This window comes from Thalia democratica, unplaced genomic scaffold, assembly GCF_965202585.1.
Source record: "Thalia democratica unplaced genomic scaffold, ktThaDemo2.hap1.1 HAP1_SCAFFOLD_145, whole genome shotgun sequence".
NCBI lineage: Eukaryota > Metazoa > Chordata > Thaliacea > Salpida > Salpidae > Thalia > Thalia democratica.
This window is the reverse complement of record NW_028139290.1, coordinates 2,826-73,254: the sequence shown is the minus strand read 5'-3', so window position 1 is coordinate 73,254 and position 70,429 is coordinate 2,826. Positions and strand designations below refer to the sequence as shown.

Here is a 70,429-nt window from a genome sequence, read left to right as displayed (position 1 = left end):
GTCAGTTTTCATTTTTATTTATAATTAAAACCGAAGAATTGCTTTTTACTAAAACTACAAATAACTGTTCGAAAGTGGAAAGTTTAAAATTATTAAATTATTGTTACGCCAAATTATCTTTATGTTAATCAAATAAATAAGTTTTCGAACTTAAATTGTTTAAAAATTTTAAAGTTAATTCGGTTACATTTTTATTTTAAGTAAAGCAATCTAAATTTGTATTTTTCAATTTATATATCAAACTTTTCACTGATATTTAGCATCTTTTTCTGTAACCTTCTATATGACGTAACAAAGAACATACACTATACATGGTTGCCACTGGCGTTCTGCATTTTTCATAAGAACTCGTGATTTTCTTTTCGTTTCTTTTTTCTTTAGTCTTTTTTACAGTCAAAAATACTTTCTAAATCTATTTAGTCGGAGATTTCACGTTGCAGACTTACTGTTTTTTAAATATTTAATTTTTATATATGAGACGAGCTTATTTGTTAGATTATGAAACTCCTAGATCTGTTATAAGATTTATTTTTGTTTTTATTTGCATTTCATATTTATTGATCAAAGCTAAAGTGTTATACAGTTAAGTTAGTTTTATTTTTAGTAAATTTTTAGGTTAAATATATGACAATTAAACAAGTGTTAGGCTATAAATTAACTTTCTAGCTTAAATGACTTGTTTTATTCCTACCATGTACAAAAACATTAAAAAAAAACAATCTTTTTAAAGCTGTTATTTTTAACATATTCTTTGCTAGAATAAAATTTATCAGAAGTATTGAACAAAAAATTAAACTTTGGTTATTTAATTGAAACAGCTTTAAGCGATTTAAATGGTGACAAGTCTAAAAAATTGATTTCCGACTTTCATTAAAACATTTATAAAATTTCCATACAGCTAAATCTATTTCTACTTCCAACATCTAAAATTTTAACTTTTTGTTTCAAAAAACGCACCTCTGGTAGTTTTCAGCGTCGAAATAGAGCGGCGTATTGAAACGAAAAATCCAAAATCGAGGCTAGCAATTTTGAAAGCAGCTAAAATCATAACAATGCAATTCAAGTTGAGAAGCTAATAAAGTTGTGAATTACATATGTTTGAAATAGAAGTTTAAAATCTTTGAATTTTTGCTTTTATAATTTTTGTTGAAGACTTAAGTCAGCAATTTGTTGTATGATGCAGATAGTGTTTTGTTACACCAGTTAAAACAGTTTTTGTTACAGAAATCTGTAAATAGTGCTTATTAAATGTGTTTTTGAGTTGAGATTTTATGGTAGTTGGAACAAACTGTGTTTAAATGAATACTTAAAATAACAAACTACACAAAAAACTTGTAATTAATATTAATATAAGTTACATACAGTGTTTTATATTAAATTTTGTAAATAAAAGCATTTTTAAAATATTTGTTAGCCGTTCATTGTTTTTGTAGATCTTATTTTGTAGAGCCAACTTGTAAAATAAAATTACATTTACACATTTAGTATAACAGAATACTAACTTTATAATATTAAGGACACTTTTTATGATTTGAATTTGTATATGTACTAATTTTGATCAAAACATCATTTTCATCCAAAAGAACGGTAGTTGTATAACTAAGGGGGAGACTAGGTTTTAGTTTAACTTATCACATTCTTTATTTAAAAAAAGACTTACTTTGTTTAGTATTTCATAACCATGTAAACATATACAAAAGTTTATAAAATTCTTTTGTAAAATAACTATGTGGCACATTTTTATTGTTTTATAACAAATACAGAAATACAAAAGAACAGGTTTAACAACGAGAGCTTTGCCATAAAAATGTAATACTAAATACAATCTTGAGTGCATTAAACCCAGTTAAGAAAAATGTTTATTATTCACTAAGCAAAACTTGGTAATTATTAAACAGTTGCTTAGGAAGTTGTATTTTGAAGAAAATTGTTCTCAAGTCAATTTAACCCAGTCAATGCTTTCAAACATTAAAAAGATAGAAAAGGATGTTTTAAATGTTTTAACTGTGTTCATATAATTACAACTTCACTTAAACAAAAAAACTAAAGGGAAAACAGTGGTTTGAGTTTTTCGAACAACAAAATTAAACAGTGTTTTTTTTTCTAAAATAGCCAAAATGAAAATAAATTTAGTTTATCTTATAAATTAAAAATTTTTGATGAATTAATGCATTTTGGGTAAGACATTAAAAGATGACAGAAAAATGAAAGTAAGACTTTTACTGCTAAACTATCAAGTTTGAACCTAATTAGGTTTCAATTTTATTTATATCTCAAACTTAAAGATAAAAAGAGATAGAGAAAAATGGTTAAAATACCTCGATACTTTTTTATACCATTAGTTATAATTAAATATTTTTTTGTCTAGCTAGATTTTGTTCTTTATTTGCTTTGTAAAAATATGTTTGAACAATTTAGCTCAGTATTAAATTACACTTAAAAACTATTAGTGTTTAAATAACTTAACAAAAACACTGAAAAATTTAAAACAATAAAAATTTATTTAAACTTTTACTCATGTTTAGTACAAACATGCACATATATCAAACAATAACTGTTTTAACAGATATTATTTTAATTGTATCTGAAATTATGTCAACTTACAGTGGTGCCCGCCGTGACATTGCTGTAACGTCACGCCAGCAGCTCAGGAACAGGGCTGTTGCGTGTTGGGACGGAATCAGAAAAATGTTTTCAAGCTGCGGCAGGAAGGAAGAGGTTGGCGAAGAAATTGCTGATGATGTTTGCACCTTCCAGATTGTATTGCTACGCTCAAAGAAAAATGTCAAAGATTTGCAACTAAGTCAATTGCAATCTAACGAGGACGTGGTCAGTCAACGGCGCCAGCTAGCTGAGTTGAGCAAGAGCCGACCCGAGTCAATATCCACAGAGCTACGTTTGGAGAAAAGGATGTTCTTGAAAGCTGAACAATCTGACGCTCAGAGTATTGAGCTTGAGGACCTCAACGAATCCCGCAGAAAGTCAGCTCAAAATGCTCTTGATGTGCTGAGTCAGGCAGGTCCGAGCCGGGGCTCTCCGAGGCGCATGCCTAAAGAGAAGCTAGAAATGGCACCACTCAAGCCACCGCGCGCCAAATACAGGACGAGCATGGTTGAAGCAATTTATGGCAAAGGAGGTCCGTATTTCAACGGTGAAGAAATTGGTGTAAGAACTGAAGGTGATGGGGCAGACGTCAGTGGTAGCGGTGATGTGGCCCAGTCAGGTAGTGTTGAACTAGGTGCAAACACCATTTCGGTCTAAATAGAATTTATATCTTCCATGTGGAACATTTAATACTATTAATTAATGGTAACATTTGTGAGTATTTCTATACTTTAAGCAGTTAAGATAATGAACATTAAGGTAAACTTTTTTTTTTTTTTTGAAATTTTACTTTGTATCACATTAAAAGTTTTTACAATCTAAACATTGGTTTTTTAACTTACCTTATTTTTTTATTCTGCCTATATCCAATTCAGTAGTTGATGTTGCTGTTGTTTCAAAACGATTGGTGTTATTTTGGCTTTATAAATTAACAACTTTAAAAATTTTTTTTATAATAGTAACAATTTTAACTTGATAATTTTTAAATTAAACTTTTGGTATGAAAATCAACTTTTCTATCATCAACTATGAAAATTTAATCTGCTTTTAGTTTTCTTTAACGTTTTGTACAAAACTTCTTGATATAACAAAATTTTTAGAGGTAAACTTATCTATTCAAAATAATTTGTTGCAATACTTTCTTATTATTTTTTTTACTAGTTTCAAACAAGTTATATTTTGCCAATTTTTTATATAACTATAACATTAATTATATTGCAGTAGTTACGTTTATACATTGACATTCTGAACTATATATTCCACTCTTGTTTATAAATCATGTTAAACCAGTACATTGTCTTAGTATTAGTGTTTTTTTTTAATACTAAGTATTAATTGCAAATGTACTAATGTAGACTATAATTGCTATTTTTAGTTGTTCTTATTGTGTTCTAGTTGTGTAAGCTTTAACTTTTATATTACAAATTTCTATTGTATAAGTCCACGACAATGAAAATAAAGTTCTAGTTAAAGTTTTGTAGTAGTAAACAAGATTTTAAATAACAGCATATAAATTTTTTTCCTATAACTACTTCAACCACTTTTAAAACTTTAAATAAAGTATTATATTTAGTATAATTTAAGTATTTTATATAGTTATAGTTGTACTTTTGATGTTTTTTGTTTTTTCAGATTTTTTAAAATAGGATTTTTAAAATAAAAAGCTGGAAACAATTCAAATTGTGGAAGAAATAACAGAAATAGGACACCAAAACCAAATTTGATAAAAATTTTTTTTTATTATTTCAAAGGAGGTCTCAATACCATTCAAGCGTAACATAAGGTTTGTAAAGTGTTTCCAATTTATTTTATTAAAATTGTTTAAGCTGTATACAGTATTCCTGCTTAGAAACGGTTTTCTTGTAAAGTAAACTACTAACTTATTAAATGACTTTATCTACTTTTTGGTTTATAAGAAAACTTTTTTTTTTAATTTTAAACTTTATTTCATAATCTCATACTTTTTGTAAAAAAAAAACTGAGTTTAAACAAGTAGACCGATGTTTTCCGTATCAAATTAAAAAACAATTTTTTTTTAATTTTTAAGTTGTTTGTAAAATCAATACAAAACAAGTCTATTTATAAACAGATTAAAGTGTTTCATTGTTGTTTATCGTCTGCTGTGGGAGGTGTTGCAGTACTTAAGTTCTAGATCAATAAGAAGTAAAAACTGAACTGTATTTGGTTGAAAGAGTTGCGGTTGAACTACATAAAGTACGTTAGAATGTTTTTTTTATAAGCAAATTTTACATTATACTGTTTAGTTAGGTAAATATTAAATGAAAAAAAAATTACTATAAATTTTATTCAATATATGAAATTATAAAACTCTACAAGTTTATAAAACAAAATTTTGGTAGTTTTCTAATTATATTTTAGGTGAAGCTTATTTGACTTTTGTTGGTAATAAACATCTATATATGTTATTTAAAAGATAATTAAAACAGCATGCTTAGTCTATATCCTACAGAAAAGTACTTTAATAGATTTTTAAAATCCTACCTTGAAAACTAAATAAAAATAAATATTAGAGAAAAGTCTGTTAAACAACTTGATATCAAAACAACCTTTTTATTCTAAGATTTATTTAATACATTTTTATTTACTTATAAAAGTTAAAAGTTTCACAAATATTTTTAAAGATCAAAATAAAATAAAAAATATTTTAGAACTTTAATCATCAACTTAGGGCTTAAGTAGAAACAAGTAAAAATTCTAACGTTTTAAACTCATATTCTATTATTTTTTAGATTTTTTGTTTTTGATTATAAAAGTTAACTCAATTTTTTTGGCTTTAGGAGAATAAAATTTTGAACAGATAGTTAGCTTGCTGTCATCTTTCTTGTTCGGAATTATTTTTTTTCCTCAACTTTGTATCAAAAAGGGAGGGATTTAAATGGTTGTTACAAAAACTGTGAGTAATTTATATTTTTTGAAGGTATTCCAATCTAAATTCTGAAAATAGTTTTTAATTTTAATTTAAAAAGTAAATGTTTTCGTTTAAAGTTAGTATTTTTGATTTTATGCATGCTTGTTTATGAACAAAACTATTTTAGATAAAACATGGTCAAACATAAATAAAAATCAATACAAATAAAATAAAATATTTTTAAATTTTAAGTTTACACAAGAAAACTTTGAATATCAAATTTTTTGCAATATTTTTAAATAAAATCTATGCACATTAACAGCTTTTTTTTATATAAACTTTTTTAAGTTTTTACTTATATAAGAATTACTACTTAAAAAGTTTATATATACTAGTTTTTATACTAGGAACATACTAGTTTTTTTCTATTATTTACAATGAAATTAAATTTTAATAATTAAAAAAAAATATTATTTTTAACTAGAATTTATTAAAACTTTGTGAAGTAACATTTTTTACCAAAAAGTTTTTTTTTTTTTTTTATGTAGAAATATGGAAATTTATAAAAACTACTACCCAATAAATCAGACATAGTCTATTACAAAAGTAGTTTTGGTGTGATACTATAAATTTGCATAAATAAAGAAAAATTAGTGGCTTTACTAAATTTTTAACATAATTAATAATACTTGTAGCAAATATTGATTTTCTTAAATCTTTAAATTTAATTTATAGAGTTTTAAGCTTGGTTTATTTATTATTACAGCAGGTTTTACTTTTTAAAAATAGTTGCAGTCAATTAATAAAAGTTCAACTGTTTTTTTTAATTGAAAACACTTAAAAAAGAAGTTTATAAAACAAAATAGCTTTTTTTTTTAATAATGAGACACTGCGTTAAAACTATTACGTCTGAAGTTAATATATTTAATGAAAGTTAAACAATTGAATGGCATAGTTAAGTTTTCTTCTCTAGAAAATAGCTCTGTTTTTAAAATGGAACTTATTAAAAAGTTATATAAAATAAAAGTTTTGTTTTCCAAATTTACTTAAAGAGCTTAAACGTTTCCTCATGCTTAATAATGTTTAAACCAGTGTACAAAATTAGTACTAATTAGTTATACACTTAATAGATTTAACTTCAATACTTCCTTATAATAATTGTTTATTATGTTTTTATGAAACTTTTTTTGATAGTTTCTCAAGGTATTTATTTATTTCAACTAAATTCGCAATACTTATTTCTAAAAACATTATAAATTTTATTTTAATTGTTTTAACTTATATGTAACAAATTGTATAGCTATGTTCAATTTAACTTAAAGGTGGGAGGGGTAGTTTTTTGAGGTTGCAAACATTTTGTGCAAAACAAACAATATGAACTTTTACTTACAAGTGTTCTAAAAATACTGTAAGTTTTAAGCTCCGTACACAGTATGAATAAATAAGTAATGGGTAGTTTTTAGTTATTCTTAATTATTTTGTTTAAAGTTTCAAAAAAACCATTGGTCAGAAAATTTCAGCCCTTTAAGCATAAATATGCAACCCTTATAGTGTTTTTCAGCTAAAATTTCCTTTTCAAAACTATAAAATAAAAGTATTGGTAACAGAAACTTAAAGTTAGGTTCTTAATTTGACTATTAGCCACTCACAGTGCTTTATGAATGATTGTTTTATCAAACTTGTTGTTTAAGATAGTATTGTTTTAACAATTTATACAATTATGTAAAATTACTACGGCCCGCAAAATATTTTTTCTATATAGGACAGCCCGCGAGCAATTTAAAAAACAAAATTGGACAGCGAATTATAAAAGTCCACTGTAATAAACAATGCATTTGTTTGAAATTTTACTTATTAAAATTTTATATAACTAAATTTTGATCAGATATTCAATATGAAATAAACAAAGAATGGACAAGTACACTCACTAATAGAAGGTTGATAATAAAAAGGCGGCGGTGGTCTGGTTTTTCAAGCAACAATCGGCGCTCTATAACGGAATAGGTAAAGACATTCATAATTGGACCAGTTTCGGAATCAAGTTGGTGCTCATGTAAAAGTTTGCGGCGTATATGGAGCGTTGAACCTTTTATGTTCAATAAGTTAGTTTGGTTTTCTTTTAACTACATACTTTTATCAGTTATAACTATGTTCTGTAGGGTCAAATAAAAATAGAAAGTTTGTAATGTTACCAGTTTGTAGAGACGTTTTTCAAATTATTATGAATACACTTAGTTTAAGTAAAATGTATTCTGTTATACAAAATTTTAATATTTTGTTCTGTGCGTGTAACACGCACCCAATTATTACGTCATAATACAAAATAAATCAACTTGGTCGAAATATTTTTGTAACTTTAAGATTTCATGATTTTTGCGTAATATTTTAAAATAGATTAATTTTAAATATGTTTTACACTAGATTGTATCACTAATAATTAGAGTTAAAAAGAGTTATAAAATAACCGTAGGGTGTAAAAAATTCATTTTCTTTAATATACTAGTTCGATAAATCGCACCGTAAACATAAACAGTCAACTGGGTCGCAAATTTAATTGTTAAATTTTATTTAGCAAGAAAAACAAAAACACGTGTAAACATTTTATATGAGAAATTTTAAAATTTATTAGGACGAAGCGTGATGACGTCATAGAGGGTAGAGACCATATCAATAACTTTTTATTTTATTTAATAGTTCATACCAAAACATAAAAAAGGTGTAGTAATTAAGTAAAACAAATACTTATAATATTAACAGAGATTACTCCGCACCGGTTATTATAAAAGTTGTAGGATGCTAATACTTTTGTGAATTTATAAACATCTTCTCTAGCCACCGTAATTGTATAAAATTGTACAACATATTTAAAACAATTTTCTAAACAAAACTTTCAAGCAAAAAATCAAGTATTAAAACTACTTTCTACTGAGAATTAAACTTAAAATAACTTTAAACGCTAACTTTAAATGTTTTGGCAGATTTTTATCAAGCTGAACAAAACTTCACTTCCAGAAGATTTCTGATTAGCGGGCCGTTCTTTTTCCACCGAAAAAAGGTCACAATACGATAATGACCACTAAACCGAAGTAAATTGTTTTGTATTTTATTTATCACTGCTTGTTATTAAATTTCTATCGTATTGTTTTATTTTAAATTGCGATTTTAAAATTAACTTTGTTTTAAACATTTTATTTTCAAGTTGTTTAAACTAAAAGTACCTGTACAGTAAGGAAAATTGTTTGATCTATAAATCTCATAATTTGTTTAACATGTTTTTTTTTTTTACAATATAATTCAAGTCTTTAATACGTTTATACTTGGACTACGCTGAAGTAAAATAAAAAAGTTCATTAAATTCTATCAATAATTTTTGAAGCTTTATATAATTTATATAGCTTAAAGAACGTAAACATTTAACTTTTCCGTAAAAATTACTTTTGAAAATTATATATTTTGTACCTTCTAGAATATAACTAGCAGCAAATTGCTTTTTTGATTTTGTTTATTAGGTATGTATCATGTTTTTTATTGTTGCTTTACGATTTTTTTATACCTTTATAAGTTATCAATTGTTACAAAACAATTTAGAAGTTTTATGAACCATTGAAATACAAGGTACAACTATAAAAAACCAAGTCTAGTAAAGTTTGTATTTATTTCGTTCATGTATTTACACTATAACGTTTCTTTTTCGTTAATTAAATTTATTTTCAAAAATTTAAAAAGTATCAAGAAACTAACTTAACTTTTACAACTTTGGTTTAGTCACTTTAAGCATTAAAGATTCTAATTACTCATTTAGTAAACTTGTTTTTATAAACTAATTTTATTTTAGTCTTTAATTGTGCAATTGGTTTTAGTCTTTTATCATGCGCAAAATTATATAAAGAATTGATATTTTCGCATATAAGAGTTTAGATAAGTGTTTAAATGTAAAAAAATACTGTTTTTCTCCAAATATTTTACGAATATTAAATTAACTGGTTTTTAAATAAAAGTATATGTATGTTTCTCTTACAGTTTACTTTAATAGCTGTTATATAATGAAAAAAATTTAAATTTTTTCATTTTGTTTCATCACTTTTTAAGAAATAAAACTTATGCTTTAATTTAATTGTAGTTATGAAATATTATACTGATTTGTGTTATTTTCTATGTATCAGATAACTTCAATATTTCCAGTATTTCAGAAAACTTTTAAGTCATAAAGCCTTAAGTTGAAATCAATTTAAAACTGTAAAATTTGAAATTTGAGTTACTAAATTTCAACTCTCTACTGCTATATTCTTTGACAATTTATAACTTGACTAATATTTTTAGAATAAGTAAATCCATTCTAATTAGGTTTAATAATACACGTATTTACTAACTTAGAATGAAAATAAAAGCTTTTACTCATAAATTACTTGCAAATAGACTAAGCTTAACCATATACATTCTTAATTTAGTTAATAAGCGTTTTATATCTAATTAGTTCTAATATCGTTTAGAGCAACTGAATTTTATTATTAGCCTTAAAAACTAAATTTCTAACTTTTTTTAACAGTCGACTTTAACACAATTAAACATAATTAGGTGAATCAAGCCTAATTTTATATGTTCAACTAATTTATACAAATTAAATTTAGGTGACTAATTACTGTTAACTGAAGCAAATTTTTAAAAGTTACTTGAAATATATTAATAACAAGTATCACTTTTATTAACGTGTTCTTAGCTATACAGTCGTCTACAAAACTTATTTGATTGAACTTTAGAAACAACATATAAACTCTGTTTTCTGCAAGTTTAAAGCAATAGATAGTTTTATAAAGGCTAGAATGAAAACGAAAATGTTCTTTATGAATTTATACTTTACATTAGTTATGTTGTTTAGTGAGTTAGTTTATTTTTCAAAACTTAGCTCTAACTTAATTTATAGTATTGCAAACGTGTCAGTAAAAAGCTACGAAAATTTAAACAATGTTAAAATATATGCATACAAGTAAGTTTTAAGAATATTTGTTAAAAATGTAGTATATTGTTTTATGGAGCTAATCAAATTAAGTAAAAATACGATTATCAATGTCATTGTATCCAATCTACGTCACTTAATTATATAGCGTATACCGGTTACACCTTATTAAACAATTTTTAGATACTATTAACAATTCAATAACTATATAAAATATGTTTAGAAGTCCGGACCTAATTACTAAAACTATTATTATGGTGTTTTCAAAAACTTTATCTTTTATACTTGTTTAGTTTGGTTTAATTTTTAAAGTTTAATGCTTTATTGTCAACTTAAATAACTTGTGCGATATTAAATATACCCAGTTAATATAAAATTAAATCAAAACTAATACTTAAATTTATGTTTTAATTGAAGTTTTAAATTAAATAATTTTGAAATAAGTTTGCACTATTACAATAAAAACTTAATTTAATTTTTTATATGTAGCTCTCTTACGCCCCCTGATGGTATGATACAACTGTTTAACCTTAAATGATTACAAATTGCACAATTTAAGAAAATTATATTATACTTTCAATACAAAATTATTAAGTCTAATTATTTTATTTAATGTTAATTAGGTTAAAGAATTGATAAAGTTAAGATTTCATAACTATTGTTAATTATGACTAGTTTTAAAGATGTATTTCATTTTGATGTGTATTCTATACGTATTTTATGTGCATCTTTTAATTTTCAGCTGTAAGACATTATGTTCATTCCATAATATAATAAAAGTTTCTAACTGTTGTTAGAACTAGTTTTAAGATATAAAACTTTTAAACTTATCATAAGTATGTTTCTATACGCATAGAGCTGTTTTCTTTGAAATTATAGTTACAACCTCCTTTTAGAGATTAGCTTTAAAATCAAGAAGCTTAATATATATTTCTATATTAGTTGTGATCATTCCTTCTAAAATATCTAGCTAGTTTTGTTAAAGTTTAGTTGTAAATTAAGTTAAAAACTGCATACGTGTAACTTTTTTTTTATATTTTGAAACAATAAGTAGAAATATAAAAAATATAAAAATAAAAATTTAAAGTTAGTTAAATAAACTTAGGCTCTATTTAGTACTAGAAAAAATAAAAGCTTTTTAATCATACTTCTATAAGGTCTAACTGTGTTTTCGTTTTAACAAAAACTACTTTAAAAAAATGTAGATTGTTTTGTAAAACTTTTTTGATAGACTATATGAAATTTAAGCTACGTAAATTAATACTCTAGCTACTATACAAAAAATCATTCGATGTATTTTTCAGATAAAAACAGTTATTATATACTCAGAACGATTTCTGAAAAAATTCCTATCGAAAAGAAAAGAAATCATGAATATTTCGTTTCACAAGTAAGTTAAAAGTTTACCAAAAAACGATAGTTAAGTTTTCATATATGTTTACAAAAAACATTTGGTACTAAGCTTATTTTTTGATACGATTGCTGATATCTAGCGTCCCCCTACGACAAAACACATGTTTTGAATATTTAACAGATTGTAATTGAAATAAATTGAACTAGATTCTTATTTTGACTATTTCATATCATTTTTAATTAATATTGTTAAGATCGAAACTGATAAAGAAGCATTTAAAACATTAGTTTTCACTTGAAAAAAGTAGTCGACTTTAAGCGATATTTACAATAAGTATGAGTTAAATACAATTTTAAAATTTTGATAATATTGATTTGACCAAATATATACCTTTTTTATTTTAAAATAAAACAATAAAATAACTGTTAATTAAGTTAAACGTTTTAGTGCATGTTCTAGTATTTTGTTTTCTATCAAATGACTTAAATGTTTAAAATTAGTAATATATAAAATTAATAATCATCAAGTATTACATAATTTGAACAGTATCTGAGCTTTACTAATTTTAGTTATTTTTCCCAGACAAGTGGGCAGCCTATAAAGCCCTTGCGTGATTCTACGTCATAGTCTCATTAATTGTCTGGTTGAATTTTGACACCATCAAAGAGGAATGTTGGGAGTACGACAGGACCAACAAACTTACTTTTATTAGTTTTGTTTTGTGTTCAAATGGAACTTAAACTTTGTTTGTCGATGTTTACAAAAACAATATCTTATTTATGTTTCTTTGTCGTCTCTTAATGATTAATGATTCAAAAATTTTTAGTAACAATTCTTTTACTTTAACTCTCTTTTTTTAATGAGTTTTTAAAAAAAATTGCACAATTTGAACGGTTTACTTTTTGTTTTTAGTCAAGTAAATCCTGAAAAAATTGAATATATAATTAGAAAAGGTTTTTTGCTAATAAAAAATTTCTAATATAATTTTTTACATAAGAAAATCAAAAGAAAATTAAAAGCTTTTGTATTGAATATCCATGTAGTTATAAAAAAAAGTAATTAGCTTAATTAATTTAAGGGTATATAAGCATTAAAATTTTAAATCGGTTGATTCTAAAATATTAGCACATTTTGTTTTAATGTTTGAGCATACACGTTTATAAATGCTTATTTTTTTAACTTACACTAAAGTTAAACAAACTAAAAATTAGTAGTCAAAAAATTTTACCTGAAGTTAAAAGAATTATTAGCTTAGAATAATTACAAGCTATGATTAAGCTTTTGAAAATATTATCTGTACATCTTTTGCTTTCTCACTCAAACTATATTAGCTGAAATAAAATTAGGATACAAATAAAGTAAATAGTATGTTATTACATCAATCATATTCTTTCATTTAAGAAGTACTAAAGAGTATTTATATTACTAACATGTTATACCTGTACCGTGCAGACATTAATTATTTCGCTTAAATTTTCTTGCTTTAAATAGGAAACTTTTATCTTAACCATATTTCTAATATCAAAACTTACAAAGTAGTTAACGATAAAAAAAAGTAGATTAAAAACATTTTTAGCATTAAATAAGTTAATTAAAAAATTAAGTTTATATTTGAGCATAAAAACTTTTTAAAAGTTATCAAAAATTACAAGTTTCACACATTTATTAACGAGAGCTAAAAACACTTTAAAATGTATAAGCTTATATAAATAAATTATAAATAAAAATATTTTATATAATATGTAAATGTTAAATAAAACTTAAGTTTTTTTTTTATCTTTGAAAACTATATGCAAAAGTATATATAATTCAATTCAAGCTATGCTTAAAAAACGATAAACAAAGATCTTTTTTTATGAGAGTCAATACAGTTTATTTATTCTAATCATTGTGTATTTCTAAACATTATTTCTGACATTAAAATAAAGTTCACTTAATAAAGTTTAGAAAGAATACGATGAAATAGAATATGTTTTAACTTTTGTTTTGCTCTAAAAACTATATGCAAATGCACAAAAACAAAATTTCAGCAGTTTTGCAAAATTCAATTATGACGCATGTATAACTTGTTGAAATTGTTGAACAGTGTTTTGTTTGCATTTATTTAGCAAAAAACCATATCACTGAAAATAAAATGCCTTCCACTAATTCCCAATTGGAAGAACATTACGTTGACAGCATAATGCGACTGTTTCTGGCAAAGGAGCCGGAGTTTCTGTCCTCGAACCCCGACGAGCCGTGGTACAGAATACGGGCCAAGTGGAACAAGTTCGCTCTGATAAAGCGCAAAAAGTTCACGTCCAGAAGAACCACAATCTTTGATCAGAAGTGTGAGTCGTTCACCACAAGCGACGGTTATTATCATAATGACGGTGATGTTAATAGAAAGAGGAAAAGAAGACATCGTCGTAGAAAAAGTATTAAAAAAGAAGAAAATACGATGGTATGAGTTCGGTTCGGACTAATCATATTTTAATTATTTGTTTTTTAATTGTCCGTTCCCTATGGGCATTAAGCTATTTTTTCATTAAGTAGCTTATTAATTTTTTTTCAATAACTTAAATTTGAATAAAGTTAGACTGCACAAAACGGTAGCTTACTATACACAATAAGTATATAGTATAACTATTATGACTAGCTATAGTTAGTATTTTTTTGATAACATTTATTAATAGTTTATAAAGTTACTGTAAACTGTTTCTTTTTCAAACTTTTTAGTAAAAAAACTTATCACTTTGAAAATATAAAATAGTTATAATTTAAAAATACAAAAAAATTAAAACTTGCATAGTTTCCAAACTGTCTCTAATGCAGTTTTTTTGAATTGGAACCGCTCGATTCCCACCAATTTCTATTTTTTTTGTATTTATTTTACTATCACTTAACCCTTGGTCGTTCGCGATTCTCGAGTTTGATTGGGTGGGAATTGATCGCGGTTGGAATCAAGTGGTTGCCATTACTTACAGTGATATGGTGGTCGTAATTTTAAGAAAGTATTAATTTCAGATACTTAGCATAGTAGCCTATGTGACGTAACAATTATGCAAGATCCCTAAAACTTTTAATTGTCATTATTAATAAAAAGGAAAAAATGCGTAAAATTTAAAAATAACAAAGTTTGGAACAATTATAACTACTCTTTTAATGATCAAAACTTACATTTTGAAGTTACAAGTATTATAAATGGCTTTGTCATAAGTGTCTAACTTATTACAATAAAACTGTTAAGAGTTTTAATTAAGTTAAGTTGATTGATCATAACATGAGTACAAATATGCTTAAATCAGTAGCTAATTTATTAGAATATTTTTTCAGATACTTAGCATACTAGCTTATGTGACGTAACAATATGTAAAATGTTTAAAATACCCGCAGCATTTAACTAGTTTTCAGAAGCTAGCATGGTTTTAATACTCAAAGAATAGTAGTAAATTAAGATTTTGAAAAATTTGCGGTATTTCAACCAGGGGCGTCGCGTGGGGTGGAACGCTGGAGCTTTAGCTCCACCTGTAAATGCCGTTAGCTTTTTTTTTTCATCCAAACAATAAATCTATTACTAATTTCAATATAATTTTTTTACGTTACAAGACAAATTGAATTTAACCAATAGAGCATTCCAAGATATTGCAGACCATTTATGTTCGATTGGCGAGCTACAATTTACCCAGCAGGTGGCAGTATACCGACCAAAATTTAGTTAAAAAACACGTTTTAATTTAACACCGGTTAGTTGACAATTTAACTTTAATTCATACTGAAAAAAACTTTTAACTTTTTATGTTGTTACAATTATGTTTTATAAAGTGAAGTAAGTATTACGGACAATGTAGTTGTAATTTGTAGTTAAAGTAATAGTTATTATATATAATATTCAAAAATTAAGATGTTTCCTAAGATAATAAAAAAAATTGTATAATTTTTTCAAACTTTATTGTAAACTTCGATTTCTTTGTACTGTTTACTTAAAGTAAGTATGGGCACTATTAGCTAAAACGAACTTAAAGCACAAGTCAATAAACAACACCTGAACATATAATAAGTAAAACAGCCTACTATTTTTATGTTACATTTATTTTATTTTTTGTAGCAGTATTAAAAAATTAAAAAAATAATAATAAGTTATTCAATGGTTCTTAAGCATTTTTGAGTTCAATAATTCAGAATAGATTTCCAAAATCAAATTTACTTAAAAGTAGTTATATTTAAAGCTCAATTAGATTACAAAAAGCTTATATAAATCTTAGAGACTTGAATTAGATGCGTAGAGAGGTCTTTTTTGATCACTTTTTATATTTAATTAAGTGCAAAATTTTAAGTTACCATCTATAAACTTAATAGCAGTCATTAGTATATGACAAGGAAGAAAAGTTAAATGTCAGTATTCAATAAATTCAAGAAATTTTGAGTAGTCAAAAAGATAGAGTATGAAATGTTATTAACATTGAAAACTCGTTATTAAAATTATAATCATGGTTTGCTTTTAAACAAAACATAAATAAATTTCAATGAAATTACTAAACATAAAAGTTTGTACGTAGAAAGATTTTTTTTCATAAACAGTAAGATAACTAATTGTTACTTAAGCAATCAAAAGAAGCTAACGGGAGAGGTAAACTTGGACCTTTTGACCAAACATCGTTTTCAATGTCATAAACCTCCACGGAATCACTTATTTGGTTTCTGTTCAAAAAACCCCCAAAGACGAAAATCTTATTGTCAAGTACACTGCATCCAAAGAACGAGCGTGATAGGTTCATTTCGGCCACACAAGTGAATTGATTCGTCACGCTCGAGTAAACTTCAACTGAACATGTTTTTTTAAACAGATCACTTATACCACCGATAACAAATAATTTTTCTTCGTGGGTCACAGCCCTTTGACCGTATCGTTTTTGAAGAAGCCTGACGTCAGCTGTTGTCCATTTGTTCTCACCTAAATCGTACGTCTCAACCGTGTCCAGTTTATCATGTTCGATCTACCACCGATTGCCCACACTTTATCTTGGAAATATGTCAATGCTAAAGCGCATCTGCTTGCATTCATGCTACTGACTTCGCTCCATTCGCCACTCTCTGCGCTGTAAACTTCACACTTCGCGGAACCTTCCATATTCTTATGAGCTCCTCCAGTCAAAAAAATGCACCCGGCAAATGAGCACATTCCAAAATTATATCTTTTGTTATGCATTGGTGGAACTGTCAACTTCTGACCAACTGATATGACCTCATTATCGGATGATATACTGTCATTTCTAACACCTCCTAATAAGTAAATGTTATCTTCAACAGTAGCAGATTGATGACTGTACCTTGAAGAACTTAGTTTTGAGTGAAGATTATAAGCGTTTGTTTTGAAATCAAATATGTAAACAGCATTACTGAATATCCAATTTTTTGATCCGCTCTGTGATTTTGTTGTCAATCCACCAGATATTACTATACTGTTTTTATCATCAATACTTTGTATATTATGCATATCATCATTATTTTCTATCTTTTTTTCTGTTTATTTTAAGTTATGTTTTATCATGTAGTTCAATGTCGATCTCAAATAAAAAATATTAAATTGTTGTTAAATTAATTTGCTTGTTATCACTTTTATTGAGTAAACGCTTTTTAGTAGTTTTATATATATACAAAACGTATACAAAGCTAGAACAGTAAGAATGTTGTGATACTTAAACTTCTCAAATCGTCCTTAAGTATGTCAATTATTCATTATGACTTTTTTGTCTTTATCTTAACTCGATATATAAAATATGTTATACTTCAAACACAAAAAAGAAAATTTTTTTTTTCTCATTATTTTGTTTGAATTATTTTGAAATTGTTCTCACCAAACAAGTTGAATATAAAGTAAAGAAAATAAACTTAAGTTTATAATCAACTTGTTTGCTATAGAAGAATTTGAAAGTACTTCAAGCAATATAATAAGTATAAAATGTAAATTTTATTGATTTTTTAAGAACTACAATAGTTTTAAGATATGGTAATAAAATTTATAAAATGGTTCAAAAAATAAAACTAAGCTATTTACTGTAAACAAACCATTAATTTGGTTTTTCCTGTAGAGTTGGTCATTGTCTTCTTTTCTTAACTTTTTCTTTCTTTTATCTTCAGAATGGTCAACTTCAACACTTTTTTTTAAGTTTTTTATATTATTCAGTTTAGCTAGGATATTTTTATTGTTTATCTGCAACATTCTGTACTTTTCTTTCAAACTTTTAGTATCCTTTTTAGCGGTTTTCAGTGAAGCTTTAAATGTTTTTAGGTCAACCTTAATTTTTTTGTTTTATTCTTTTTTGAAATTGTTCTCCTTCTCAAATTTGATTATCCTTTCTACTATTAACATAAAAGTTTTATTTTCGCAATCGTTCATGTCATTAAGCTTTTCTTTTACTTCGTGTAAAGTACTCTTTTTTAAATATTTATCCAGTAAACTTATATTCAGTTTTTCACCAGAACTTTGCAGTTTTTTGTTCTTTTCATCAAAGTCATTCTCGTTACTGCTATTGAAGTCTGTAAAAATTCTTAAGAAAAAATAAAATAACATATTAATAATCAAAAGTTATTTTGCTTACAAAAAATCATTTAATTACAATATCAAAACTATTATTATTAAAAGCGGCTATTAGACTAATGTTATTAGTAATCAATAACTAGGTGTGATGTACTGAAAAATGCGAAATAAAAACTAAAAATAAGTATTTTTTATTTTTTTTTTAAATCTAACGAACCTTTATTTACAAAACATTCTGAACATCTGGAACAGTCATCATTACAAAAATAATATGTTTCATCGCTACAACAACTATCATTACATGAATCATAAAAGTTTTCGCCAGAAATTATATCATTACGATAATCTTGCTCAATCTGTTTTCCATACTTGACATTTAACATTTCGGGTACGTTTTCATTGCCATTATCAAACTTTCTTATTTCAGCTAACAACGTCTTGTTCTCTGATAAGATTAGTTCGCATTTTATTTTCAGGTCTTTAATATCTTTCTGGAAGCATTGTACAAACACTTTAACACTTTTAAGGTTGTTTTGATAACTTATATTAGTTTCTTTTAGACTTGTGTTTTCTTTGTCTAATTTCTTAATCATATTTAGAAATATTTCTCTTTTTTCTCTTTCGTTGTCTAAAAATTCTTTAATAAATTCTTTTGTATCATTTGAACAGCAACTATAATTGAGTTCTTTATATACATTTGGATATATGGTCTTTACAAAGTTTATATTTTCAGTATTACATATTGGACATCTTTTGTTAATCTGCGTTGCACTTTCTAAACAAGATTTATGGTAAACGTGACCACATTGCGTAACAGATACATCAGTGTTTACTGAAAACAAATTATCTAAACATATACTGCATTCAAAATCAATTTTTATATGATTTTTTAGTATATTTCCTTTAAAAATATTTTATTATTAAAAAGTAAAGCTTTTCAAATTTTGAATAATCTAAAATACTAGAGGTTACAATATATAATTATAAATAATGTATTAACTTAAACTACCTTCTTATATTGGCCCAACAGATTTCAACATTACTTTAAATGCACTAATCAAAGATAAAAATAATGTTAAACCATAAATATAACACACCTTGTTCCATTAGATTAGAGTTTCCTTATCTTTATTTCAAAATGCTTCTTTCGAAAAATTACAAAATCTTTTGCCCCCTCTAACATAATTTCTTAAAAAACTACCATAAAAACGCCTAAGACCTTTTTTTATTCTCTTCATTATCAACTCCAAATGTCAAGTGTAAGTTTGTAAGTTTCAAGTTACGACTTTGTGGCTCCCCCTTTTACAGCTTTTGTTTCCAAAATTTCCTAAATTCTTTCTATGAAATCTAGTATAAGTTTAAGTATTACTATTTAAAAAATTCCAAAGACTAGACTTTTATTGCTCTTAATCATAAACTTTACAATGCCTAGTTTAAGTCTCAATTTATGACCTCATAAATCCCCCAGTGGCCGCTTTGCAGCTCATGACCCCTAAATTCTGTAATGGCTTGGAAAGGGTGCAACTAGGCCCAGTTTGGAAAACCCTATAATAAATTCTTACAACTTGGTAATGATTCTTAAAACTGAATAGTGTTCAAAACAACTTTATGTTGTAAGGTTTTAATTTAATGTACAACCAAACTAAAAAGCGTAGCTAAATTAAGAATTAACTTAGAAATAAATGATATTTAAAAATATTCCATGCTACTTATTAAAGCTAGGTATGACTTTCGGTGGTCATGTTTTATATTACAGAACAAATCAAACACTAAAAAATAAAGGATAAAATAGTTTTGAAAATACTTTAAATGTTTCAAAATTTTTCCACAATAATTGAATCTAACAGTAATATACAATTAACTATAACAGTATTTATGTAATTTAAGAATTATTTGCTTGGAATTAAAACCAAAACATAAATTATAAGTAACAAACATTAATTAAAAAATAACTTCACAATAAAAGTATAATCACAAAAAGGTTCAGTTATGGAATTAATCTGGAAAGTCCTGACTAGAATATCATTGCAATCACACTGTGGCTGGTTATTATAGCTTTATCTTAAAACTATAAACTTGTTTCAGATCAACTTGTTTTATAATACTTGATGTTAAACTAAAGGCACATCAGTGGAACTGGTATTCCATTACACTTCCTCTTTTTGCCATTTTCAAAGAGAATCTCACTCTAACCTTCATCTTCCTTTTTGCTAGAAGAGAATCTTATTTCACCCTTCTTCCTTTTACTTAATGGTGAATGAAGAAAAAAAGGAGTTGTCATTGACAAACAATGCAACTACCCTTAGGTCTTTAAACTTACAGCAGAAACAAAAATATTAAACATACAAAATGTTAAATCAGTCTTATAACTAATTTAATATAAAACGTATAAGTAGACAATATTAGAATAAAAGAACAATTAAGTATGGTGTTAAGTTCTTAAATTTTTAATACTAATAGTACAAAATATTTCTAAAATATTTTTCATAATATTTAAATAGCAAAACTTTAAAAAAACTAGGCAAAACAATAACATCAACATTATAATGGAGACAACTTTATCAACTAGAAATAAAAATCAATTGTCATGCATATGCAAACCCATATAGTACAATTTCCTAAAAGTGTTTAACCTTGTTATTGGTGTTTTTTGTCTTATTTACAAATAAATATTGTATATTTCTTTAAAACTAATAAAATTCAAGAATCTTGTATAAATTTAACATGACTTAATGTGACTTAAAATTGGTCTCCATTTTTTGTCACTTATTTGTACTTATGTATTCTCAATATTTATGTGAGCTATTTGGACTTATAATTTGTCAGTTCTATTGTGATTTTGTGGACTAAATTTTTCAGTTCTGTACTAACTTTGTGTAATTAAACTTTGTCAGTTTCATTTTTTTTCTAGTTTTAAATTTTAATAGTTCTGTTTTGACTTTGTGGACTTATATTTTGTCAGTTCTATAGTGTTTTAGTGGACTTGGATTTATGCATTTCTATTGTAACTTTATGAACTTAAAATTTGTCAGTTCTGATTTGACACGACAGAATTGAAACTTTTCATTTCTATAATGACATTGTAGACTTATATTTTGTCAGTTTTATTTTGACTTTGTGGACATATATCAGTTACTTCTATTTTGACTTTGTAGACTTAAAGTTTGTCAGTTCTATCTGGAAAGTGTGGACTTATACTCTGTAAGTTCTATTTTGTCTTTGGGGACTTATATTTTGTCAATTCTATTTTGACTTTGTTGACTAAAATTTGTCAGTACATTTTGACATTGTGGACTTGAAATTTGTTAGATCTATAGGGATATCGTGACTTTTACTAGATCATTATCCATTGTTGTTAACATATTAACCCCTTTATGGTATTTTTATCAATATTACCACTTATTGCCTGATGATTTTTTCAACACCCTATGTATTTTTGGTCAAATCTTAAGGGCTTTCAAATGGATAAACCTGTAAATATGAGTATTGCTACTTAAAAATTAAATGCAAGCTTTATTCTAAAGTCTCTCTAAATTTACTTTTTAACGAAACTAACTACTAAATGAAAATTCCAAAAATATAAGAAAATGTGAGACAAAAAAAATATAAACACTGCCTTAAAGATAAAAGATTGTATATACAAGTAAAAATTGTTTGTGTTAAATACTGACTTGGTGTTACTTAACTATTTCCTAAAAGACTAAGGATTTTTTACCTTGATTTGGTTGAAAAGGTTATAAATAAATACAATTAAGATTTGTTTGGGTAAAATACTGTGTTGGTCTTAGTAATTAACTTTCTGAAAAGCTAGTGATTTCTTACATTGGTGATGCTATGTAAGGTTATAGTGTATGTAGTGTATAATCACATTAAAAACCATTAATAAATTTAAACTTAAGTTAGAACGAAATAAAATTTAAAGATATTCTATACTACTTATAAAGACTAAGCAGGATTTTTGGTGGTTATATTCTATATTAAAGAACATACCAAACAATAAAACATAAAGGACAATTTACTTAAGAGAATACTCTGTATGTGGTAAAAACTTTTACACATGAGAATCTAAGAAGTATGATATAACAATGTATATCTAGAATAAGAATAATCAGCTCGGAATTAAAACTAAAAAATCAATTATAAGTAACAAACATTAATTAAAAAACATTCAAAATGAACAAAAAAAAAAAAATAAGTACAGTTATTGAATTAATCTGAAAGGTCTTGACTAAAATATCATTGCAATCACACTGTGGCTAGTTTTTATAGCTCTATCTTGAAACTATAAACTTGTTTCAGATAAACTTGCTTTATGGTTGACTTGTTTTATAATATTTGATGTTAGCCTAAAGGCACATCAGTGGAACTGGTATTCCATTACACTTCCTCTTCTTGCCATTTTCAAACAGAATCTCACTCTAACCTTCCTCTTCCTTTTTGCTAGACAAGAATCACATTTTACTCTTATTCATTTTTTTGCTAGGAAAATGGAGAAAAAAAACGTATTTTTTTTTTAAAGAATGCAACTTCCCTTAGTTCTTAAAAGTTACAGCAAAGACAAAATAAAATACTATAAAAAATAAAAATATTAAATTAGTCTAAAAACAGGGTTTCCTGATGTTTTTGGAAAATTTTCTCCAGACTCTCCGATTGTCTTTTAGAATTTAAAAGTTTCACGTTTCCGGGTCTATTTTTGATTAAAAATTTGATTTAAGGTAAAAAATATCTTAAAGCTTCTTCAATTTTCTTTATTAATAAAAAATATTTTTAATGATGACAAATGTTATTATCTATACATAACATTTTATGTGTAAAATAAAATATTTATTCCTTTACATTTAAAAATTGCTTAATATTGCAGGTTTTTTTAGCCTAAATTTTCAAACTCAAGGTTTTTTCCAGGATTCAAGGTTTTTTAGCAACGCTATTAAAATTAATTTTAAAAAAACTTTTAAGTAGACAATATAAGAAAAAAAAATGAAAAGTTTGTATTTAAGCTCTCACATTAAAAAAAATAATAGAACTCAGTAACTCAAAAAGAAAGTTTTAGAGTATTAATTTGAAAAATTTCAAAGGGTTAAAAAAAAAATTCAACATTTATTGAATACAACTTTGGCAACTAAAAATATCACTCAATTGTCTTGCCTATGCAAACCCCTATGATATAAGTTCATAAATATTCTCAGCATGTTACTGGTTTTTGCTTCTTATTGACTAATAAATAATGTCTTTTTTCTATAATGCTAATAAGATTCAACAGTCTAATGTATATTTAACATGACTTCTAATGATTTAAAATTTGTCAACATTTTTTTTTTATTTGAAACCATATATTGTTAATATTCCTGAGAGCTATTTGGACTTATACTTTGCAGTTCTCTTAATGTGACTTTGTGGATTGAATTTTGTCAGTTCTTTAGTGACTTTGAGGACTTAAAATTTTTAATTATTTGTAATTTTTATTAACAAACAACGCAACCTTCCCTAGTTCTTAAAAGTTACAGCAAGGTCAAAATAAAAAACTGTAAAATATAAAAATGTTGAATTAGTCTAAAAACAGGGTTTCTAGATGTTTTTGGAAATTATTCTACAGGTTTTAAAATTTTTTCAGGATTTTCAAAATTTCTTTCAGGTTTTTAAAGTTGCACGTTTTCGGGTCTATTTTTAGTTTAAAATTTAATTTAAGGTTGAAAATATCTTAAATTTTTATTTAATAAGTTTATAAGTAAAATTATTTCTAATGATGTCAAAAATCATTATCTTTACGATACACTTAATGTGTCAAATAGAAATTTTACTACTTTACTTGTAAAAATTATCTACCAGTGCAAAATTTAGTTTAAACGAACACTTAAAGCTAAATAAACAAGTTCTTGAAAAGCGAGTTTTTTCACAAAAGTTTACGTTTCTGTAGATTCGCAGAAACGTACCAAGCTATGTGCCTGCTTTAAACTGATATGGTAAAAACTAAAAAAAAACTTGAATCATTATCAAATTCAAAAAAAAGTGTTGATCGTTTAAAATCTTTATAAAGTTCGTTAATACAGCTAAATAATTAAGAAAACATTAAAGTCGTTAGTTACATTTTTGATAAAATTGATTAAAAACATTTTTAGCGGTCTTTTTGTAACGATAAGTACTAAAATAAAAATAAAAGTAACTTGTGTAACTTTTAACTATAAGGATTTTCAATTGAAACTAACAGACTATTAAAAATTTTTGATGCCAATCTTATTATAACTTAGTTTTGCATATTCGTCATTATTAATTCAGAAAGACTGTTCAGAACAAAATGTTTTGCACATCAGCTATGTTTATTCATCTCATTGATGAACTGTTTTTCGTGTTTAGTAAATAATATCAATATTTGTTATATTTTATAAACCGACAAAACAAATACGCTCAAAACATTTGGTTCTAGTACCTAGTGCACGAAAAACCTATCAGTATTCGAAACTCACCTTACGGATACCTTTTAACGTCTTGCCCTTGACAATTTTTTTCATTTTATTTTGGTTAAAAAAGTTGAACTTATCGATGATTCTTATTCAATTAAGCTTCGTCTAAAAATTTTAGTAGTTATTGTAAAAGTTTATCTAGTTTTACTTTTAAATCTATCTTTCATCTTTATTTTATATATCCCTGCCTTCAATATCCATAAAATTCTAAAAATAGTACTAGCCTTTTTTAAACTTATTGTAATTTTTTGTTTGCTATCGTAGCAAAAGATTACCACCTTTAAATGTATACTTCAAAGTAAAATTACAAACAATATAATCAAAAGTAAAATTATAATGTTAGCAAACTTAGACTAATGGTAGGGTTGTCATAAAACCTGTAACCCTGGAAAAACCTGGAGTTTGAAAGAAAACAACTTAAAAACCTGAAATTTCTGACAAATGTCACATTATCTTGAATTTTAAACAATTTAACATAATAAGTAGTAAAATTTTGATTTAGTACCAAAATATATATTTCTTATAGATAGAAATTTTTGATATCATCATTTTTTTTCTATCTTAAAATTAATTAAAGTCGCTTTACAGTATCATCTTAATGTTACTATACTACTTAACACGGTTATTAAGCTTAAACTTAACTTTAGTTTAAAAGTGATCCAAAATACGTGTACTTTTAAAAACCTGGAAGAAATTCAGAAAACCTTAAAAGAATTTCTCAAAAAACCAGTGACAAAAATTATAAAGTCAGTGATATGTATTCGTTTATTTTTTTTGAAATATACAGACTTTTTTTTGTTATAATTCAACACTTAATGTTTTAAAGAAGTATGTGTAGTTACTTAAAACAAATAAAATAGGTTTCCGTTTAAAACCGTTGAGTTTAAAAGTAAATAGTTGAATTTTATCTTATGTGGATTGTTAATTAGAAGCATCTCTTAGATACAGTTAATAGTAAATTGCTTTGATTCACAAGAACCAACTAGTACTCATAAAATGAAGTAAAACTTAAACTTTTCATAAGCTCACAAATTGTTTTTGTTATAGAGTCTATCTTTAACTATTATGATATTATAACTTATAAAATTTAGAAACAAAACAAACACGCTGAATTCCAAATTAACATAACCCATGAAGATGATTGTAAGTATTAATTTTGTTCTATTTGGTATCAAAGATAAAAAGTTATATATGATTAATTGAAAAATAAATTATAAGTATTGTAAAAATCTTCGTGACTTTATTTATTTTTAATTAGAAAAGTGTTCAATTCAACAGTCTATCTAAATGCAACTTGTTACGCTTCTGGTCACTCTTAAAGTTAATGAGAGTATGTTATGTGATTAACCATCGGTGTAAAAAGATATTTATGTAAAAAAGATTAGAATGCAGCTTCCATAGTTTTTTTTTTTGTATGTTAAGCATTTTAAATGAATAACTACATTCTTAATTTACATTTGAGGATTTAATTGCTTGTATTTAATTTACTTGTTTAATAATTAACGTAAAGTAAAGTATTATTTTCAGAAAAGACTATTTTGAATTAAAGTTATGGTATTTAAGGCTGATAAATTAGTGAAAATTTGTTTTTATAAAAAATTTAAGTTTGTGATGATACAAACTTATAAGCTTAATTTTCCTTTTAAAGGAGATTCAAGTTAATTAATATTAATCGTAGATTATTTAATACTATGATATAACTAAAATATTTTTTAAGAAAACAAAAATAAAAACAGTTTAAAAATTTAAGTAAATAATAACCTTTAAAAAATAAACAATTCAAACTGTGAAAACATTAAATAAAGATACGTTGTAAACTAATGATATCTTAATATTAATAATATTTAAGAAGTCTAATTACTATACTTTATATGTAAGTTAAAAGAATCTAAACGAATTTAGATATGAACATCAAATGTAAGTTTACTTGGTACTTTTCAACCTTTCCGAAATGGTTAGGAAAATATCTTACCTCATTTAGCCATTACTTATTTAAAAAACACCTGATTCAATTGTTTTTTTAATTAGCTAGTACTTCAAAAAATTAATTTTAAAATTTGCTACTGTTATGAAATACAAATAATATGACTGAACTTAGCACATGTAACTTTGTTCTAAGAAAAAAAATTGTAATTAGTCCTCTGTAAATATCGTTAGCTTATTTTTTTTTCCGTCCTAACATTAAATCTATTAGAAATTATAATACTTCTTTTGAAGTTACAAGACAAATTGAATTTAACTAATAAAGCATTCCAGATATCGCAGAACAGGTATGTTTGATGGGCCGCAACCTATCGACCGGGTAACAGTTTGCCGAGCTAGACTTAGTTAAAAAACACGTTTTATTTAAAAAAAAACACAGGTTACCCGTACTGTTTAACTTTATTTCCTACTAAAAGAAACTTTAAACTCTTATATTTGTTACACTTATGCTTTATAAAGTGAATTAAGGACGAGGGATAATCTAGTTGTAGTGCGATTAATTCAAATTTTGTAGTTGAAGTAATAGTAGTTGTAAATAATACTGAAAAATTGAGATGTTTGTTGAGTTAAAAACTAAAATCTTTCATTTTTTTAAAAGTTTTTTATAAACTTTGATTCTGTTGTACAGTTTATTTAAGTTAACTATAATCAGGCTAGAGAGAACTTGAAGTACAAACCAAGTCAGTAAACAACACCTGACGTCTAAAAAGTAAAACAGCCTACTATTTTTATCTTACTTTTATTTTATTTTTTATATCAACAATTAAAAATTGAAAAGTAATAATAAGTTGTTAAAGGTTTTTTTGCACTTATAAGTTCAATAGTTCAGAAAAGATTTTTAAAATCGAATTTACTTAAAGATAGTTTTTTTTTTAGATCAATTAGATTATAAACAGCTTATATAAATATTAGTGACTTGAATTAGATGCGTAGAGAGGTCTTTTTTAATCTACTTTTTATATTTAATCTAGTGCAAAACTTTAAGTTACCATCTTAAAACCTAATAGTAGTCATAAGTATATGACAAAAAAGAAAAGTTAAATGTCAGTATTCAATAAATTCAAGAAATTTTGAGTAGTCAAAAAGATCGAGTATGAAATGTTATTAATAAAAACATTCAAAACTCGTTATTAAAATTTAAATCATAGTTTGCTATTAAACATAACATAAATAAATTTCAATGAAATTACTAAACATAAAGGTTTGTACGTAGAAAGATATTTATCATAAACAGTAAGATAACTAATTATTAGTTGAGTAACCAAAAGAAGCTAACGGGATAGGTAAACTTGGACCTTTTGACCAAACATCGTTTTCAATGTCATAAAGCTCCACGGAATCACTCATATGTTTTTTGTTAAAATAACCCCCGAAAACTAAAATCTTGTTACCAAGTACACTGCATCCAAAGTACGAGCGTGCTATGTTCATTTCAGCCACACAAGTGAATTGATTCGTCACGCTCGAGTAAACTTCTACTGAACATGTTTCTATATTCATATCACTTATACCACCGATGGCAAAAAAATTTTTGTCGTGAACCACAGCCCTGTGACCGGCTCGTTTTTGAAGAAGCCTGACTTCAGCTGCTGTCCATTTGTTCTCACCTAAATCGTACGTCTCAACCGTGTCCAGTACATTCATGGTCGAAACACCACCGATTGCCCACACTTTATCTTGGAAATATGTTAACGCGAACGCGAGTCTACTTGTATTCATACTACAAACTTCACTCCATTCGTTACTCTCTGCGCTGTAAACTTCACACTTCGCGGAACTTTCCATCTTTTTATGATTTCCTCCAGCCAAAAAAATGCACCCGGCAAATGAGCACATTCCAATACGTTCTCTTCCGTTACGCATTGGTGGAACTGTCAACTTCTGACCAACTGTTATGACCTCATTGTCGGATAATATGCTGTCATTTCTCATACCTCCTAATAAATAAATGTTACCTCCAATAGTAGTAGATTGATGACGGAACCTTGAAGAACTTAGTTTTGAGTGTAAATTGTAAGTGTTTGTTTTGAAATCAAATATGTAAACAGCATTACTGTCTATGTAAGTTTCAGATCCGCTCTGTGATTTTGTTGCTATTCCACCAGTTATTACTATACTGTTTCTATCATCAATACTTTGTATATTAAGTTCATCATCAATGTCTATCTTTTTTTCTGTTTATTTTAAGTTATGTTTTATCATGTAGTTAAATGTCGATCTCAAATAAAAAAATATTAAACTGTGGTTAAATTAATTTCCTTGTTATCATTTGAGTTATAGATTATGAGATATATAAAACGTATACAAAGCTAGAACAGAAAGAATGATGTGATACTTAAACTAATCGTCCTTAAGTTTGTCAATTATTCATTATGATTATTTGTTTTTATCTTAACTCGATATATAAAATGTGTTATACTTCAAAACAAAAAAAAATGTTTTTTTTACTCATTATATTGTTTGAATTATTTTGAAATTCTTCTCACCAAACAACTTGAATATAAACTAAATAAAAGAAACTTAAGTTTAAAATCAACTTGTTTGTTATAGAAGAATTTGAAAGTACTTCATTCAATATAATAAGTATAAAAAGAAAACTTTGTTGATTTTTCAAGAATTACAATAGTTTTAAAATATGGTAATAAAATTTATAAAAAGGTTCCAAAAATAAAACTAAACTATTTAATGTAAACAAACCATTAATTTGGTTTTTCCTGTAGAGTTGGTTATTGCCTACTTTTGTTAACTTTTTCTTTCTTTTATATTCAGAGTGGTCAACTTCAACACTTTTTTTTAAGTTTTTTATACTATTTAGTTTAGCCAGGATTTTTCTATTGTTTTTCTGCAACATTCTGTAGTTATCTTTCAAACTTTCAGTATCCTTTTGAGCGGTTTTCAGCGAAGCTTTAAATGATTTTAGGTCAACCTGAATTTTTTTGTTTTGTTCTTTTATGAAATTGTTCTCCTTCTCAAATTTGATTATCCTTTCTACTATTAACTTAAAAGTTTTATTTTCGCAATCGTTCATTTCATTGAGCTTTTCTTTTACTTCATGTAAAATACTCTTTTTTTAATATTTATCCAGTAAACTTATATTCAGTTTGTCACCAGAACTTTGCAGTTTGTTGTTCTTATTATCAAATTCATTCTCGTTACTGCTATTCAAGTCTATAAATATTGTTAAAGGAAATAGAGAAAATATTAATAATCAAAAGTTATTTTGCTTAAAAAAAATCATTTAATTACAAAATTACAAACTATTATTAATAAAAGCGGCTATTAGACTAATTTTATTAGTAATCAATAACTAGGTGTGATGTACTAAAAAATTCTAAGTAAAAATTAAAAATAAGTATTTTTTAAATATTTTTTCAAATCTAACGAACCTTTATTTACAAAAGATTTTTTACATCTGGAACAATCATCATTACAAGAATAATAAGTTTCATCGCTACAACAACTATCATTACATGAATCATAAACGTTTTCGCCAGAAAGATTATCATTACTAATTTTGCTCAATTTGTTTTCCATACTTGACATTTAAGATTCCGGGTACGTTTTCATTGCGATTTTCAAACTTTCTTATTTCAGCTAATAATGTATTGTTCTCTGATGTGATTAGTTCGTTAATTATTTTCAGGTCTTTAATATCTTTCTGGAAGCATTGTAGAAAAAATTTAACACTTTTAAGGTTGTTTTGATAACTTGTATTAGTTTCTTTTAGACTTGTGTTTTCTTTGTCTAGTTTCTTAATCATATTTAGAAATATTACTCTTTTTTCTCTTTCGTTGTCTAAAATTTATTCGATAAATTCTTTTGTATCATTTGAACAGCAACTATAATTGAGTTCTTTATATACATTTGGATATATAGTCTTTACAACGTTTATATTTTCGGTATTACATATTGGACATCTTTTGTTAATCCTGCGTTGCACTTTCTAAACAAGATTTATGGTAAACATGACCACATTGCGTAACAGAAACATCAGTGTTTACTGAAAATAAATTATCTAAACATATACTGCATTCAAAATCCATTTTTGTATGATTTAAAAAATATTTTCAAAAAATATTCATTCGTTGAAAATAAAGCTTTTCAATATATTTTAAGTCTAAAATACTAGAGGTTAGTTTATTTATTTAAAAATAATGTATTTACTTAACATATTTTCTTATATTGTCTCGGCAGATGTCAACACTACTCTAAATGCACTAATCAAAGATAAAAATAATGTTAAACTATAAATATAACATATATTTTTCTATTAAATCAAGGTTTCCTAATTTTTTTTAAATTCCTCTTTTTATAGATTTCATAAAAAACTATCATTAAAAATGCATAAGTCATTTTTTTGATCTTCATTGTCAACTCCAAATATCTAGTGTAAGTGTGTGAATTTCAAGTTTTGACGTTGTGGCTATCCCTTCTACAGCTTTTGTCTCCCTAAATTTCCTAAATTTTTTCTATAAAATATAGTATATGTTTCAACATTACCTTTAAAAATCGCCCATGACCAGTTTTTTATTGCTTTTGATCATCAACTTCAAAATGTCTAGTTTAAGTCTCAATTTATGACCGCATAGACCCCCTTGTGGCCCCCCTTTATCCCCTATGCTGCTTATGATCTTCTAAATTTCTATAAATGCTTCGAAGGGGGCAATTTGGCCTAGTTTGGTAAAACCTGTTTTAAATTCTTACAATTTGTAATATTTCTAAAAACTGGTTAGTGTTTAAAACAACTATAAATTGTAAGGTTATAGTTTAATGTGTACAAACACACTAAAAACCATAACTAAACTTGAAATTAAGTTAGAACTAAATGATATCTAAAGACATTTAATGCTACTTGTGAAAGCTAGGAATAACTTTTGGTCGTTATGTTTATATATTAAAGAACATATCAAACACTAAAAAATAAAGGATGTAATAATTTAGAACTTACTGTTTATGTTATCAAAATTTTTACACAGAAGTTAAATTTAACAGGAATGTTATATTAACTATAACAATGTTTAATTAAATTAAGAATTATCTGCTTGGAATTTAAACAAAAAAATCAATTATAAATAACAAACATTAGTTAAAAAAAAACCTCACAATGAACAATATAGTAACAAATAAGTTCAGATATGGAATTAATCTGTAAGGTCTTGACTGACTAGAATATCACTGCAATCACACTGTGGCTTTTTTTTATAGCTATATCTTAAAAATGTAAAAATTTTTCAGATCAACTTTTTTTCTGGTTGTCTGGTTTTATAATATTTTATGTTCAACTAACATATTACAGTTAAACTAGTATTCCATAAGACTTCCTCTTCCTGACATTTTCAAAGAGAATCTCACTCTAACCTTACTTTTCCTATTTGCTAGAAGAGAATCACATTTTACTCTTCTTCATTTTTTTCGCTAGGACAATGTAGGAAAATAAGTATTTTTGTATTAATAAACAACGGAACTTCCCCTAGTTCTTAAAAATTACAGCAAAGTCAAAAAAAAAAAAAAAATTGTTGAATTAGTCTAAAAAAAGTGTTTCTAATGATTTTGGAAAATTTTCTCCAGATATCAAAAATTTCTTCTAGGATTTTAAAGTTTCACGTATTCGGGTCTATTTTTAATTCAATGAAAAAAAATATCTTAAAGCTTCTTCAAATGTGTTTATTAATAAAAAATATTATATATGATGACAATATTTATTATCTATACAATACATTTTATGTGTAAAAGAGGAATTTTACTACTTTACATGTAAAAATTGCTTAATATTACAGGATTTTTAGCCTAAATTATCAAACTCTAGGTTTTTCCAGGATTCCAGGTTTTTGTAAATCCTGTTAAAACTAAATAAAAATAAAAAAAATTGTACACAATTATAAGAAAAAAAGTTCAAAAGATTGTATTAAATATCTCACTTAAAAAAAAACTTATAGCGCTCAGTTTTTCAAAAAGTATTTTTTAAAGTATTAATTTGAAAAATTTCAAGTTGCTAAACAAAAAAAAAAAAACAACATTATATTGGAAACAACCCTTTTAACTAAAAATATCACTCAATAGTCATGCCTATGCAAATTCTTATGATATAAGTTCATAAATATTTTCAGCATGTTACTGGTCTTTGCTTCTTATTTACTAATAAATAATGTCTTTTTCTATGATGCTAAAGATTCAAGAGTCTAATATATATTTAACATGACTTCTTATGATTTAAAATTGGTCAACATTTTTTTGACTTATTTGTACTAATATTTTCAATGATCCTGAGAACTATTTGGACTTATATTTTATTAGTTCTATTGTGACTTTGTGAACTAAATTTTGTCAGTTCTATAATAACTTTGTGAACCTAAAATTTTTTATATTCTATTTTTAATTTGTGGATTTAGTTTCTCAGTTCTGTTGTGTCTTTGTGGAATTATATTTTTAAAATCTTGATTGACATTTTGGACTTAAAATATGTTAGTTTAACTTTGACTTAGTGGACTTAAAGCTTGTCAATTCTACAATGAAATTGTTGACTTATATTTTTTCAGTTCTATTTTTGCTGAGTTGAGACTTAAATTTTGTCAGCTTTGTAGTGACTTTGTGTAAATAAAATTTGTCACTTCTATTTTGAATTTATGGACTTAAAATTTATTAGTTCTATTGTAACTATAACTTCTACTTGGACTATACCCTTTGTTATTCATAGTATTATCTCTTTTTGGTATTTTTATCAATATAACTCCTTATTTCCTGATAATATGTTTAACCTCATATGTCTTTGTGGTTATGGTAAAACTTCAAGGGTTGTTTAATAAGTTAAATAATAAATGTAAGTATTGCTTCTTAAATTAAATGAATACTTTAATATGTAAACTTTATCGAAATATACTGTTAAATCAATTCACTATTAATTAAAAATGTCAAACATATAAGAAAATTTGAGATAAAAAAGTGATAAAATTGTCTTAAATTTAAAAGGTTATATAGATAAACAAGTAAGATTTGTTTGGGTAAAATACTGTTCTGGTCTTAACTAATTATTTCTAAAAATCTGGTGATTTTTACCTTGATGATATAATGTAAGATTTTAGTGCTTGTATAATCACACTGATAACCATAAATAAGTTTAAACTTAACTTAGAACTAAATAATATTTATAAGTATTGTATACTGCTTATAAAGACTAGGCATGATTTTTAGTGGTTATATTCTATATGAAGAATATATCAAAAACTAAAAATTAAGGGATATCATACTTTAGAAAATTCTCTATATGTGATAAAAACTTTTACACAATAGATAAGTCTAACAGAAATATAACATAACAATACATAACCAGATTGAAAACTATATACTTTGAAATGAAATCCAAAACTTAATTGTAAATAACAAATTTACAATAAACAATACAATAACAAATAAGTCCAGTTCTAGAACTCCATCTGAAAGGTCTTGAATAGAACATCATTGAAGTCACACTGTGGCTAGTTTATATAACTATTCCTAAGAATTTAAACTTGTTTCAGAACAAATTTCTTTCCGGTTGACTGGTTTTATAATATTTGATGTTCAACTAAATAGAACAGCAGTGAAACTCATATACCATTACAATGCTTTAGTTTTGACGGTCTTAATCAGTTAAATTATTTTAATTAAGAATGTTTAAATAAACATATTCATAAGTATACTCATAACTAGATTTAGAAAAGGATTTTCAAAACTATTTTTTATAATTTCCCACTTTATAGAAATTCACAATATAATTGCCTGCCCTTATTAGTTATTGTCTTTTTTTAGTTAATTGGTATTTACTTTTTGTCTCATACCTTAGTTTTCAAACGTAGCAAAAACCATGAAAATATGTTTAAAAATCGCCTTTTATACAAAGTTTTGAGCTTTTATTGTTAACATATTAGAGATATAGAGTAGCGATTAACCAGTTCCGGAAAACTACGATACGGCCGGTTCTAGATGTTTTTTTAATAGGTTCTGAATCTTATTTTAAAAATAGGATCCGAACGGATCCAGATACTATAGACTTTAGGTTGCTTGTAGGATAAGTAGAATAAAGCTTACCTGTCATTTTAAAAATTATAATTTGAATTAAAAACAACAAAATTAAATAAGACAATTTTTCATTGCTACTAATACCTCGAAAATGACCCGCTAACGAGATACCTTAATGCACATAAAACCAAGACCCTTTTTAGTCCTAAGCTATGCAGATAAGACTTCAAGCTAAGCTGAAATAACACGAAAGTCACACCTACAAAAGTGTTTATCTTTCACACTATTTCAGGAAAAAGCTAGAATGTTCTTAAAACTGAGGTAAGTTCACGAGCAAATATACAAAGCTGTATTGATAAACTAAATGTGAGACAAATAAGTTACAGTATATATTCAAAAATCTACTACTAGAATCTTTAATTGTTACTATATTGATTTTCAGAGATTAAAAAGGTTTATCACAGTTTTATACTTTGTGTGTTTAACACTATACCGAGGGTCGGCAGCAGGGGCGACGCGTGGGGTTGGGCATTTGAGCAGTTACCTACCTAAAAAGATAAAAAAAATTAATGTTTTAGATTTGTTTTAGAAGATGCCTTCATATAAAACTTTTAATTTAGAATATGACCACTTTGCTAAAAAAATTGAACGCTTTTTCTCGAAAGTTGAGTGCATTTCTGTAGAAACGAAAAACAAAAATACAAAATTAAGATATACAAAAATAAATTTTTATGAAAGAATCTTGAATCATATTTGGTACATTTAAACTAACATATCTGAGACACAGACTTCAAATGAAAATTTAAACTACATTATTAAGGACAAAAACGTAAAGTGTAGATTTTATAATTATAAGTAAAATTTGTTCAACAAATTACGGCCACTAAATTCGAAGCGCAGTCTGTTTTTAGTTTTAGTAATTGTTTACTGACCCTTATTTAAAATGATGCAAGCTAGAGAAAAGGTAGCCGAGATAAGAAGTCAAATATTTAAATATATTTAAAATTTCGCTTTACACGAGTTTAACACTTATGTTTAGTTTTTACTAACTTTTGTAATTGTTACGCTGATGTTTATTGTGAATGTGACTTTTATATTACTTTAAATTAGTTGTAAGTGTTATACTTTGGAAGTATTAAAAATAATTAAATGGCAAAAGTATGTTTATTACATTGTTTTAATTAACAGTTATAACTTATTATAATTTTTTAATAATTTAAAAGTTGAATCAATTATTTACTAATACTAGTTGACAATCACTATTATTATTCGGATAGAAATTGAATTTAATTATAAAAAGTTTTGAAGTAGAACTAAATTTAAGTAAAACTAAAATGTTTCTACATAAAAACTGATGACAAAATTAAAATTTGTTTTTTTTTAGTTTAATATTTTTTATAGTATATTTTGTGACCTTACTTTAGATTTCAATTGAAATGTATAAATACTTAAAAAAATTTTTCAGTTTAAATAAATTTAAAGTCTGTTTTACTTTCGTAGTTAAATATTTCCCTATTTAAAACTTGTAACTATTTGTCTTAAAATTTCATAAAGTTAAAATCAAACAAAAAAGTTACATAGTTATTTACATTAAATGTACTGAAAAAAATTTAGACTTTAATCTAAACATACTAGGTATATTAACTTGGGATTTTATTTAGCTTGATTTAGTTTTAGTATTTAGTAATTTATTGTTCTAAGTATCAAAAGTAAAAGTTTTAGACAGTTTTTTGTTGTTAGAGTGTGTAAACAAAACCTAGTTGATATATTAGTCTTAAATTATTATAGTGCTATATAACTTTAGTTGTAAAACTAATAGTCATTGTTTCAATTGTTTTATAGATAAGAAGTTTCAATAAGAAAAATTATACACTATTAGTGTTGCTTTATTTCTTAAAAAATTGCATGGGTTTAAATGTCTGTTTTTTGATTTATTATGTAAAAACCTACCTGCACATGATACACTATTACAAACTAAAGAAAATGAAAAAACTACAGTACTATTAATCAGATAAATATATAAAAACTATTTCATTTAAATTTTTTATAAACATTGTTAACATTTATAGAACAAAAAACATAATAAACTGTTTTAAGTTTAAATATAGTGTTATTCTTTCTAAAATATTTTCTACTTACTTGTTTTGTTTCACAAAGAACAAAGAAAACTTATAAGCTTTAATTGATTAATACTTTTAATTAAAACACTAGACTATCTATGAGCTTAAACAACTTCAAATTAGTTAGTAAATAAGTAGCATCTTGAATGTAAACTACTTAATGAACTTTTTATGGATAATGATCTAATAAAAAACTTATATTATAGCAAGCTATTTGTAAAAAATTTATAAAAAAAAGTTTATTTTTTATTTTTAAACAACAATTAGTTTTTTAATAAACTAAACGAAGTCAAAATAGTACGATTTTCACGGAAAAACAATTTTCTTTTTTTCTTAAAAAATATTTGATATTTTGCTAAAAAAGAAAACTTAAAAGTTCAGCAAAATCATTTTTTATTTGAAATATAATCTAACTTTTAGTCACATAATTGTTTTACTTTTTTTTTTAAACTGTATGAACATTAAGTTTGATAAAAAATACGTTAAATATTACATATACATTTTGAGTACTTCCTCAATAGTAAACAAAAGTTAAGTAGCTAAAATACATTTAACTTTAATCTAGAATAATATTGAAATCATAAAGTTTCAAAAACTAATCTTACGGAACAATATACTAAATAATTTTTGTATACTTTTTTAGTTTTTAGTAGTATTTGTTATTAACCTTCAAGAATAAATTGTTACGGAATTTAAAAGACTTCACTCAAGATTTTAGTACACGCATAAAACACAATATAATCTAAAAAGGTGTTGTAGAAAACTTTCTTTAAACTTTTTTATTATTTTGTGCAGAAGATTTAAAATCATGAATTAGCAATAAAAAAAGTTGTTCAAGATTATTATACTGTGTTATCAAATAACAAAAAGTTTAATAAAAGTTATTTAAAACTGTTGTATGAGAAGCCTTGAACATCTATACAACTCAACTTCAGTTTTTAAAAGCGATTAATTATTAAAACATTACAAAATTTGTTTATTCACAGAAAATACATACATAAAAATTTTACATGCAAAGAACCTGAAAACAGTAACAGCACAGTAATATTAAATATGAATTAGTCCTAGATTTATAGCCAGTTTAATGATTCAGAACGTTTAAGCTTTGAAGTTCAGTAGTTTGTTTTGTTGGTTGAAGTTATTTAGCAATGTGTTAAGTTTTATGATTAGAATACAGTTCACTTCTTCGATGTAAACAAACTTACTATAAACACAAAATTTTAAAACTTATAAAATCTTATCTAACTTTAATGAACTTTCCAAATCGTTTTCTTATCGATTATTTAGAATGGATTTGAGCTTTTTGTTGTTGCTGTTGCAAAATTAAATAAAGCTATATTTGAAAAATAGAATTAGTTGTTTTGTCACTAGAAGTAGTATTTGTCTGTTGTTCTAGCCTTCATCTTTTTATTGTTTAGTTTGAAGTTTTTAATGGTTTTTTAACTTAAATTTTAAGAAACCTTAAAAAAAAATCATTGAATTAAATTTGATGAATTAAAAGATTAGTATATAGTATAAATATTTAATTTAATAGGTGTATATTTCATTTAATTTGAATTTTAAAATCTGCTTTTTGCTTACATAAAAGTTATAAAAAATGTAAAAAAATCATTTTAGTTTATCTATACACCTTTGTTTTTTAAATTTTTACTTAAAGTCGCCAATAAATCAATAATTAAATAAATAATTAAATAAATTTAGGTTTATTTTTTCACACGTTCTTCGTTTAAATTTCTTAATAAAAATATTTATTTTCCAAAGCGTATAACTCGTGGAGTATGCGTTTATTTTTATGTAAATTTTTAAGTAGGGGTAACCAAAACTACGTTAGTGCTTCTGGCTTGAAATTTGAAAATATAATGGTACAAAATGGTAATAAAAATTTACAAGAACTCTGTTATTTTAGTTTTAAGTAAACATTAGTGTGTTTTAAATGATCAATTCAGTACTATTTCACCAAAAAAAAAATTGTTAAAATTTCATTAAAACTCATTAAATCACGACGGTCATGGAATTTTGATAACAAAAACTGGTCTTTATATAAAAAAAGCTGCCCCACTTACGTTAAAGTTGTCAAAAAATCTATTTGATGTCTAAAAATATACGAAGATAATTATTAATATTTTTATTTCAAACACCTTTGTAAACGAAAATTACTAATATTTACCTAGTTAATTATTTTATTTATTATGAAAACTATTAGTAATTATCAGTTATATATATATATTTTTTATTTATCCGGTAAAAGTTTGCCACCTGACAAAATAAGTTTATTAAACAAAAATTTAAAACAGCTAAAATTATATGGTTTTAAATTTAAGCAGCTATAAGTCAAATTTTTACACCAAGTATTGGTCATAGCGATCGACTTCTATATGTCGCATATTTCTTATTAAAAGTTTCAGAGTTTTTTTTTAATGATTTATGGTAATTAAAGGAAAACAGACCGCTTTTACTTTTATGATCTCTACGTAGTAAGCTATTTTTTTATAAAAACAGATTTAAATTTAACTCTTGTAACTTTCTTAAAGTTTTTTTTTTTAATTTTTCATGTAATTGTATGTATCTCACTTGAAAGCGATTCCATTACAAACAGTAAAGACCAGCTGCGTAACAAGCTGTATTTCGATAGCTCGTTGACTTAAACACTCAAACTTTTTAAAGCGTGTTTATCAAGTTATAAAATTGTCAAAAACACATTTAAAGTTTAAACAAACCATAAAACAAAAAATTTAAGCAAGTTTTTAACTTTTTTCGAATACTGTTATAGTTTTTAACGTAGCTAAAAGAAGCAAATAGTTTTTTTTTTTTACTTTAACTTTCCTGCTTATATACAAAGGTTTAAAATTTATACTTTTTCTTTTTTTTTACTAAATTTTTAGTTGGGCCGGTTATCAATTAATAAAACAATCAATATAAATCGAGGAAACAATGTATAAAAAATATATTCTGTTTAAAACTAGATAAAAATGTTGAATTGCAACCTATTTATATTTATACGTTATTGAAAACATCCTGTACGTTAAAAAACATATTTTCAAGATAGATAAACTTTTGCACATTTCGTCTATTTTAAATTTTTGACAAAGATAAGAAAAAAAATCTCAAGACAAATATTTTGATAAAGCTTCATTTGATTAAAAAAACAGTTTTTAGTATTTTGTTAAAACAGAATAAAAACTTATTTCATTGTTATACCTAAGAACTTATTAAATCAGTTTTAAACACTTACGAAAGCTTTTACTTAGACAGGTAAATCAAAAGTTGTTTAGCCCTTTTAATCATTTGAGATTCTTAATTTAGTTGCTGGCTTTTACACTTTACATAGACGAACACAATCACATTACCACCATATGATTGATAAAACGAAAATTATACAAACCTTTTGACTGAATAATTCTGTTCGGATATTAAACTTTAAAAATATGTACATTAAAGTAACTGTTCATCGATTGGATAAAAAAAATCACCGAAAACTTCTCTTAAAGTATTACTTAATATGTCGTTTTTCTTAGGTAAATCATTTTTTTAAACTTTGACTAAATTTTAAAGCTAAGCTACTAATTTAAAGAAGTACCAGGACTTCACAACTAATTATAAAGTGTTTTAAGTTTATTTACTAAAGTTTATTTTTAATGTTTGCGTATTTTTTGAGTAATCCAAAAAGATTTAAAAACAGCTAAAAAATTAGTAAATGCAATCTTTGTGAAATTTGATTTAATTAATTTCTTTGCTTTAAAATTTTACTAAACAAATATCAAAGACTTTAATTGCTTATGACGTTTTATGTGTAAAACAAGACAAAAGCTATTTTGGAAAGGAAGAAATTTTTCTTGACAATTATATTTTTTCAAACCAAAAAAGAAACTATAATCAAAATAGTTGAATAATCCTTCCTCTAAATTCACAATTTGCACATTAAAAAAAAACTTTACGTTGTTAGTTTGTTTTGTAAAAAACTTGTTAAAACTTACCGCTTGATTTTTCTATTTTTTAAAGCTTAAAAGCAAGGTAAAAAGGAATAAAATGAGTCTAGTAGTATTATTAAATGATTTAAAACACTTTAACTTAGTGACATTTGTTAAATTAAAAAAAGATATTTGATATATAGTGAAATATTACGTTTATTAATATTTGCATTAATAAAATTTTATTAAGCATTAATAAAATTAGAACCATAAAAGTGGGACTTGTAATCTTTTAGGTGCAGTATATAAATGTATAATACAAATACTTTATTTAAAAAAAACTAAATAGGGTCAAACTGATTTTTAAAAAAATTTTCAATTTTTTTTACGTTTTATGCAGAGGTATTATCTTTTCAAGTATTTTTCTTTAATAATTAAATTTTTTTTATTATACGTGGTCGTTTTTTTTTGTGCCTACTGACTAAAACAATAAGGTTTTTATCAATTATCGTTGTAGTGCTTATAATAAATTTGAAAATTTAAAAACTACACAATTTTAATCTTTTTCTTGTTTTATTTCAGAATTTTACCGATATTCTTAAGATAGTTTTTTCTTTTAAATTAGTTATAAATAAAAAAACAAAAACTAAATGCTCTTTGACTCGGATCGGGTAGAAGATCATCTTGTTATTATTAATTAGATACTTCTTGCTTTTCGAAGAGAGCTCAACTAAATTTATATATGTTTTTATTTAGTTTTAAAATCTATCAACTGCGAAAAAAAACATAAAATGTATACTAGTTGCAAACTTAATAACAGTTTAAAACCTCAACTGAAATTCTACTACCTTAAATACTACTTATATCTTTAAAAAACAGTTGTTTTGTTTATTTGTTTAAACTAGAATCTCATTTGCTACCGAAAATTAAGCAAAAATAGAACAAATAATACTAAAAAGTTAATATCAAATTCCAATAAAATTTCAATTAAAATTAATAACCAAATGCAAAGAAGTCAACCTAAAAAAACATAAAAAATTCAAACTGAAATGAGTTAAGTTTAAACACTAAATTTTAAATATTTTTAAACAGTCTACTTAAACATTATTGAAAATAATAAGGTGAATCAAGCCTAATTTTATATGTGCAACTAATATATACAAATTAAGTTTAGGTGCACTAATTAATGTTAACTGAAGCAAATTTTTAAAGTTACTTGAAATATATTAATAACAAGTATCACTTTTATTAAGGTTTTCTTGGCTACATGGTCGTCTATAAAACTTATTTGATTGAACTATAGCAATAACAAATAAATTCTGTTTTCTGCAAGTTTAAAGGTAGATAGTTTTTTAAAGGTAAGCTTAAAAACAAAGATGTTCTACATAAATTTATGTTTTACATTAGTTATGTTGTTTTATTTAAGTTATTTATTTAGTTAGTTTGTTATCTTTTTTTCATAACTTTACTCTAAATTAATTTACAATATACCATATATGCAAGTAAAAACTGTGCACATTTAAGTAGTATTGTATTATATGCATTGAAGTGAGTTTTAAGAATATTTGTTTAAAATAAATTAAGTAAAAACGCGATTATCAATGTCATTGTATCCAATCTACGTCACTTAAGTATACAGCTTATACCGGTTAGAGCTTATTAAACACTTTATATACATTCTTAACAATTCAATAACTGTATAAAAGTCCATACTTAATTACTAAAACTATTTTTATTGTGTTTTTAAAAACTTTTTTTGAATACTTATATAGTTTGGTTTAATTTTTAAAGTTTAGTGTTTTGTTGTCAAATTAAACAACTTTTGTGATATATAACTATACCCATGTAATATAAAAATGCATCAAAACTAATACTTAAGTGTATGTTTTAGTTGAAGTTTTAAATTAAATAATTTTAGAATAAACCTGCACTATTACAATAAGTAGTTAATTTAATTTTTTCTATGTAGCTCTCTAACGCCTCCTGATAGCATGACACAAATGTTCAACTTTAAATAATCACAAATTGCACAATTTAAGAAAATTATTTTTACCTCCAATACGAATCTATTAGGACTAATTAATTTATTCAATGTTAATAAGTTATAAGAATTAAAGTAAAAATTAGAACTAATTATCAAAATCAAATCTGATTTGACAACAGGCAAAAAAGATTTGTAAATTTAAATAAGTTAAGATATCATAACTGTTGTTAATTATGACCAGTTTTGAAGATGTATTTCGTTTTTATGTGTATTCTAAACGTATTGTATGTGCATCTTTTAATTTTCAGCTGTGAGATAATATGTTCATTCCATAATATAATCAAATTTTCTAACTTTTTTAGAACTAGTTTTAAGAAATAAAACTTTAGAGCTTATCATAAGTAGGTTTCTATACGCGTAGAGCTGTTTCTTTAAAATTATAGTTACAACCTCCTTTTTGAGACTAGCTTAAAAATCAAATAGCTTAATATATATTTTCATATTAGTTGCGTCCAATCGCTTTTAAAATGTCTAGCTAGTTTTGTTATAGTTCAGTTGTGAATTAAGTTAAAACTGAATGCGTGTAACTTTTTTTTTGAAACAAGCAAGGCTAAAATTTGATAAAAGTGAGTGTTAAAAGTTAATTATATTTAAAGCTTAGGCTATCTTTAGTACTAGAAAAAATAAATGCACATTAATCATACTTCTATAAGGTCTGAATTTTGTTTAAGTATTAACCAACAGTACTTTAAAGAAGTTGATATTGTTTTAAAAAACTTTTTAAGGATTATATGAAATTTTATCTACGTAAATTTATACTCTAGCCACGATAAAAACAGTTTTTATATACTCAAATCGACTTCTGAAAAAATGCCTATCGAAAACAGATGACATCATGAATATGTTCGTTTCACAAGTTAGTTAAAAATTTTACCAAAAAACAATATTTAAGATTTGATATATGTTTACACAAAATGTTTGGTACTTAACTTATTTTTCATACGATTGCTAATATCTAGCGTCCCCCTACAATATAACTTATTTTTTGAATATTTAACAGTTGCTAATTTAAATAAATTGAATTGAATTTTTATCTTAACTATTCCATATTATTTCTAATTAATATTGTTAAAATTGAAACTGACAGTGAAGCGTTTAAAAAATATTTTTTTACTTTATATTTTATAATTATCAAGTATTATATAATTTAAACATTATCTAAGCTTTAATAATTTGAGTTATTTTTCCCAGACAAGTGTGCAGCCTATAAAGCCCTTGCCTGTTTCTACGTCATAGTTTCATTTATCGTCTGGTTGAATTTTGACTCAAAGAGGAATGTTTGGAGTACAACAGGACCAAAAAACTTACTTTCATTAGTTTTATTTTGTGTCCGAATGGAACTTAAACTTGCTTTTGTTGATGTTTACAGCAACAATAACTTATTTGTGTTTCTTTTTTGTTTCTTAATGATTTATGGTTCAAAAAATTTTAGTTACAATTCATTTATTTTAACTTTATTTTAAAGAGTTTTTAAAACTTTTTTGCACAATTTGAATCTTTTACTTTTTGTCTTTATTCAAGTAAATCTTAAAAAAAGTCGAGTATATAATTATCAAATGTTTTTTGTTAATAAAAATTTCTAACATAGCCTTTATAAAGTTAAGTTTTAACGTAAAAGTTTGAAGTAGAAAGATTTTTTTTCATAAACAGTAAGATAACTAATTGTTACTTGAGCAACCAAAAGCAGCTAACGGGAGAGGTAAACTTGAACCTTTTGACCAAACATCGTTTTCAATGTCATAAACCTCCACGGAATCACTTATTTGATTTTCGTTCAAAAAACCCCCGAAGACTAAAATCTTGTTGACAAGTACACTGCATCCAAAGTACGAGCGTGCTATGTTCATTTCAGCCACACAGGTAAATTGATTCGTCACGCTCGAGTAAAGTTCAACTGAACATGTTTCTTTAGACATATCACTTATACCACCGATGACAAAAAACTTTTTGTTGTGAACCACAGCCCTGTGACCGGTTCGTTTTTGAAGGTGCCTGACGTCAGCTGTTGTCCATTTGTTCTCACCTAAATCGTACGTCTCCATCGTGTCCAGTACATTCATGTTCGAATCACCACCGATTGCCCATACTTTATCTCGGAAATATGTCAACGCGAACCCCAGTCTACTTGTGCTCATGCTGCACACTTCGCTCCATTCGCCACTCTCTGCGCTGTAAATTTCACACTTCGCGGAACTTTCAAAATCATTATGATCTCCTCCAGCCAAAAAAATGCACCCGGCAATATAACACATTCCAAAATTATTTCTTTCGTTATGCATTGGTGGAACTGTCAACTTCTGACCAACTGATATGGCCTCATTATCGGATGATATGCTGTTATTTCTAATACCTCCGAATAAATAAATGTTACATCCAACAGTAGCAGATTGATGATTGAACCTTGAAGAACTTAGTTTTGAGTGTAAATTATAAGTGTTTGTTTTAAAATCAAATATGTAAACAGCATTACTGAATATGTAAGGTTTTGATCCGCTCTGTGATGTTGTTGTTAATCCACCAATATTACTATACTGTTTTTATCATCAATACTTTGTATATTATGCACATCATCATTAATTTTTATCTTTTTTTCTGTTTATTTTAAATTATGTTTTATCATGTAAATCAATGTCGATGTCATACAAAAAAATTATATTGTTGTTAAATTATTTCGTTTTCTTGTTATTGTTTTTTTTTTGAGTTAATGCTTTTTAGTAGTTTTATATTCATATAAAACGTATAAAAAATCTAGAACAGTATCAATGGTATGATAACTTCTCAAATCGTCCAAAAGTATGTCATTTATTCTTTATGATTTCTTTGTCTTTATCTTAACTCGATATATAAAAACTGTTATACTACAAAAAGAAAATGAAAAAATTTTTATTTTTACTCATTAGATTGTTTAAAGTATTTTAAAGTTCTTATTCATCAAACAAGTTAAATATAAACTAAAGAAAATAAACTTGAGTTATTTATCAACTTGTTTGCTATTGAAGAATATGAAAGTACTTCAAACAATATAATAAGTATAAAATGAAAAGCTTGTTGATTTTTTAAGAACTACAATAGTTTTAAAATATGTTAATATAATTTATAAAAAGGTTCAAAAGGAAAACTAAACTATTTACTGTAAACAAACCATTAATTTGGTTTTTCCTGTAGAGTTGGTCATTGTCTTCTTTTGTTAACTTTCTCTTTCTTTTATCTCCAAAGTGGTCAACTTCAATAATTTTTTTTAAGTTTTTTATATTTTCCAGTTTAGCTAAGATATTTTAATTGTTTATCTGCAACATTTTGTAGTTTTCTTTCAAACTTTTAGTATCCTTTTGAGCGGTTTTCAGTGAAGCTTTAATTGTTTTTAGGTCAACCTGAATTTTTTTGTTTTGTTCTTTAATGAAATTGTTCTCCTTCTCAAATTTGATTATCCTTTCTACTAGTAACTTAAAATTTTTATTTTGGCAATCGTTCATGTCATTGAGCTTTTCTTTTACCTCGTGTAAAATACTCTTTATTAAATATTTGTCCAGTAATCTTATATTCAGTTAGTCACCAGAACTTTTCAGTTTGTTGTTAGTTTCATCAGAGTCATTCTCGTTACTGCTATTGAAGTCTGTACAAATTGTTAAGACAAATAGAGAAATATATTAATAATCAAAAGTTATTTTGCTTACAAAAAATCATTTAATTACATAATCACAAACTATTATTCATAAAAAGCGGCTATTAGACTAATGTTATTAGTAATCAATAACTATGTGTGATGTACTAAAAAAATGCAAATTAAAAATTAAAACTAAGTATTTTTTATATATATATTCAAATCTAACGAACCTTTATTTACAAAAATTTCTTTACATCTGGAACAGTCATCATTACAAGAGTTATAAGTTTCATAACTAAAACAACTATCACTACATAGATCATAAAAGTTTTCGCCAGTAATATTATCATTACGATAATCTTGCTCAATTTGTTTTGCATACTTGACATTTAACATTTCGGGTACGTTTTCTTTGCCATTTTCAAACTTTCTTATTTCACTTAGCAAGGTATTGTTATCTGATGTTATTAGTTCGCTTTTTATTCTTAAGTCTTTAATATCTTTTTCGAAGCATTGTAGAAACACTTTAACACTTTTAAGGTTTTTTTGATAACTTGTATTAGTTTCTTTTAGATTTGTGTTTTCTTTGTCAAGTTTCTAAATCATATTTAGAAATATTTCTCTCTTTTCTCTTTCGTTGTCTAAAATTTCCTCGATAAATTCTTCTGTATCATTTGAACAGCAACTATAATTAAGTTCTTTATAGACATTTGGGAATATGGTCTCTACAATGTTTATGTTTTCAGCATTACATATTGGACATCTTTTGTTAATCTGCCTTGCACTTTCTAAACAAGATTTATGGTAAACGTGACCACATTGGGTAACAGAAACATCAGTGTTTACTGTAAACAAATTATCTAAACATATACTGCATTCAAAATCCATTTTTGTATGACTTTTTAGTATAATTCTTTTAAAAAATATTCAATCATTAAAAAGTAAAGCTTTTCAATATTTCAAAAATCTAAAATACTAGAGGTTACAATACATACTTATAGATAATGTATTTACTAAAACTACCTTCTTATATTGGCCAAACAGATTTCAACATTACTTTTAATGCACTAACAAAAGTTAAAAATAATGTTAAACCATAAATGTAACACACCTTGTTTTATTAGATTAGAATTTCCTTATCTTTTTTTCAAAATGCTTCTTTCGAAAAAATACAAAACCTATTACCCCCTCTAACAAGATTTCTTAAAAAACTACCTATAAAAACGCCTAAGACCTCTTTTTATGCTCTTCATTATCAACTCCAAATTTCAAGTGTAAGTTTGTAAGTTTCAAGTTACGACTTTGTGGCTCCCCCTTTTACAGCTTTTGTTTCCCAAAATTTCCTCAATTCTTTCCATGAAATCTAGTATAAGTTTAAGTATTACTATTTCAAAAATGCCCAAGACCAGTTTTTTATTGCTGTTAATCATAAACTTCAGAATGGCTAGTATAAGTCTCAATATATGACCTCATAAATCCCTCAGTGGCCGCTTTGCAGGTCATGGCTACTAAATTCTGTAATGGCTCGGAAGGGGGGCAACTAGGCCCAGTTGCGAAAACTCTATAATAAATTCATACAAACTGGTAATGATTCTAAAAACTGAATAGTGTTCAAAACAACTTTATGTTGTAAGGTTTTAATATAGTGTACAATCAAACTAAAAACCGTAGCTAAATTAAGCTAAATGCTACTTATTAAAGCTAGGCATGACTTTCGGTGGTCAGGTTTTATATTACAGAACAAATCAAGCACTAAAAAATAAAGAATAAAATAGTTTTGAAAATACTTTAAATGTTTTCAAAACTTTTCCACAAAAGTTAAATTTAACAGGAGTATACTATTAACTATAACATTATTTAAATATGTTAAGAATTATCTGCTCGGAATTAAAACCAAAACATCAATTATAAGTAACAAACATTAACTAAAAATGACTTCACAATACAAGTACGATCACAAATTGTTTCAGTTATGGAATTAATCTGGAAAGTCCTGACTAGAATATCATTGCAATCAGACTGTGGCTGGATTTCATAGCTTTATCTTAAAGCTATAAACTTGTCTTAGATCAACTTTCTCTATGGTTGACTTGTTTTATAATATTTGATGTTAATCTAAAGGTACATCAGTGGAACTGGTATTCCACTACACTTCCTCTTCTTGCCATTTTCAAACAGAATCTCACTCTAACCTTCATCTTCTTTTTCGCTAGAAGAGAATCTTATTTCAACCTTCTTTCTTCTATTTGCTAGGAGAATGAAGAAAAAAAATATTTTTATTGACAAACAATGCAACTACCCTTAGGTCTTTAAAATTACAGCAGAAACAAAAATACAGAACTTACAAATTGTTAAATTAGTCTTAAAACTAAATTAATATAAAACGTATAAGTAGACAGTATTAGAATAAAAGAATAATAAAATATGGTGTTAAAGTTCTTAAATTTTATAATACTAATAGTACAAAAAATTTGTAAAAGCTTTTTCGTAATATTTAAATAGCAAAACTTTTAAAAAACTAGACAAAACAATAACATTAACATTATAATGGAAACAACTTTATCAACTAGAAATGTAAATCGATTGTCATGCATATGCAAACCCATATAGTACAATTTCATAAAAATTTTAAAGCTTGTTATTGGTGTTTTTTGTCTTAGTTACAAATAAATATTGTCTATTTCTATAAAACTAATGAAATTCAAGAATCTTACGTAAATTTAACATGACTTACTGTGACTTAAAATTGGTCTCCATTTTTTGTCACTTATTTGTACTTATGTATTCTCAATATTTATGTGAGCTATTTGGACTTAAAATTTGTCAGTTCTGTTGTGATTTTGTGGACAAAATTTTTCAGTTCTGTACTAACTTTGTGTAATCAACCTTTGTCAGTTTCATTTTTTTTATTGGTTTTAAATTTTAGTAGTTCTGTTTTGACTTTTTGGACTTATATTTTGTCAGTTCTATAGCGTTTTGGTGGACTTGGAGTTATTCATTTCTATTATAACTTTGTGAACTTAAAATTTGTCAGTTCTGATTTGACTCGGCAGAGTAAAATACTTTTTATTTATATAATGACATTGTAGACTTATATTTATTCAGTTTTATTTTGTGGACATACATAAGTTAGTTCTATTTTGACTTTGTAGACTTAAAATTTGTCAGTTCTATATGGAAAATGTGGACTTTAATTCTGTCAGTTCTATTTTGTAATCTATAGGGATATCGTGACTTTTACTTGGACATTATCCATTGTTGTTAACATATTAATCCCCTTATGGTATTTTCATCAGTATTACCACTTATTGCCTGATGATTTTTTCAACCCCCTATGTCTTTCTTGTCAAATCTCAAGGGCTTTCAAAAGGGTAAACAGTAAGTATGAGTATTGCTATATAATAATTAAATGCAAGCTTTATTCTAAATTCTCTCTAAAATTACTTGTTAACCAAACTAACTACTAAATCAAAATGTCAAAAATATAAGTAAATGTGAGAAAAAAAAACACTGCCTTAAAGATAAAATATTGTATATATAAGTAATCATTCTCGTTTTAAATAGTGACTTGGTCTAAATTAACTATTTCCTAAAACTCTGGGGATTTTTTACCTTGATTTGGTTGAAAAGGTTATGTATAAGTACAATTAAGATTTCTTTGGGTAAGATACTGTATTGGTCTTAGTAACTTACTTTCTGAAAAGCTAGTGATTCCTTATCTTGGTGACGCTATGTAAGATTATAGTGTATGTAGTTTATAACCACATTTAAAACAATAACTAAATTCAAACTTCAGTTAGAACAAAATGATATTTAAATATATTCTATACTACTTATAAAGACTAGGCAGGATTTTTGGTGGTTATTTTATATATTAAAGAACATATCAAACAATAAAACATAAAGGATATTTTACTTAAGAGAATACTTTATATGTGGTAAAAACTTTTACACATGAGAATCTAAGAAATATAGTATAACAATGTATAATTAGAATAAGAATGATCTACTCGAAATTAATACTAAAAAATTAATTATTAAGTAACAAACATTAATTAAAAAACATTCAAAATGAACAAAAAAATAAAAAATAAGTTCAGTTACAGAATTAATCTGAAAAGTCTTGACTAAAATATCACTACAATCACACTGTGGCTGGTTTTTATAGCTATATCTTAAAAATGTAAACTTGTTTCAGAGCAACTTTCTTTCTGGTTGACTTGTTTTATAATAGTTGATGTTCAACTAACATATTACAGTTAAACTTGTATTCCATTACACTTCCTCTTCCTGCCATTATCAAAGAGAATCTCACTCTAACCTTAGTCTTCCTTTTTGCTAGAAAAGCATCACATTTTACTCTTATTCATTCTTTTAGCTAGGAAAATGGAGAAAAAAAACGTAATTTTTTAATAACAAAGCAACTTCCCTTAGTTCTTAAAAGTTACAGCAAAGACAAAACAAAAAACTATAAAATATAAAAATGTGGAACTAGTCTAAACACATGGTTTCCTGATGTTTTTGTAAAATTTTCTCCAGACTTTCCAATTGTCTTCCAGTATTTAAAAATTTCACGTTTTTGGGTTTAATTTTAATTTAAAAATTTGATTTAAGGTGAAAAAATATCTTAAAACTTCTTTAATTGTGTTTAGTAATAAAAAATGTTTTTAATGATGACAAAAATTTTTATCTATACATAACATTTAAGAGTAAAATATAATATTTATTACTTAACATTTAAAAATTGCATAATATTACAGGTTTTTTTAGCCTAAATTTTCCAATTCTAGGTTTTTCCAGGATTCCAGGTTTTTTGGCAACTCTATTAAAACAAATCTAAAAAAAACTTTTTAGTAGACAAATAAAAGAAAAAAATCAAAAGATGGTATTAAAGATCTTATATTTAAAAAATTAATAGCTCTCAGTTTCTCAAAAAAATAAAATTCAGAGTATTAATTTGAAAGATTTCAAATTGCAAAACAAAAAAAATCAACATTATATTTGAAACACCTTTTATAACTAAAATATCACTCAATAGTCATGCCTATGCAAACCCCTAAGATACAAGTTCATAAATATTTTCAGCATGTTACTGGTTTTGCTTCTTATTTACTTTGTAGTAAATACTGTCTTTTTATATAATGCTAATAAGATTCAAGAGTCTAATATATATTTAACATGACTTCTTATGATTCAAAATTTGTCAACATTTTTTTGACTTATTTGTACTCATATATAGTCAATACTTCTGAAAACTATTTCGACTTATATTTTGTTATTTCTATTTTGACTTTGTGGACTAAACTATGTCAGTTCTATACTGACTTTGTGGATTTTAAATTTTTTAGTTCTGTTTTTAATTTGTGGACTTAATTTCTCAGTTCTGTTGGGTCTTGCTAAATTTAACTTTTTCATTTCTGTTGTGCCTTTGTGAAATTATATAATTTTTCAATTTTATTTTGACTTTTCGGACTTAAAATGTGTAAATTTTCATTTGACTTTATAGACTTAAAGTTTATCAAGTATGTAATGAAATCATTGACTTATATTTTTTCAGTTTTATTTTGACTTAGTGGACTTAAATTTTGTCAGCTCTATAGTGACTTTGTTGACTTAAAATTTGTCAGTTCTATTTTGACTTTGTGGACTTAAAGTTTATTAGTTTTTTAGTAACTATAACTTTCACTGGAACTATACCCTTTGTTATTCAATCTTTTGTAGTATTTTTATCAATATAACTCCTTATTTCCTTATGATATTTTTAAATTCCTATGTCTTTATGGTTATAGTGAAACCTCAAGGGCTTTAATTAATTCAATAATAAATGTCAGTATTTTTCTTAAAACTAAATGAATGCTTTAATGTAAACTTTATCTAAATCTACTATTAACTCAAATACACTATTAATTAAAAATATCAAACATATAAGAGAATGTAATTAAAAAGTGATAAAAATTGTCTTAAATTTAAAAGGTTATATATATAAACAAGTAATATTTGTTTAAGTAAAATACTGTGTTGGTCCTAAATAATTATTTTATAAAAAGCTGGTGATTTTTTACCTTGGTGAGGCCATGTAAGATTATAGTGCAATGTATAATTACACTGAAAACCATAACTGAAATTTAAACTTAACTTAGAACTAATAGTTTTTAAAAATACCTTATACTGCTTATAAAGACTAGGCATAATTTTTAGTGGTTTTATTCTATAATAATGAATATATCATACACTAGAAAATAAAGAAAATCAAACTTTAGAAAATACTTTATATGTGGTAAAAACTTTTACACAAGAGATAATTCTAACAGAAGTATAATATAACAACGTATAACCAGATTAAAAACTATCTACTTTGAAATGAAATCCAAAAATTGATTATAAGTATCAGATTTTATATAAAAGCATAAAATAAACAACATATACAAAAAAACGTTTAATTCAAGAACTTTATCTGAAAGGTTTTGAAAAGAATATTATTGATATCACACTGTGGCTGGTTTATATAGATATATCTTAAAAATGTAAACTTGTGTCAGAATAACTTTTTTTCTGGTTGACTGGTTTAATAATATTTGATGTTCAACTAAATAAAAAAGCAGTGAAGCTTATATTCCATTGTTTTAGTTTGAGCATTCTTAATCAGTTAAGTTATTTTAATTAGGAATGTTTAATTAAACGTATTTATCAGTATATTCATAACTATATTTGAAAAAGGGTTTCCAAAACTCATTTTAACAATCGCCCACTTTATAGAAATTCACAATACAATTGCCCGCCTTGTTAGCTATCGTCTTTTTTTAGTTAATTTTACTCATGTTCTTTATTGTCTGCTACCTATGTTTCAAAAAATAGCTAAAACCATTAAAATATGTTTTAAAATCGCTTTTATACAAAAATTGTGAGTTTTTATTGTTAACATACTTGAATAAACAGTAGTGATTCACTAAATCCATAAAACTACGATCCGGATGTTATTTTTTTAAACAGGGTTTGAATCTTATTTTAAAAATAGGATCCGAACGGATCCAGATACTAAAGACTTTAAGTTTCTTGTAGTATAAATAGAAACGAAGGTTACCAATAATATTTAAATGATAGATTATTATTAGGTTAGAAAAAAAAGTTAAACAGCAATTCTCACGTATTAAAAACTAAACCAATTAGTTTGTTTTTTAAACAAATTAAGATAAAAAGAATAAAATAAACTATAAGCTACATACCTGAGATTTTACAAGAAAGGTCACATTTGCGCGGAAAATCAATTTTGCACAAGTGGTATTTTGCAAAAGAGTAAAAACATTGTTAATAAAAAAGAAATTTATTCTAGAAATCCAGATCACAAGTCATTTAAAGCACACTTAAATTAAAATTAATTACATCTATTTTGGTGGTGGCTGTTGACAATACATAAACGTAACACAAAAATACTTTAAATGTATGCAAGGTTATCGTAAGCCTAACCTCAGCGCTAAAAGCACAATAAATTTAGACACAAAATGTGTGTTACATCTAAGATTAGAACTATCGTATCGACCCAAGTAGGGGAATACAGTAGCTATGACCGACACCAGCGTGTTAAAACTTAATTTTCTTCTAAAAATATATGTCAATTAAAAACATTATGACTTGAATTAAAAACAACAAAATTAAATTAGAAAGTTTTTCATTGCTACAGATACCTCGAAAATGACCCGCTATTGAGATACCTTAATACACTTAAAACCAATACCCTGTTTAGGCCTGAGCTATCCAAGTACTATCCAAGACTTCAAGCTGAAGTGAGATACCACGATAGTGACCATACTAAAATAACACGAAACTTAATACCTAAGAAGGTGTTTATCTTGCAAATTGTTGCAGGAGAAAAGCCAGAATTTTAGTAGAACTGAGACAGTTTCACGAGCAATGAAACAAAGCTGTAGTGATAAACTAAATATGAGACAAATAATTAATAGTAGATATTCAAAAAGCTACTATTGGAAGCTTAAGTTGTTACTATGTTGTATTTAAGGGACTAAAATAATTTATCACAGTTTTATACTATGTTTTTAACACAAACCAAGGGTCGGCAGCAGGGGCGACGCGTTGGATGGGGCATTGGAGTAGTTACCTGCCAAAAAAAAATCAAAAAAAGTTTAAAAACTACTTCAACGTTTTAGCTTTGTTTTTGAAGTTGCCTTCAGATAAAACTTCAATTTAAAATGTTCTGTACAATTACTGTATTTTAATATAAATGAAAAACATAAATACAAAATTTTGAGACTCTTTATATTAAAACCGTTAATTAAAGCTAGGAAGCTTGAACTATAATATCTGAGACAAAAACTTCAAATGAAAAACTAGTAAATAATCTACATTAACATGGACGAAAACTTCTAACGTAGGTGTTATAAGTAAATATTCATTAAAATAATAACTATTATCTACATTATACAAAATATGACAAAATATGAAAAATATGACAAATATATTGCAATTGTAGCAAAAAATGGAAAAGTTGAAAAAATATGGTAAAACTTTGTCAGGTTATGTCAGATACTGAAAATGTGGCAAACTATGGAAAAGTATGGCAATTAAAATAAAAAATGTCAAACTTGAGAAAAATATTGCATAATATGGCAAATATGTTAAATTATCACAAGACTAGCAAAATTGTAAAAACATGGAAAATCTGTTAAGTATAGCAATTTTTGGTAAAAATCTTTAACATCTGTTTAAAGTATCTAAAATTGAAGATTTTATTCCCGATGATATGTTTTAAATTTATTAACTGTAATAGGAGACTCACATTTTTGTTACAGTCGTTTGTAACTATGTGATGTACACTCAAGCTATAGTCATAAGGCAATAAAAACAATAATAAAATTATTCAATATTTAACAATTTAAATTCTTATAACTTTTCTGAATGAGAAGTTTCTCTCTAATAAATCATAGCTTCACCATCATAATTTTATTAGTTAGACCTACATGATTTTTTTTAATTAGAAAATAATCTATTTTTTGGAATACGACGTAGAGAAATTTTAACACTTACTAAAATATTGATATTTAAGAGTTCGAGTCCTCACTGCATAACTTTTTAACTAACAAAATTTCATTTACTTTTTAAATCTTTGATAACTTAGTTGTAGGTTTTATTCTACAACAAATGTATTACAACAAAAAAATAATTAAATAAAAAACTTTTGTTCTTAGCTAAGAACTCTCATAGTGCACTTAAAGTAGTAAAAGAAGCTATACTTTTATTATGGAAATCATAGTTTAAAAGAGTCATTCTATTTTATTTTCCTCTTTGACAAAATAAATTTATGCTCTTTATATAGTCACGTAATAATTATATTGTAATTTTAAAAGAGTTTTGTCGACAATCCAAGAAATTTAAATTAAACTGCAAAAAAAAAAAATCATTCAAACTGAATTAAGCACAATCTTTTAGTAAAATGAACTTCTCATTACAAATAAAAAGTTTGTTTCAAACTTAATTTTAACAAAATATAGTAGCCCCCGCAATCAAGCATCAGAATATGTACAAAAAATTTAAACTAAATTACAAAAGTTTTTCATTCAAACTGCATTAAACACATTTTATTCGATAAAATAAACTAGTTTTTATAAATAAAAACATTATTTCAAAGTCTAAGTTTAACAAACATGATAGGATAACAATCAAGCATCACAAAATGTACAAGAAATTTAAACTAAATTGTAAAAAAGATTTATTTAAAATTTTGGCGTTTGGCGAGGGTCGGTCCATCCGTTCTACTTCCCCGGTACCGTGTGCTCCATGTTGACGTCACCTCGTAAAACCTCGTACGCATGATATGTACAAAAGTACCTCGTACGCCACTGATGTCAACCGTTATTTGTGATTTTTCGAACTTACTTAGGGCATTAAAATGAGTTTAAAATAAAAGCTTTCTGATTTTTTTTAAAGTTTAAATTTTATACATTTAACGGCAACCGTTCAGTTCCCACTCGATCAGTTCCCATTTGAATCAATTCCCACCAAATCATTTTTTCACGTCAGTTTTACACAGTATCACTTTTGCCCGGAGAATTATTTTATCATAGCGTCAGTTTCGCATAGATGTCACTTTTCCTCAAACTATTACTTTTTTATGATTGCACTTTGCACAAAGCGTTCTGTTTGCGTGGCATCGTTTTTTACTGGCGCTATATTTTGCGCCAATCGTCACTTTGACTTAAAAAAAAATTATTAAAACTAGGTTGACGAAATTTATCTAAATACTTAAAAAAAATTAAAGTTGTATTAAATGTAAATTTAAACCGTTTAAACATTTATTTCGTGTTAATGTAAAACTGAACTTGAACATTAATTGAAATAAGTCAAACTGAAAATTAAAATAAATCTAAATACAACTAAATACTAATTGAAAACTATTTTAATTAGAGTAAAAATTATATATTTAAATTAAACATTATAATAATACGGACGATTAAGGGAACAGTTTTTTTAATTTTCAATTACAAGTTTCAAGATCCATGATACTTTAAAGTGTTATTTTGCATACGCAAAAGGCAAGTGTAGTTGCTATTTAAAACACGTTTTAAGCTTTTGTCTGTTGTAACACAAAAAAAAAAAGAATTATAACAAATTTGTTCCTAAACTTTGCTTAAATAAAGTAAAAGTATCAAGTTTTAACCAATAATATTAATATTCAAACTTTTATGTTAGTAGGTAAATTTTAAAGTTAACTAATTAAGAATATGATCATTTATGGCTTTAATTCATTGATTTTCCCAAAGGTAGCTAGTTTAATTTTCAATCACTTATTTCTTACTACTTTTTTATACTTAAAAATTTATTTTTCTGTCATAATGTTCCTAATTAATAACTCTATATAGACTTGATAAAATATCACTTGTGTTCAGCAATAAATTAAACAGTATTTGAATTATACTCTCAAAAAAAAAAGAATTATATATTATATAACTTTTGAGTATTTTTATATAACTTTAGTATCTGACCTTTACTAGTTTAAGTTATTTTTACCAGACAAGTGGGCAGCCTATAAAGCCCTTGCCTGTTTCTACGTCATAGTTTCATTTATCGTCTGGTGGAATTTTGACACCATCAAAGAGGAATGTTGGGAGTACGACAGGACCAAAAAACTTACTTTTATTAGTTTTATTGTGTGTCCAAAAGGAACTTAAACTTGTGTTTGTTGATGTTTACAGAAACATTATTTAATTTATGTTTCTTTATTGTCTCTTAATGATTTATGGTTTAAAAGTTTTTAGTTACAATTCATTTATTTTAACTCTTTTTTTATGAATTTTTTAAAAAATTTTGCACAATTTGAACTATTTACTTTATTTTTAATCAAGTAAATCCTGAAAAAAGTTGAATATATAGCTAAAAAAGGTTTTTTTGTTAATATAAATTTATAACATAGTTTTTACCACAGATTTTTTTGTGTCAAAAGTTTATTCCGACTAACGGTGTTTCAGTGCTCTCAAATAAATTTAAAAACAAATTTAAATAATTTTAGTATAGTATATAAGCATTAGAATTTAAAATCAGTAAATTTTTAAATAAAAACTTATTTTGTTTTAATTTTAAAGCATACACGTCTAAATAGCTTACTATTTAAACTTACAATAAAGTTAAACAAGCTAAAAATAAGAAGCCAGGAAGTTTTACTAAAAGTTAAAAGATTTATTAGCTTAGAATAACTACAAGCTATGGTAAGCTTTTAAAAAGTATTATCTATACATGTTTTGCTTTTTCACTCAAATTATATTAGCTGAAATAAAACTAGGATTCATCCAAATAAAGTAGAAAGTAAGTTATTACATCAATTTTATTCTTTCAGCTAAGAAGTACTAAAGAGTAATTATATTTACCAACATATTATATCTGTACCGTACAGACGTTAATTATTTCGCTTAAGTTTTTTTGCTTTAAATAGGATATTTTTATCTAAACAATATTTCTGAAATCAAAACTTACAAAGTAGTTTAACGACAAAAAAAGTAGATTTAATACTTTTTCAGCATCAGATAAGTTATTTTAAAAATCGAGTGCTATACTTGAGCGTAAAAACTTCTTTATAGTTGACAACACTTACAACTTTTAAACACTTTTTTAACAAACACTAAAACCATTTTAAAATGTATAAGCTTATATTTAATAAAATTTATGAATATATTTTATAATTAATATACATAAAGTTACTTTTTATTTTTAAAAACTAAATGCAAAAGTATACATAATTAACTTCACGTTATTAAAAAAAAAGCGGTAAACAAAGATCTTTTTTTAATGAGAATCAATACAATATATTTATTCTAATCATTGAGCATTTCTAAACATTATTTCTGACATTAAAATACTGTTCACATAATAAAGTTTAGAAAGAATACCATAAAATACATAATAATTTAATTTCTGTTTTGCTTTTAAAACTATATGCAAGTGCACAAAAACAAAATTTCAGCAGTTTTGCAAAATTCCATTATGACGTATGTATAACTTATTAAAATCGATGAACAGTGTTTTGTTTGTATTTATTAGGCAAAAAACCACATCACTGAAATAAAATGCCTTCCACTAATTCCCAATTGCAAGAACATTACGTTGACAGCATAACACGACTGTTCCTGGCAAAGGAGCCGGAGTTTCTGTACTCGAACCCCGACACGCCGTGGTACAGAATACCGGTCAAGTGGAACAAGTTCGCTCTGATAAAGCGCAAAGAGTTCACGTCCAGAAGCACCACGATCTTTGATCAGAAGTGTGAGTCGTTCACCACAAGTGACGGTTATTATCGGAATGACGATAATGCTAATAGAAAGAGGAAAAGAAAATATCGTTGTAAGAAAAAGTATTAAAAAAGAAGAAAACTCGATGGTATAAGTTTGGAGTAATCTTATTTCAATTAAATGTTTTCAAATGTCCATTTTCTATGGGCATTAAGCTTTTTTTATTATTAAGTAGCTTGTTTATTTGGTTGATTTTTCCATAACTAAAATTTAAATAAAGTTAGACTGCACAAAACGGTAGCCTACTATACACAATAAGTATAAAGTATAATTATTATGACTAGCTCAAATTAGTATCTTTTTGATAACATATATTAATAGTTTATAAATTCACTGTAAACTGTTTCTTTTTCAAACTTTTTAGTATAAAACTTATCACTTTGAAACTATAAAATAGTTACAATTTAAAATACAAAATGACTAAAATTTCCATAGATTGCCTCGAACCTGTCTCTAATGCAGTTTATTTGAATTGGAACCGCTCGATTCCTCTTTTAACCGCTCGAATTTTGTTTTTATTTTACTATCACTTAAGCCTTGGTCGTTCGCGGTTCTCGAGTTTGATTGGGTGGGAATTGTACGCGGTTGGGAATTGATCGCGGTTTGAACTAAGTGGTTCCCATTGCAAACAGTTTTATGGTGGTCGTAATTTTAAGAAAGTACGAATTTCAGATACTTAGCATAGTAGTTTATGTGACGAAACAGTTATGCAAGATAACAAATAATGAAAGATCCCTAAAATTTTCTATCTATAATTTTTATGTAAAAATAGAAAAGAATACAGCTGCCATAGTTTTACTTTTTTCTATATCAAGCATTTTTAATGAATAACTACATTTTCTTAATTTACATTTGAGGATCTAATTGCTTTAAGCTGATCTTTATGATTAATTTACTTGATTAATAAATATCATAAAGTAAAGTGTTATTTTCAGAAAAGACTGATTTAAGTTAAAGTTGTGGTATTTAAGGCTGATAAATTAGTGAAAGTTTGTTTGTATAGAAAAATTTAAGCTCGTGATGATACAAACTTTAACTTAATATACTTTTAAATGGAGATTGCTATTCATTTATTTTTAAAGTAGATTAGTTAACACAGTACAATATAATTTAATTATTTTTGTTGAAAATAAAAAAACAGTTTACCAATTTACATTAATATCAGCTATAAAAAACAAATAATTCAAACTGTGGAAAAATTAAGTAAAGAAACAAAGTTAAGGTGCAAACTTAATTTTATCTCGATATTAGTAATCTTACAGAAGTCTAATTGCTCTATTGCATACATAAGCTGGAAGTAATTGCTATTCTAAACAATTTAGATATGAACATCAAATGTAAATTTATATCATACATTTTAAACCTACTCACAATGATTAAAAAATGTTTTGTCTCATTTATCTAATTCCTGTTTAACAGCATTTAATCTAACTGTTTTGTTTTTTACTTAACAACACATAGTTAGTTAATAAAAATTGATACTGTTATAAAACACAAATAAAATGACTGAATTTAGCACATCTAACTTTGTTCTAAAAAAATTAATTAGACCTCTTAAAATACCGTTTCTAATTTTCTTAACTTTTTCTGTCCAAACAAGAAATCTATTACTAGTTTTAATATTATTTTTTTCAAGACAAATTTAGTCTAACCAATAGAGCATTCCATATATTGCAGACCAGTTATGTTTGATTGGCGGGCTACTATCTACCCAGCAGGTGGCAGTATACCGACCCAAACTTAGTTAAAAACACGTTTTATTTTAATACTGGTTAGTTGACGGTTTAGCTTTATTTCCTACTGTAATAAACTTTAAACTCTTATTATTGTTACACTTATACTTTTTAAAGTGAATTAAGGACGAGGGATAATCTAGTTGTAGTGCGATTAATTCAAATTTTGTAGTTAGAGTAATAAAAATTGTAAGTAATACTGAAAAATTAAAATATTTGTTGCGATAAAAACTAAAATCTTGCATTTAATTCAAAATTTATTGTAAACTTATATTTCATTGTACAGTTTATTTAGATTAACTATAATCAGGCTAAAAAGAACTTGAAGAACGAACCATCAGTAAACAACACCTGAACATCTAATAAGTAAAACAGCCTACTATTTTATGTTACATTTATTTTATTTTTTGTAGCAACATTTAAAAATTAAAAAACAATAATAAGTTGTTAAAGGTTCTTTTGCACTTTTAAGTTCAATAGTTCAAAAAAGATTTCCAAAGTCAACGTTACTAAAAGGTAGTTAATTTTTGAGACTAATTTCGATTACAAAAAGCTTGTATAAGTTTTAGAGATTTGAATTAGATGAGTAGAGAGGTCTTTTTAAACTACTTTTTATATTTAGTTTAGAGCAAAACTGTAAGTTACCATCTTCAAGAGTAGTCATTAGTATATGACAGGAAAGAAAAGTTAAATGATAGTATTTAATAAATTTAAGAAATTTTGAGTAGTCAAAAAGATCGAGTATATAATTTTATTAATAAAAACATTCAAAACTTGTTATTATAATTTAAATCATGAATTGCTTTTAAACAAAAAATCAATAAATTTCAAAATATTTACTAAACATAAAAATTTGTAAGTAGAAAGATTTTTTTTTCATAAACAGTAAGATAACTAATTGTTACTTCAGCAACCAAAAGAAGCTAACGGAGTAGGTAAACTTGGACCTTTTGACCAAACATCGTTTTCAATGTCATAGACCTCCACGGAATCACTCATTTGATTTCCGTTCAAATAACCCCCTAAGACGAAAATCTTGTTACCAAGTACATTGCATCCAAAGAACGAGCGTGCTATGTTCATTTCAGCCACACAAGTGAATTGATTCGTCACGCTCGAGAAAACTTCAAATGAACATGTTTTTTTCTTCATTACAATTATACCACCGATAACAAAAATTTTTTTTTCGTGGGTCACAGCTCTGTGACCGTATCGTTTTTGAAGAAGCCTGACGTCAGCTGTTGTCCATTTGTTCTCACCTAAATCGTACGTCTCAACCGTGTCCAGTAGATTCATGTTCGAACCACCACCGATTGCCCACACTTTATCTTGGAAATATGTCAATGCTAAAGCACATCTGCTTGCGTTCATGCTACTGACTTCACTCCATTCGCCACTCTCTGCGCTGTAAATTTCACACTTTGCGGAACTTTTCATTTCCTTATGAAATCCTCCAGCCAAAAAAATGCACCCGGCAAATGAGCACATTCCAAAACTATTTCTTTCAGTACGCATTGGCGGAACTACCAACTTCTGACCAACTGATATGGCCTCAATATCGGATGATATGCTGTTATTTCTAACACCTCCTAATAAGTAAATGTTACTATCAACAGTAGCAGATTGATGACTGTACCTTGAAGAGCTTAGTTTTGAGTGTAAATTATAAGTGTTTGTTTTGAAATCAAATGTGTAAACAGCATTACTGAATATGTAAGGTTTTGATCCGCTCTGTGATTTTGTTGTCAATCCACCAGTTATTACTATACTGTTTCTTTCATCAATACTTTGTATATTATGCACATCATCATTATTTTCTATCTTTTTTTCTGTTTTTTTTTTATTTTAAGTTATGTTTTATCATGTACTTCAATGTCAATCTCAAATAAAAAAATATTAAATTGTTGTTAAATTAATTTCCTTGTTATCACTTTTTTTGAGTTAACGCTTTTTAGTAGTTCTATATATATATAAAACGTATACAAAGCTAGAACAGTAAGAATGATGTGATACTTAAACTTCTCGAATCGTCCTTAAGTATGTCAATTATTCACTATGACTTTTTTGTCTTTATCTTAACTCGATATATAAAATGTGTTATACTTCAAAAACAAAAAAGAAAATGTTTTTTTTTTACTCATTAAATTGTTTGAAGTATTTAGAAATTCTTCTCACCAAACAAGTTGAATATAAAGTAAATAAAAGAAACTTAAGTTTATAATCAACATGTTTGCTATAGAAAAATTTGAAATTACTTCAAACAATATAATAAGTATAAAATAAAAATTTTGTTGATTTTTTAAGAACTACAATAGTTTTAAATATGTTAATAAGATTTATAAAAAGATTCCAAAAATAAAACTAAACTATTTACTGTAAACAAACCATTAATTTGGTTTTTCTTGTAGAGTTGGTCATTGTCTTCTTTTGTTAACTTTTTCTTTCTTTTATCTTCAAAGTGGTCAACTTCAACACTCATTTTTAAGTTTTTTATATTATTCAGTTTAGCTAAGATACTTTTATTGTTTATCTGCAACATTCTGTAGTTTTCTTTCAAACTTTCAGTATCCTTTTGAGCGGTTTTCAGTGAAGCTTTAAATGATTTTAGGTCAACCTGATGTTTTTTGTTTTGTTCTTTCAGGAAATTGTTCTCCTTCTCAAATTTGATTATCCTTTCTACTATTAACTTAAAAGTTATATTTTCGCAATCGTTCATGTCATTGAGTTTTTCTTTTACTTCATGTAAAATACTCTTTTTTAAATATTTATCCAGTAAACTTATCTTCAGTTTGTCATCAAAACTTTGCAGTTTGTTGTTCCTTTCACCAGAGTCATTGTCGTTACTGCAATTGAAGTCTGTAAAAATTATTAAGAAAAAATAGATAAACATATTAATAATCAAAAGTTATTTTGCTTAAAAAAAATCATTTAAATACAAAATCAAAACTATTATTAATAAAAGCGGCTATTAGACTAATGTTATTAGTAATCAATAACTAGGTGTGATGTACTAAAAAATGCTAAGTAAAAATTAAAAATAAGTATCTTTTATATATTTTTTTAAATCTAACGAACCTTTATTTACAAAAGATTCTTCACATCTGGAACAATCATCATTACAAGAATAATAAGTTTCATCGCTACAACAACTATCATTACATGAATCATGAAAGTTTTCGCCAGAAAGATTATCATTACGATAATCTTGCTCAATTTGTTTTCCATACTTGACAATTAACATTTCGGGTACGTTTTCATTGCCATTATCAAACTTTCGTATTTCAGATAACAAGGTATTGTTCTCTGATGTTATTAGTTCGCTTTTTATTTTCAGGTCTTTAATATATTTCTGGAAGCATTGTAGAAACACTTTAACACTTTTAAGGTTGTTTTGATAACTTTTATTAGTTTCTTTTAGACTAGTGTTTTCTTTGTCTAGTTTCTTAATCATATTTAGAAATATTAATCTTTTTTCTCTTTCATTGTCTAAAATTTCCTCGATAAATTCTTTTGTATCTTTTGAACAGCAACTATAATTGAGTTCTTTATAGACATTTGGATATATGGTCTTTACAACGTTTATATTTTCAGTATTACATATTGGACATCTTTTGTTAATCTGCGTTGCACTTTCTAAACAAGATTTATGGTAAACATGACCACATTGCGTAACAGAAACATCAGTGTTTACTGAAAACAAATTATCTAAACATATACTGCATTCAAAATCCATTTTTGTATGACTTAAAATATAGTATCTTTAAAAATATTCATTCGTTGAAAATAAAGCTTTTCAATTTATTTTAAATCTAAAATACTATAGGTTAGTTTATTTATTTAAAAATAATGCATTTACTTAACATATTTTCTTATATTGGCTCAGCAGATTTCAACACTACTTTAAATGCACTAATCAAAGATAAAAATAATGTTAAACTATAAATATAACATATATTTTCCTATTAAATTAAGGTTTTCCAATCTTTTTTTTATTCCTCTTTTTATAGATTTCATAAAAAACTATCATTAAAAATACATAAGACCTTTTTTTTGATCTTCATTATCAACTCAAAATATCTAGTGTAAGTGAGTGAGTTTCAAGTTTTGACCATGTGGCTATCCCTTCTACAGCTTTTGTCTCCCTAAATTTCCTAAATTTTTTCTATAAAATATAGTATATGTTTCAACATTACCTTTAAATATCGCCCATGACCAGTTTTTTATTGCTTTTGATCATCAACTTCAAAATGTCTAGTTTAAGTCTAAATTTATGACCGCATAGACCCCCCTGTGGCCCCCCTTTATCCCCTTTGCTGCTTATGGCCTCCTAAATTTCTATAATGGCTCCGAAGGGGGCAACTTGGCTTAGTTTGGTAAACCCTGTTTTAAATTCTTACAAATTTGTAATATTTCTAAAAACTGAATAGTGTTGAAAACAACTTTAAATTGTAAGTTTATAGTTTAGTGTGTACAAACACATTAAAAACCATAACTAAACTTGAAATTAACTTAGAACTAAATGATATCATAAGACATTTAATGCTGTTGTGAAAGCTAAGAATGACTTTTGGTCGTTATGTTTATAAATTAAATAACATATCAAACACTAAAAAATAAAGGATGTAATAATTTATAAGATACTGTTTATGTTGTCAAAATTTTTACACAGAAGTTAAATCTAACAGGAATGTAATATTAACTTTAACAAATTTTAATTAAATTAATAATTATCTGCTTGGAATTTAAACAAAAAAATCAATTATAAATAACAAACATTAATTAAAAAAGAACTTCACAATGAACAATATAGTAACAAACATGTTCAGATATGGAATTAATCTGAAAGGTCTTGACTGACAAGAATATCACAGCAATCACACTGTGGCTGGTTTTTATAGCTATATCTTAAAAGTGTAAAATTTTTTCAGATCAACTTTCTTTATGGTTGACTGGTTTTATATTATTTGATGTTCAACTTACACATTAGAGTTAAACTGGTGTTCCATTATACTTACTCTTCTTACCAATTTTAAAGAAATTCTCATTTTAACCTTACTCTTACTTTTTGCTAGAAGAGAATCACATTTTACTCTTCTTCATTCTTTTCGCTAGGACAATGTAGGAAAATAAGTATTTTTGATTAACAAACAACGGAACTTTCCCTAGTTCTTAAAATTTACAGCAAAGTCAAAATAAAAAACTATAAAATATAAAAATTTAGAATTAGTCTAAAAAAAAGTGTTTCCAGATGTTTCGGAAAATTTTCTCCAGATATTCAAAATTTCTTCCAGGAATTTAAAGTTTCACGTTTTCGGGTCTATTTTTAATTTAATGTAAAAAAATATCTTAAAGCTTCTTAAAATGTGTTTGTTAATAAAATATATTGTTAATGATGACAACATTTTTTATCTATACAATACATTTTATGTGTAAAATAGGAATTTTACTACTTTACTTGTAAAAATTGCTTAATATTACAGGTTTTTTAGCCTAAATTGTCAAACTCTAGGTTTTTCCAGGATTCTAGGTTTTTTGGAAACCCTGTTAAAACTAAATAAAAATAAAAAAATTTTGTAGAGAATTATAAGAAAAAAATTTCAAAAGATGGTATTAAAGATCTCACATTTAAAAAAGCTAATAGCGCTCATTTTTGAAAAAGTATTTTTTAAAGTATTAATTTGAAAAATTTAAAGTTGCTAAACAAAAAAAAAATTCAACATTATATCGGAAATAACTTTTTTAACTAAAAATATCACTCAATAGTCATGCCTATGCAAACCCTTATGATATAAGTTCATAAATATTTTCAGCATGTTACTGGTCTTTGCTTCTTATTTACTAATAAATGATGTCTTTTTTCTATAATGCTAATAAGATTCAAGAGTCTAATATATATTTAACATGACTTCTTATGATTTAAAATTGGTCAACTTACTTGTACTCATATATTTTCAATGATCCTGAGAACTATTTTGACTTATATTTTGTTAGTTTTATTGTGACTTTGTGAACTAAATTTTGTCAGTTCTATAATAACTTTGTGGACTTAAAATTTTTATATTCTATTTTTAATTTGTGGATTTATTTTCTCAGTTGTGTCTTTGCGGAATTATACTTTTTTACTTCTTTATTGATTTTTTGGACTTATAATATGTTAGTTTAACTTTAACTTAATGGACTTAGCTTGTCAATTCTATAATAAAATTGTTAAGTTATATTTTTTCAGTTCTATTTTGACTTAGTGGACTTAAATTTTGTCAGCTCTATAGTTACTTTGTGGATATAAAATTTGTCACTTCTATTTTGACTTTGTGGACTTAAAATTTATTAGTTCTATGGTAACTATAACTTTCACTTGGACTATACCCTTTGTTATTCATAGTATAATCTCGTTGTGGTATTTTATCAATGTAACTCCTTATTTCCTGATAATATGTTTAACCCTATATGTCTTTGTGGTTATGGTAAAACCTCAAGGGCTTTTAATAAGTTAAATAATAAATGTAAGTATTGCTTCTTAAAATTAAATGACTACTTTAATATGTAAACTTTATCTAAATATACTGTTAAATCAAATTTACTATTAACTATAAATGTCAAACATATAAGAGAATTTGAGATAAAAAAGTGATAAAAATTGTCTTAAATTTAAAAGGTTATATAGATAAACAAGTAAGATTTGTTTAGGTAAAATACTGTTCTGGTCTTAATTAATTATTTTCTAAAAAGCTAGTGAAATTTTACCTTGATAATACAATTTAAGGTTATAGTGCAGTGTATAATCACACTGATAACCATAAGTCAATTTAAACTTGACTTAGAATTTAAAAGTATTGTATACTGCTTATAAAGCCTGGCATGATTTATGGTGGTTATATTCTATATTGAAGAATATATCAAACACAAAAAATTAAGGATAACATACTTTAGAAAATACTCTTTATGTGGTAAAAACTTTTACACAAGAGATAAGTCTAACAGAAATATACAATACATAACCAGATTGAAAACTATCTACTTTAAAATGAAATCCAAAACTTCATTGTAAATAACAAATTTACAATAAACAATACAATGACAAATAAGTTCAGTTCTAGAACTCCGTCTGAAAGGTCTTGACTAGAACATCATTGAAGTCACACTGTGGCTGGTTTATATAGCTATTCCTTAAGAATGTAAACTTGTTTCAGAACAACTTTGTTTCCGGTTGACTGGTTTTATAATATTTGATGTTCAACTAAATATAACAGCAGTGAAACTTATATTCCATTACAATGTTTTAGTTTTGACAGTCTTAATCAGTTAAATTATTTTAATTAAGAATGTTTAACTAAACATATTTATAAGTATACTCATAACTAGATTTAGAAAAGGGTTTCCAATACTATTTTTATAATTGCCCACTTTATAGAAATTCACTATATAATTGTCTGGTCTGCCCTTATTAGTTATTGTCTTTTTTTCGTTAATTGGTCATTTACTTTTTTGTCTCATACCTTAGTTTTCAAACGTAGCTAAAACCATGAAAATATGTTTTAAAATCGCTTTTATACAAAAGTTGTGAGCTTTTATTGTTAACATATTAGAGATATACAGTAGCGATTCACCAGTTCCGGAAAACTACGATCCGGCCGGTTCTAAATGTTTTTTTAATAGGGTCTGAATCTTATTTTTAAAATAGGATCCGAACGGATCCAGATACTAAAGACTTTAATTTTATTGTAGTATAAATAGAAAAGTAGCTTACCAATAATATTTAAATAATATATTATTACTAAGTTTAAAAAAAAGGTTAAACAGCATTGTTCACGTGTTAAAAACAAAACCTATTAGTTTTTGAGGTATTTGTTTTCTAACCAAATTAAAAGTAAAAAGAATAAAATAAACTCAAGCTAGATATCTGAAATTTTGCAAGAAAGGTCACTTTTGCGCAGAAAGTCAATTTTACACAAGTGATATTTTTAAAAAGAGTAAAAAATAGTTTATAAAAAAAAAACTTGTTTTAGAAACTAACAAAATAAATCATCTACCAAGAAAAGGGTTGAGTGTAACAGTGATAGTAAAATTAAAAATTTAAATAAAAAAATTTAAAAAGTTTTAACCCGCACAAAACTCTCTTTGTTCCAAAGTATTACTTCTTGTATTTTTGACACCTACCAACTTTTACAATAAACTTGGATTTTGATATTTGCATGCTGTTGAAATATAAATACAGATTTTAGTGACAGCTTAAAGTAGAAAACCAAATAAAAAATTAAATTAAAAAATATTACGTTTAGCTTAAAATTAAACTGACTATTTCTGTTAGAAAATATATAATTATTACTTTTGCAAATGATTAAAAAAATTTTACCAAGTGAAACTAAAAACAACATGAAATACTTAAAGATACAAATAAAATCTAAATAAACCAAATAATGAATAATAATTGTCATAAAATGTAGATCTAAAGTTATGCAGATCTCTATTTTAATGTTCCTTTTTTTTACAAGTATTTGACCTATAAATATATAACCTAAAACAAAAAACGAAATGATGTTTTTACATACAGGCTTTTCAAAGAAGACACATTAACAAGATCTACTAGATTAGTTAGGAATAAAACACAAAACATAAACTCTTTCAATCCTGATTACAAGTCATTCAAAACACAATTAAATTAAAATCAATTACATCTATTTTATTGGTGGCTGTTGAAAATACTTAAATTTAACACGAAATACTTTAAGTTTAAATGAGGTTATCGTAGACCTGACCTCAGCGCTAAAACAAAATAAATTTAGTCACAAAATATGTGTTACAGCTAGAATTAGAACTATCGTATCGACTAAAGTAAAATGTTATACAAAAATTATAAAACGAAAGATAAGAAAATCTTTATTAAAAATTATTAAGTTTAAAATAAGTACGAGTTTTTAAGATTGTTTTCATTCTTATTTTTTTGCATTTGATGTAATAATTAAATATATTTGTAAAAATAACAGAATCGAGGCAAAGTATTTTTATAACAAACTTAACTCCTTTAAGCTTCTAATTGTTGTACAAATTATAGATTTTTTTATTTTGTTTCTTTTTTATTTTGTACATTACCTTGTTCAATTAAATAAGTTTACTTAAATTTTTATGAATGTGTAATTAATAGACAGCTATAATTTTTAGGCTAATTCTTTTGAGACAATATTTTCAATCAGTAATTTTCAAGTTGAAATGCGACAACTGTTTTTTAATGAAACGTAATCTTCTACGTTTTTAATTAAACTTTTGAAACAGTTTCTGAAAATTGTTTTATTTTTTTATCAAATTATTATTTCTAACTAATCCTAAGTCGCAAAATGTACTCTTCATTATCAAAACAACAAATGAAAAATCAATCGTTTTTGTAGAAGTATTCTAAATATCTTAATGTAAGAAGCTATTTTAAAATAATTTAAAACCATTTTCTCTTTGATAAAACTTTATTTTTTTTAATAAAACTGATAATTGATGTTTTTC

General features: G+C 25.5%; 1 protein-coding gene and 1 pseudogene across 1 annotated transcript; both read right to left on the bottom strand.

Moving 5' to 3' along the window:
- Positions 1-16,349: 16,349 nt before the first annotated feature.
- Positions 16,350-17,257, bottom strand: LOC145845739 (kelch-like protein 38; annotated as a pseudogene).
- A 10,727-nt stretch (positions 17,258-27,984) lies between these two features.
- LOC145845738 (beta-scruin-like) lies at positions 27,985-45,984 on the bottom strand. The gene is made up of 3 exons (XM_082952808.1): positions 45,952-45,984; positions 44,479-45,304; positions 27,985-28,916 (listed from the first exon to the last, which is right to left on the bottom strand). Exons 1-3 carry the CDS (start codon positions 45,982-45,984, stop codon positions 27,985-27,987), a joined length of 1,791 nt encoding a protein of 596 aa, XP_082808934.1.
- Between the last annotated feature and the right edge of the window lie 24,445 nt (positions 45,985-70,429).

Bases quoted from the DNA above. Each gene is read 5' to 3' on its own strand.
- LOC145845738 (XM_082952808.1), bottom strand. From the start codon at position 45,984: ATGACCAACTCTACAGGAAAAACCAAATTAATG. The intron at 45,305-45,951 runs GTTTGTTTACAG...ACAACATCACAG, and splicing joins CAGGAAAAACCAAATTAATG to AGCGGATCAAAACCTTACAT. The intron at 28,917-44,478 runs GTAACAATTAGT...TAAAATAAACAG, and splicing joins AGCTGCTTTTGGTTGCTCAA to AAAAAAAGATAGACATTGAT.